Below are 72089 nucleotides of genomic sequence, written 5' to 3' on the forward strand. Positions count from 1 at the left end.
TTTCCACATTCTCTATTTCATCTGTTTGATTTGGTACGAGTGGTCGTTAAACCATTAACCTTGGATCTTTTGATCACTAAGTGTGTTTCAAAGATCTACATCTTATGTTTTATATATATATATATATATATATATATATATATATATATATATATATATATATTTATATATATATACATATATATATACATATATTGAGATACATATATATATACATATAATTGAGAGTTCCATTTCTAATTTAAGTAGCAATGTACAGGATGATATCAGAACAAAATGTTGCAATATTTTGACTAATTTTAAAAACAAAAACAAATTCTCATTTGAAGACAAAACATTGCATAAGAAAATTAAAAAAACCAAAGCCTTTCTAAATGAGAACCCAAATTTAATTGTTCTGAAGCCTGATAAAACAAACAAAACTGTCATTATGGAATCCAACGACTATGACAGTAAAATGGATTCTCTGTTAAATGATAAAACAACATACCGTGAAATGAAAAATGACCCTACGAACATCTTCCAAAAAAGAAATAACGAATTAGTTGATAGATGGGAAAAAATGTGTTACATCTCACCAAACACCGCAAAATCTCTCAAGATACATAATGCTGTAGCTCCAAAAATATATGGTCTACCCAAAACACATAAAGAAGGTATGCCTCTGCGTCCTATTGTCTCATGTATTCAGTCTCCTTTTGAAAACCTTTCTAAATATTTGAAGAACATTATTTCTAACGTAATTAACAAAAATCCGCACTATTTAAAAGACGCTGAGGACCTGAAATCTAAACTCAAAAATATACATTTACCTACAACGTATAAATTAGTGTCTCTCGATGTTGTATCTTTATACACCAATATTCCCATAGATTTAGCGAAAGACATCATTAGAAAAAAGTGGAATGAAATAAAAGTATTTACAGACATCCCTCTAGAAGAATTTGTTTCAGCAGTCGAAACAACATTAAAATCAACATATTTTATATATAAAAACAAAATTTTCCAACAAACAGATGGATGCGCTATGGGTGCTAGCATATCTAGCGCCATAGCCCAATTAGTTCTAGAGCACCTAGAGGAAATTGTTTTGAATAAAATAGATTTCAATATTCCTTTTTTCTATCGATACATAGATGACTGTTTAAGTGCAGCACCAGAGGACAAAATGAATGTTTTGCTAAATGAGTTCAATAACTTCCACCAAAAACTCAAATTCACGTTAGAAGTTGAAAAAAATTGTCAAATCAATTTTCTGGACCTGACCTTACATCGAGACAACAGCATCATAACTACTTCATGGTACACCAAAAAAACCTGGTCGTCGAGATACCTAAACTTCAACTCTCATCACCCGTTGTCCCAGAAGAAATCAGTAGTTATTGGCCTAGCCGACAGAGCCATCAGATTGTCTGATCCCATCAATAGACCTCATGCTATAAAAAAAGCAAAAACAGCACTAACACTTAATTCATACCCACATCACCTCATTGAAAACACCTTCAAGTCACGACTACATACATTTTACAACAACAAAAACAACAACAAAAATAATAAGGAAAAGAAGAAATATATGTCTTTGCCTTACATACAAGGGTTATCTGAACAACTTTCGAATCTCCTAGCCAAGCATAACATTACAGTTGCTCACAAAGGATATAATCTCTTGAAAAGGAATTTTACTAAACTTAAAACTAAAACCCCGCAATCAAAAAAATCACATGTTGTATATGAAATTCCTTGTTCAAATTGCGATGGGGTATATATCGGACAAACCAGCCAGCTACTAAACTCTAGAATTCGGTCTCACAAATATGACAAAAATAACACTACAGCCCTCACAAAACATGAAAACGAAAAGAAACACAAATTTGATTTCGATAAAACTAAAATCCTAAAAAGTGAACCCAACAAAAAGAAGAGGGAACTGCTAGAGTCCATAGAAATTAAAAAAAATAACAAAGCTGTCAATGATAAACGGGATGTCAAAACCTTAATAGGGTATATTTCAACTTAATCTAAAATTAACTATATAATATTTCAGCACGCCTATGAGACGAAGACAACTATTTTGACTTAACATAAAATCAAACATCAATAAACACCATAATAATTTTTGACACAGTTCATTACTCTCTTAACGCAATGACTTAGTGGGTCCGTTCCTATGCTTTAACATTTTAACATTGTTTTAATTGTGACGTCTATTTGTGTACTTGTTTCAAAACTAAATTTACGATTGCATGGTAAGTCGATTTTCTTTTAAATTGTATTGTAGCTTTCAATAAATGTTGTTTTAGTCAATCCTTGAAAAAGGCATGGATTTCCTGCCGAAACGTCGGATAATATATCAATAAATATGGTCATAACATCATAGACAAGCTTTTTTTATGAACCTAAACCCAAGAAACATTGGTAAAAAAATATATCAAGGTTCAAGAATTAAACTCAAACAATATATACATATATATATATATATATATATATATATATATATATATATATATGTATAAAAACATAAGATGTAGATCTTTGAAACACACTCAGTGATCAAAAGATCCAAGGCTAATGGTTTAACGACCACTCGTACGAAATCAAACAGATGAAATAGAGGATGTGGAAAAAACACACTCAGTGATCACTGAGTGTGTTTCAAAGATCTACATCTTATGTTTTTAAACATATATTTTACTTACTTCAAGTAATTAGGGAATTAAAACTTGAGACTGTCATTGTCGGATTTGCCGTAGATTTACGCACCTTCTATGTCTAGGTTTCGAATGTTGTTTTTTGATTGGAATGTGTCTAAAAATATTCAACCTCCCATCTTTACTGATGAGCCCAGAGAGGTTGAAGAGGGCGAAACACATTTCTAAGAACTGGTGTTTGGATTTTTGATTCTATTCGAAAAATTTTTCCCAGCCCGAAATGATGGATGTGTGAATTGTTCGTAAGGGGATTTTTCCACATTCTCTATTTCATCTGTTTTATATATATATATATATATATATATATATATATATATATATATATATATATATATATATATATATACATATAATCAGTTACTCGTTGTACCCTAAGGTGTACGAGAATTACTCCCAGGGTTACTCCTAGAGTTAACACTTAAATTTCATGTACAAATTTTCCCCACTTTTTTTTTGTCTCTTGCTAATATTTTTGCTTCCGTCCACGTTTTACCTCTTTTCTTAAGTGTGCCTTCAATCAAGTCATCCCATGTTTTCCTTGGTCTGCCTCTTCCACGGTTGTGTTGAATTCTTGCTTCCCACACTTGTTTGACTGATCGGTTGTCATTAATTCTCTGCAAATGTCCCCACCAACTTAATTGTTTATTTTCTACAAACTCCAACACAGACGGAATTTCTAATTCTGCTCTGACATCTACATTTCGTATTCTATCTCTCCTAGTTGTCCCCATGACCTTACGTAAATATTTCATATCCATCGCTTGTAATCTGCTTTTTTCTCTGTCATTAAGGACCCATGATTCAGACCCATAAATTAGAATTGGTCTGAATATAACTTTGTATACATTCATCTTTGTGGATTTTGATACTTCTCTTTTACTAATAAATCCTTTATTTAATGCATGGTATGTCCGAGCCGCCTTCTCTATTTTGTCATCTATTTCAACATTATGTTTGCCTGTTTCTTGTATAATTACTCCCAAATAGCGATACTGCGACACTTGCTCCAGTTCTTCATCTTGTAATTTAATTTTTAGATTTTGTTGTTCATGTGATACTGCCATTACTTTGGGTTTACTTTTATTTATCTTCATCCCATTTTCTGCTAGTATGTCGTTCCATATTGTAAGGTTTTCTTGCAAAACTCTTTCACTTTCTGCTGTAATGACAATATCGTCTGCAAATGCACATTCCGTGATTTCTATTCTATGAAGATTTTTAAATCCTACATACAGCTTTCTTTTTATTTTATTGTTACACTGTTTGTGGCTTATCACACCACCTTGCCTCAGACCTTCAGCGGTTTTGAAACTAGTTGACTGTGAATTTTGGCTTATGACACAATTAACATTATTATTAAAATTATATGCCATTTCGTATTCTATTTATATTTTAATGCAATGGAAAACCACTGTAGTCATAAAATAACAAATAAAAACTTATTTTGTATCATTGCATATTATATTTAGTTATTAATATAATTTACATGTTTTTAAGTTTGCCTTGTTATTTTACGACTATATTTATTTTTGCATTGCATTAATATTCCAAAGCTGTTAAACAAAATAAATAATAAAATATGAGCGATATGAAATTTATATTTCATTAATGATAATAAAACAGTGTGAAAATGCATAAATAAGTTTTTATGTGGTTCTGGTATAAATAGTCATGTTATGGCTACTCCATCAACTTTTCGAATTACCACTGTATTTGTATGTTCCCCTTCAATATGTTTATCAATTACTCGAAAACATTTAACCATATATTTATGTTTATCACTGTTATAAATTTACTTTTAATGATGTGTTTATGCACCTTTTAGGGAAATATGGGATATAGTTTAAAAGTTATAAACTTATATATGATAATAAAAGCTGATAAAGGTTATTGTTTCCTAATTATGTGCAATACAGATTATGTCAACAAAGTAGAATCTTTTCTATCATACAATTCATTTATATCACTTAACAAAAATTCAATCAACAAACTTATAAGTGAGCTAAGAACTAATATTTCTAATGTTACAGTTTTTTTTTTCAAGAACTCGGAATCAACCTCAGAGCTTTTATTTCCAGTAATTCTTTGATGCCACCACTTTATGGTCTTCCAAAAATTCATGAGGTTAACATTCCAACCAGACCAGAAGATAGTTTTGGCAATAATCCACTATACTAAATTTACATTCAAGATGCTGTAGAAATAAACAAACCAAGACACGTTAAATGCTACTAGGAGCACTCCCCAATCATAATTTACAATGTATAAACTTTGGAAATCATGATTTGGAATTTACAATATACATACATTGTAAATTATGATTCGAGAGTGCTCCTAGTAGCATTTAACATGTGTTTTTTGTTTATTTCTACTGCATCCTGATTTTAAATTTAGTATAGTTTCACTAGCAAAATTAATTGATATTCTCCTTCAAGATCTAGTTAATTATATTTTCTGCTACTACTCCTTCTAACAACTTTACTATGATTTGAAACTGTATCTACCTTTATCTAAAAGAGAGAACAGAGGAAAGAATTATTCTGAAAGGCAAAAAACATTTGGAATGAATAAAAGAGAAAAGCTTGCTGCTGTGAAGCAAGACTCTTAAGAGAACACAAATGAACCAGGCCCGCACTGGGCCGCCGGCCCACCGGCCCGCGGGCCGGTGCGCCTTTTGCCTTGGTTAGTATCTATCCATTAAAAAAATTAAACGCTGAAAAAAAATTTCTTTAACTATTACACAAAAATGATGCAGCTAGCATTCCTCTAAAAAATGTTTTTACTTGCTTCTGATTCCGCCGTTTGGCACCGAAGGCGCACCATAAACCTACATAATAAAGCCAGTGGGTACAACAAAATACCAGATATCAGATAATCAAATAGCTTAGATACGATACGCGGCGCCCTCGAAGACCATTTTTACTATTCGGGCGCCTTTCGTAGGTTCAATATACGCTGTTTCTATTGTAATAAACAGCTTAGATGCGACGCGCGGCGCCCTCGAAGACCCTTTTTACGATTGGTGCACCTTTCGTGGGTATCAATTTCCACTGTTTATCAAATAACGGATATTTATACCTATGGAAGGCGCCCAAATCGAAAAATGATATTCGAGGGCGCTGCGCGTCGCATCTAAGCTATTTGATTATCTGATACCTGATACAAAGAGTGTTGCATCCCACAATTGGACTAAAATATACAGGTGTGGTTTTCAGTGCTCCAAAACTACATTAAACATGCAGGATTGTTGTGTCCCAAACTCCTATATAATGAAGCCAGTGGGTACAATAAAATACAACTTGTATCAGGTATCAGATAATCAAATAGCTTAGATGCGACGCGCGACGCCCTCGAAGACTATTTTTATGATTGGCACACCTTTCGTGGGTATCAATTTCCGCTGTTTCTATTATAAAAAATAGCTTAGATCAGCGGCGCCCTCGAAGACCATTTCTACGATTGGAGCACACTTCGTGGGTATCAATTTCCGCTGTTTATCAAATAACGGATATTTATACGCGAAAGCACTACGCGTCGTCGCATTTAAGCTATTTAGTTATCTGATACCTGAACTCTCGATCAACTCCTTCACATCCTCGCATATCGGCCCAATCAAGCCAAGAGCATCCACAAACAAAAGCTTCCTGATTTGAAAATCTTTTTAGATCGCTATCTTCATCTTTCCGTTTCTTCATTTTGCTCGTTAGTTCAAAACTCACATACTTATGGAAGCTGAGCGATTGTTCTTCCAAACCAGTCCAGCTTATGACACTGTTTAGAAGTGATGTTGAAACCAGCGAGAGGTCCAGAAAGGATTCACTATTACTTCTTACGAACGTAGGTGGCTTACCGTCATTTGGCACGGTAAGCGCCATGGCGTGGATCCATGCTGATAGGTATTTCCCTCTCGAAGCGGGACGTTTGGTAAAACATAACAATTGTACGCCAACCGGTCTACAACTTATGCCTTAACATACCTATTAACATTCTTAACAGAGTGTCTGGTGATTCCAATACCTCGATTCACCACGTATACGGTCACGTCAGATCTCCTATCTTTAACGATTCTCTGTCAAAAGACCAAATGTCATATCTTCCCTTCGTGCGAGTGCCTCTTCAACGTCGTGAGCGGCCCTCGCCATTCCCACATTTCTTTAAAGGAACTGCGTATTAGATGTTTCTTAGCTTTCTAACTTACTTACCCATACGCTGTCTGATTCCTGGTCCTAGGTATTTTCACCCACCCTTTTCTCGTCGCTTGTGGCAGGGTGTCTCTTGAGGCCCCGCTTTTCCAGGATCAGTTTTTTACACTCCGGGCACTGTAAGCTGTCGTCACTGTGACCGGATTCTTTAAAAGTGAGGGAAAAAGTCGTGGCACTACTGCACTCTCCTTACTACATCTGTAGTAGGAGTCCTCCCTGTTTTCTCTCTTGCAGTCCGTTTAACTATGTCTGAACTGCAGGCATCTAAGGCACCTCTGGACACGCAGTCTCTCTCGTATCTTGCATGAGTTCCAGCCAATAGGTATATGCTCTCTTTCCAGTGCATTCTTGGCTGCGATACGTGTCAGTCCAACCGTGACGTTGTGTTCTCTAGTTCCCTTATAAGATGAGTTTGACGTCGGCGTCGTCAGGCTCCCTGCTGCCGGTATACCTCCGAACTTGTCTCAGGATTTCTCTATATCAAATAGGTACACCTGGACCTGATAGCCCCGGACAACCTCTACTGCGTTTCCCTCCGTGCGGGCCACGATAGACTTCTTTAGGCGCTCAGTCTGTTCTTTCCCTGTCACTTCGAGGATGAGGTCCCCTCTTATGCCTTCTTTAGTGCTTTTAACGCTAATCCCCTTCTTCCTCGTGTCTACGCTACCATTGATTTGCTTGAGCAACTCGGCGTAGGATTTTCTGCCTCCCTTCACGATCACCTTCTAAGCCTCCACTCTCCTTTCCCCGAGTTTATACTCCTCCAGCGCGAGGTGGAAGTTAACACCCATAAAGGTGAGTTCCAGGAGCTTCCTGAGGTTGCTACCTCTGTAGCCCCCACTACTGTTAGGTATGCCTCTCTGGTCTCGATGTCTTCCCTCAATTTATAAATAATTGCCAGTAGTCTCTCATCTCCGTCCATATCCGTCATTGTCTCTACGGGGACCATGAAAATAGTCTGACAGTTTCCTCGGTTTTCTTCCTTCTGACTCTTCCTTGTAATTGTAGTCATAATAGTAAGTTGGAGGTACTTCACCTCTCCTGGTGTGCTTGCACCTCCTGCACACATTCCAAGTTCACGTTTTTCCCTTATCAGTTCGTGGAACCTTTCTTCCTTACCGAAAAGTCCATGTTCCATGACCACTACTAAGTCGCCTGCAAGTTCCTCTTCACGGTTTAGCGACCTTACAGTGATCCTCTTCCAATTCGACTTTATGATGTACTTTATTTTTTCAAAGCCCCTTTCCCCCGAATTCAGGACCGTTGCGATCATTTTTATCTCTCCTTAACTAAGGACACTCGTACAGTCTCCCTAGTCGTTTTTTTTCTCACCGGTTTTCTACACTATTCTATTTCGTTTCTTAATACTGCTGAGGGCGACTTGTCTGAAAGTAACCTCCATGTCTTCGGTGACTCTCTTAAGGTTTTGTATCTCATTCTTGATCTCGACCTTAATGTTTGTTTGGTCGGACATTAGTTTCACTAAATTATTTGTAGCGCTGGTAAGTTTCTCCATTGCTCTTACCATGGCCGTTATGTCCGAGCTCTCCTCCTTCTCTCTGAGTCTCTAGGTGTTTTCTCCCCAAGTGAGGAGCTCCTTTGCAAGGTTGTCTCCTCTGGAAGATCCGTCTTGATTAGGTCGCTAACCCTGACTGGAGATCTTCCAACCGATCTTCTTCCGAAGATCATAGTCTCCTCCTTCCTCTTCGCTGAGTACTTTCCCTTTGTTCCCTTTACTACAATGAACACCTTATCATCTCATTCATAGCTTGTTCCAGCTGAACCATCACTGGTGACTCGCTCCATTATCCCTTCGTTTTGTTGTTTCCCTTTTTTCTGTATGATTAAATACTTATCCATATAGTTCCCACGAGTAGGGGCGAATTATACTGTCTGGCGAGGCAGTGCGCCCTTACCAACGCTAAGGCTTGAATTAAAAAGGAGTTTCACCAGTTCTTCGAGAGCTCCGTTTGCGACCCTCTGACGTTAGGCCATTCACCACTTAGGCACGGATCGCCTGACACCGTTTGTGGTTGCGGATTTTTTATCGAGGTTTACTCTTATGCTATATGGAATTTAGGAAAAAATTTGAAAAAATTTAAAAGGTGACTTCTATTGAACACAAATCATCATGATTTTTGTTAAATATTTTTGAACCAATAGATTCTTTTGTAGTAGCAAGTGAAAATTACTCACACTTTTCGAAAATTGTTTTGGAGTCTTTAGAGAGTATCAAAGAGTGTAGCAGAGTAAAACGGATACTGGGAAACTGAAGCTATATTTTTGTGAAATCTTAATATAATTTACTATTCTCAATAAAAATAGTAAATTATTTTATGGATTTAAATTAAAATTAGTAATATTGATTTACTTTACACGCATTAGGATTTCAAAAAGTTTGATGATAAAGCTTAAGAGGGAGGTCCGGCGCCATTGTTTAGATATTAGGTTGACGCCTTTTTTAGAATTTGGGTTGGCGCCTTTTTTATGAGCCAGTCCGGCCCTGAAATGAACCTATATAAGACCTTAATAAGATCTGTTGTTACATTTGGAATGGAAACAACGACGATTAAAAAGAAAGAGGAAGCTGGCCTTCTGAAATTTGAAAGAAAATAATGAGAATAATACTGGGCTACAATGTGACAAGAGAAAGAGACATCAAAATGAAATTACAGAAGAATTAAATAAAGAAAATATAGTCAGATACATAAAATCTCTTCGCTTAGAATGGATAGGACATATACAGAGATGCTCACAATCAGATATGTTGAGAAGGATAATTAACTAGACACCACTATGGTCCAGGTGTAGAGGAAGACCTAGAAGAAGATGGCTGGATGATTTAGAAGAAGACATAAGAGCAAGGCCTGTGAAAGTCTGGAGAGTTCAGTGCAAGGACAGGAAAAAATGGAAAAGAGTCACGACAGCAGCAAAGACGTACAACAAGCTATAAATGACAGAGGAGTAATCCACCTCACCCAACAATAGGATTTTGAACGCTATGGCGTTAGCTATAATCCCTAGGGATTGTAATGCTTAATGAAATACCATAATAGAAACATTACAGTCAAGTTTCTCCTGTAAATAGAAAAACACTCATCAACCTATGAATTGAATTATTGTTTTTTGGGGATAACTTGTCAGTTGACCCTCCGTTTTTAATCTTCAGTCAATTTCAACATGAAACAGAAACAACTATATATTTTTGCATATTTCCTTTTATATAATAGAATGTAACGCTAGATACTAAAATCACTTAGTACCTTGCCTAAAATAACAATCTTCATATTTAATATCTAGCAATTTATGATCTGATTTTCTTTGAATCTATCATAAGCTTTTGAGACAAAGTGTAAGGATGAGTAATAAATAATTGAATCTCACAGAGCAATTATTTTGATATTGCTTTTAAACCGTGTAAAAATTACCTCAAAGATTTTCGTTGAGAGAGCCATAACGTTTATTTAATGATAGAGCTGCTCTAGTGCTGTGAGAAGGGTTAAGGAAAGCAGAGACGAAAATCATTAGTTTCCTGGCACAATCTGGACTTCATTAAATATTAGAAGCTGTTTACATACCGAGCGGGTTACTAACACCCACTAATCCCTTTTCTAAATATTATACCCTTACTCTCGTCTAAACGGTTATGTGACTTTCTTTCATAATTCTACAACAAAGTACAAGCTTAAATTACTAGCTTGTAAAAACGTTTTCCATGTTGTAATGTACTAGCTTGTAAAACGTTTTCCATGTATAAAACATTACAAGGAGAGAGACAGAGAAATATCAGAGAAGCCAAACAGAAAAAACTGGAGAAAAAATGCCAAGAAATCGAGATTCTACAAAATAAATACGATGACTTCAACGTGCATAAGATGGTAAGCGACATTACAAGCAAATGTAAAAACAGAAGAGTTAGTAAGTTCGTTAGTGAGAATGGAGAAGTAATCGTGCACAAAGTATCGATAATACCTGGAAAAATTATATACGAAACTTTTTAATGAGAGGGAGAACCAGTCCCCATTACCTACGGAAACAGGACCACCTATACTAATGACAGAAATAAGAGCAGCCACAATATCACTAAAAGAAGGTAGAGGTCCAGGACCAGACGGAGTACAATCTGAATTTCTTTAAACTTCTTGATGATGAATCTTTAAAAATACTATGTAAAATCTTCGCGATGGCTGAAAGCAACAGTGGGATATTTTGACAAAATTCTGTTTTCAACATTATTACAGAAAATCAACTAAAAGAGTCTAATTTATCATAACAACACTGAGATAACATGTATTAAAACCCAACTTCACGGCTATAATGAATAAACCAGTGTTACACTGGAAGCAATTAACTCATGTAGTCCAAGCAACACTGAGACAAACTGAATAACCCACTGTCGCTTGTTCGTCAGTGAAAGAAATATGGGCAACACTGAGACATTCTGTTTGATTGTCAAGTTTTGTGAGGTTAATTTCATTTATTTTATAATTTGTGTGTAAATGTTTGTGTGCAAAATACTCATATAAATTAACACACCTGTTATTCTTAATCAAAACTTTATTAAAGGACTGAATATAGTGAAAAGAGCTATAAAAATGGTTTCACGTGGTCGATTGATATGCATGCTTGCAACTAAACAAGTAGACAAAACTAAGACTGCAACAGGTAAGCATTTCCCTTTTTAAGATAAATAAGGTTTATTTTAGTTACTTTATACTTAGTTACTTAACTAACATAATCAAAATTACTTGATTATCTCTTTTCAGAAAATTCGAACAGTTCTACTAAAACTGATGGCATATAGTTATAACCGAAAGCCTGATTTCTCGCACAAATACTTCACTGAACTTGGAACAATATAGGATTGCTGATGAAGTTGAAGAAATATTGAATTCCAGAATTTTAGGTATTAATGAGGTTTTTGTTATTACCTTCATTTTGATAAATTCCAGTCTGTGTTCTTTCTTGCTGCTAGGTGTGATATATCGAATTGATAAAACATTTTCTTTTAGATGACAGTACAGCTCATGATGGAGATTTTGGGCCCTCTGATTCGGACTCACAGTTTAATTTAAGTTTTTTTAAGCCGAAAAAAGACTTATGATTTTTGTACACAGTATGAAAATATGGATGAGTAGCAACTTTCATTGAAAAAACAAGAATATGAACTTCATAAATCAGACAGTGCTTTGGCTAGAGAGGAAAAAAACCGGGACAAAACTTTAGAAGACAATAAAATTGTAGCTATTTTTGATTTAGAGGGTGTGTTCCAGCTTCCTTGTGGAAATACATCATCCTTTTTTTATAAATCAAAGTTGAATGCATGGGTATAACTTTACCATTTCTGATGCTTTAATACGTCAGGGCCACTGCTTCTTTTGGAATGAGGGTGTGGGCAAGAGAGGGGCAATAGAAATTTCTACATGTTTATATAAATATTTAAGGCATCATTGCGTAGGAAAAGATGTCATTTTCTGGAGTGATAACTGCACTGCACAGAATAAAAATAAATATCTCTTGTGCATGTATATTTTTGCATTGTGTACATTGCAGGTGAAAAGCATTACACATAAGTACTTAATAATTACAGGTCATACACAAAACGAAGGGGACTCAAGTATTGAAAGAGAGAAGACAAGAATGCTAAAACAAGGTCCCATTTATGTTTCCACGGAGTTGGTGTCTGTAATAAAGTTAGCCAAGAAAACAGGTCCACCATACAATGTTAGAGAACTAGAAATAAGAGACTTCTTGACATGAAAACTGTTATCCGAGAGTATTGGCAAAAACTTTAATGTTTATAACACAGGATCAAAATGTGTGTGGAACAACACTAAAGCTATAAAAATAAATGTTGACAACACATACAACATTTTTTACAAAACAAGCTTTTCTGACCAACACTTTGAAAAATACATTGATGTAAAATACAAAATGCGGGGTCGCAGAACTGATTGCAGGAATTTCAATTTACAGCCAGCCTATTGGCTCCGTTCGTCTCCCCTCTACTTACAGTCACGTGACACGCTGTCAGATTTTGTCAGGACGTTTTACCATTGAGTCTTTTGGGATTATTTTGTTAAACTTGAATATTTTATTTTGTAGTGATTATAACCGAATAAAATTGTTAGAATTCATTAGTTATTAATTTATACTGTAATTTATAGTGCAACAAAAATATTTTCTTTTTCGTTAATAAAGATTTATTGACATAAACTGCGATAGTGAAGTTATGTATACAAATCAAACTGATAATCAACATTGGAAAGTGAAGAATTTATATCAGATTAAGTGCGTTTTTATTTTCTGTTTATATTAATACATAATATCACTAGCGTGACACGGTATTTTTTTTAAATGTTTCATGTAAACATACACAAAGCGTTCTGATAAAATTTCAAAAAACCGCCACCATGAGCAGGTCGGTCGATTTTGATTTGACACTTTGTTAACGCTCGGAGCGAATACTGCCCCTCCTTCAATCCCTGAAAATAAAAAAAATGATTTGTTGGAATTATGCAGATCCAGAGCGATCCCAGAACGACATCATTTTTTTTTTGAGAATTTGAAGTAAATTTTATCATACTAATTTTAAGTAGTTAGTATTAGAAATTAAAATTTTTTTTATTTTAAGTTGTAAAAAATAAACATCTCTGCTAAATAACATTTTTTTTACTCTATACTAGTCCCTATAGAAATGAGACATTTTGAATAATAACACAACCCAGACTACCTATGTTAATGTAACACTGGGATATTTTACAAAAACCTGTTTTTTCTGGGTTACAGATAAAATTAAAAGAAAATTAACATTACAGGTTACGCTCGAATATTAGGAGACTAATATCCAATAACAATAAGCTTTTGCTCACCTATTTCTGATTTTTAATATGACATGCAAACTTTAATCCTCATTATCTCGTAATTTCAATTTGACATGATATCTCACTGTTACTTTCAGCCATCAGATTCTACAAAATAAATACGATGACTTCAACGTGCATAAGATGGTAAGCGACATTACAAGCAAATGTAAAAACAGAAGAGTTAGTAAGTTCGTTAGTGAGAATGGAGAAGTAATCGTGGACAAAGTATCGATAATACCTGGAAAAATTATATACGAAACTTTTTAATGAGAGGGAGAACCAGTCCCCATTACCTACGGAAACAGGACCACCTATACTAATGGCAGAAATAAGAGCAGCCACAATATCACTAAAAGAAGGTAGAGCTCCAGGACCAGACGGAGTACAATCTGAATTTCTTTAAACTTCTTGATGATGAATCTTTAAAAATACTATGTAAAATCTTCGATAATATGTATGACACAGGCAATACTCAAAAAGATTGGCTGGTTTCAGAATTTATTACGTTACCAAAGAAACATGGAGCGGAAAAGTGCGGAGAATATAGGCTAATAAGTCTAATGAGCCCTGCATTAAAACTTGTTCTTAAAATTATACATCGCAGAATATACAAGCCATGCGAAGAGAGAATACAAAACACACAGTTTGCATTAATGAAAGGCGTAGATATGAGAGATGCACTGTTTAGTCTACAGGTATTATTCCAAAGATACAGAGGTATGATTTGTGATACCTACACCTGCTTTCATCATCATCAGTAGCTCGACAACCCTTTTTGGGTCCTGGCTTGTTCTAGGATTTTCCGCCATTCTGTTCTGTTCCTTGCTTTGTTCTTCCAGTGGGTAATCTATAGTGTTCTCAGATCTTGTTCCACTTGTTCCATGTATCTAAGTTTGGGTCTTCCCTTTGACCTTCTCCCTACTGGTGTTTGCTTCATTATATATTTTGGTGTTTCGGTCTCCAACATTCGTTCAACATGGCCCATCCAGCGCAGACGTCCGATCTATATGGATGTTATGACGTCGGGTTCGTTGTATGCTGCGTATAGTTCAAAATTATATCTTCTGCGCCATACGTCATTTTCTTTCTACACCTGCTTTGTGGACTACCAAAAAGCATTTGATACAGCTCGAACATCGAAAAATGATAAATCTACAAAAAGCCCAAATGGATTATAAAAGCCGGCGTATAATGCAAAATTTATACTGGAACCAATCAGCCACAATAAGAATAAATCTTGGAGGTGAACCGATGGAAACGATCCAGATTCTGCGAGGCGTTAGACAAGGATGAATACTTCTACCAATATTATTTAACCTATATTTAGTGGAAATATTTAGTGACGCCTTGGAAAATTGCGAACATGGAATACTCCTAAATGGAGAACGCCTAAACAACATCCGCTAGGCAGATGAGACGGTTATTTTTTCAGATAGTTTAAACAGTTTACAGCAACTAATAAACAAAGTAAATTAAGTTAGTGAAAGACGTAAAAAAAAACTAAATGAGACACGTCCAACTGCTTATCAAGAATACACCAGTGGACCTACTAAAACAGTTTACCTATCTTGGAACAATAGTAAACGAAAATAGGATCACTCACAAGAAGTGAAGAGAGAAGGCTAAGGTCCCGTTCTCATGACAGGCACATAACGCGCGTTTTAATTACCCGCGATACAACTATAGTTCAACTATTTTTAATTGAAGGTGTTTCATTGGCAACATCGCACTTAAAACTAGTCACCAATGTCTTGTCAACTTTGCAGTGGCGTACCAAAATAATATTTTATATAAACAGGTAAGTAATTACGTAAAAGTTAAATCTAAGATCTATGTAATTATTAAATTATCATGTGTGTTTTGACAGGTATTTTCTAATTTTCTAACAAAATAAAGTAAATATTCTTCTGAATTTATTTCCTTGCGGCATCTTATGCAATTACGTACAGTATGATGCATGTTTGGAATAAATTCGTTATTTCGTAAGCCACCGACTTTAAGGAAAAGTCCTAAAACAGGTCGATTTTTACTTTTAAATTATGATTTTTGAGACATATATCGTACTAGTGACGTCATCCATTTCGGCGTGATAACATGATCGATCATTTTTTTTAAATGACAATAGGGGTCGTGTGACAGTTACTTTAAAGGTTATTCAATTCTCTATTCAGCAATATAAACATTAACATAATTATTTATACAGGGTGTCTAAGAAAAATTTTTTTTTAATTAAATTGACTCAAAAAAGAAGAATGCATGAAATTTATTTAATTTAAAATACATTCTATTGCTGTCAGAAGACAGAAAGAAATGGTTTTTGATAAATAAACATTGCTTTTAAACATCTACCCCTTGACAGTTTAAACATTATTTAATTTAATCGAAAAACAATATTTATTTGTGAAGTAAACAACATTTTTTCTATTTTCTGAAAGCAGTAGAATGTTTTTTGAATTAAATAAATTATACACATTCTTCTTTTTGCGTCGATTAATTTATTAAAAATAATTTTTCTTAGACACACTGTATGAGTAATTATAACGTGTGATCCAAAATTATTGTCACCATAGGTGGCTTTGAACGACAGAGATAGCTATACAGTATATGTCTATTCTTAATTCAGATATACTTTCCAGTTTACGTCAACTTTGCAGTGTACGTCAACTTAACAAGAAAAGTTAGGTTATGTAGTTTGTTTGATTTTTCATTTATTATTGTTACTTATAATTTTGTTAATTCTTTTTATTTCTGATTAAAGTTCTGTGTTAGGCTTTGACTGATTTTTTATGTTTTATAATGTTAATCAAAATTAATTGATAAACCAATGATATAAATTCAGATTAAAACAAGACATACGTAATTTTTTGCACGGCTAGCTTTGATCCCAATTATTGTGGATCGCTCGTTATCAATGTTTATATTACTGAATAGATAATTGAATAACCCTTCAAATGAGATACTCGACTCCCATTCTCATTTAAAAAATTCACCATTTACGTCATCACGTTCAAATGGATGACGTCACTAGTATGATATATATGACGAAAAATCATAATTCAAAAATAAAAATCGGCCTGTCTCAGAATTTATTCTGAATGTCGCTGGTTTACTAAAGAACGAATTTATTCCAAACGTTTGCACCATACTGTATCCAATATTAGTTACAGTAGGAAAAATGAAAGAATACCCATGAACGAACATATAAAACACGCTGTATTTTCCTGTCACCGTGTCACAAAGAAAATTGCCCAGCGCAAGTACATGTAATAATAATTATTACATGTACTTGCGCTGGTCCATTTTTGCATGACACGGTGACAGGAAAATACAGCGTGTTTTATATGTTCGTTCATGGGCAGTTTTTCATTTTTCCTACTGTATATTAATGATTATACACTATTTTCCTTGGCAAATAAGCCACAATTTAAGTTAGAAAAACAATTCATTTGACGTTTCGACTTCCACTTCTGAAAGTGATAGGTACCTATTAATATTTTGTATTTTGGTAACGACTTCCGAAGTGGAAGTCAAACCTTCAAATAAATTGAATTTTCAACTTAAACTGTGGGTTATTTTAGAAGTAAAATAGTAAATAAAGTAAAATTTTATTAATAGAGAGTACCTATACAGTATTTCAAGGTCAGTTTTCACTTCAAATTGTCATTATGATGTGTGTTTATAATAAGTATTGAGTTTCATTTAACTATCCTTGATCTTTGGGAACCGCATGAATATTATTTTGCACATATTAAAACGTGAAAGAATAATGGCAAATGGCACCACCAAAAATCAATGTTTGGTTTCATTTTAATGAACTAAGAACAAACTCGCTGCAATTTTTGCTCCAAAGTTTTAAAAAGATCAGAAAATATTTCCAATTTACACGCCTATTAAAAAGAAAAACATGGAGTTTTTTTAATCAAGTAAACGAAAGAAAAGACAGCGAGAATACGAACAAGAGTGAAGACAATGAATCGAAGATTAAGATTTAATAAATAAATCTATTTTAAAATGTACATATAATATATTATGTCTGAATTGTCAATATGAATGAGATAAAATTAAATTATTAGAGAAAAATTTTTTACCAAGCATCAAAAACAAAATTTGATTAAATTATTAAAGTTTTGTATTTTGATAATGATTTCCAAGTTGGAAATTGAAACGTCAAATAAATTTAATTTAAAACTTAAATTGTGGCTTGATCCCCTGTCACAAGAAAAAAAACACCACGTCTACGTCTATGCAGATAAGGACACCTGTTGACGAGTAAAATATTTCTTGGATTCTCACCCTGCCTTGGACGTAAATATATAGACCAGCGAAGTATTGATAAGGTTACCAATGATTCACAGTGTTCAAGGAATTTGTTCAACTTAGCCGCCCGTAAATATGACCCATAGGCCGGAGGTATGTATACTGTTACCGAGGCAAATTTTATGAAATCATATTCCTTTTTCCCTTATGCACATTGGCAAGGCATACCCAATAAAAATGCCCCCGGTATAAATTTAGTTTTAAAATTTAACATTGTTGCCGATAGTTCTCAGTTCAATTTGTAGATGAGTCGCCTTCAATTAAAAATGGTTGGAGTATACATACGTTTTACTTGAAACCGTCAACATGCCAACGGGCGTTTTAATGACCTAAAACGCGCGTTAGCATGTGAACGGTCTCAAGTAAAATGTATGTAGGTGTATTCGCGAGTTATTAAAACGCATGTTAAGCGCCTGTCATGAGAATGGGGTCTAAGAGTGCATTCAACAACATGGCCAAACTCTTTAAAAGCCACAACCTTAATCTGGAGATAAATGTAAGGCGCCTACGATGTTATATCTTCTCAATATTATACTACGGAGTTAAATCCTGGACACTCACTGAAGCGATGGAGAAAAAACTTGAAGCCTTCGAGATGTAGCCATACAGGCGAATCCTAAGGATATCAAGTTGGCAGAATACGAAGAATGGGAAAAGAAAGAGAAGTGATGTATACAATTAAAAGAGAAAGTTAGAATATCTCGGACACATAATGAGAATCGACACTAAATACAGATTACTGAAAATATTCCTTCAAGCCAAAGTATTCGGAGAGCGAGAAATTGGGAGAAGAACAATATCATGGTTAAAATTCTGAGAAAATGGTTCTCCACAACAAGTACTAATCTTTTTAAAGCATCAGTTAATAAAATAATTATATTCAGAATGATCGCCAATATTCGAAACGAATAGGCACCAAAAGAAGAAAAAGAATATTGTAATGATAATGACGATGCTGTAGGATTTTCATACATTTATGTCTCAAAACATAAATACATGAAAAATGAAGTTAAGGTGCGAGGCTAACATGGAAATAATACACCGACCGGTTGTATATTCGTGGTATATTCACAGTAAAGAATAGAGTTTGATTTCTATAGCGAGATATCTTCAATTTTATTGTCAAATTACGGTATCGACTATTCATTAAGGCGATCATTACAGTGGCAAACCGTTTGATTCGTATTGTTCTCTCTAGCGATGAGCGCTTTTAAATTAAAAATTGATGAAAACTTTTGTAGACGAAATTTCAATCGATTTTGTCAAAAAGGAAGCTTTGTTTAATTGGTACAATAAAAACTTTAAAAAACGATAGTTAAAAATAAAGTGTATCGAAATAAATTTGTAGTCGACTTAAAAGTTACGTGAAATACATTTTATACGTAATGGCATAAACACAGTACATAAAATAAATACTAACCTTTAGTGCTGTGCTTCAGGAGATACTATGTCTCTTCTTCTTCTTCTCGTTGTCCTTATGCCCAATAAGAGCGTGGGACTTTGCTATCACCTATCCATCTTTTACCCATTTCTTCCACGCCTTCCGTTCTGCTGCCATGTCCTTCATCTGTTGCACTGTTTTCCCTCTCTTGGTACCGATTTCCTGGATTTGTTCCATCCACCCCTTTTTAGGTATGTCTCTTCTCCCTTTCTCCTGTCTTTTGGCATCTTTGACATTTTTTACTAGTCTGTTCTCGTTCATTCTTGTTATATTTCCAAGTTTTAAGTCACAGATGACCAATTCAGTTTTGTTTTTTCAATTTTTTTGTCCATTGGTTCCTGTCTTACACGTTTCTGATGTTTTCGTTCCTTTCCATGCCCAGCTTCGTCTTTCTAGCTATTTTTTTCAGCTGCATTTATGGCACTTTCATGTCTTTTATTTGTAACCCATGCCCCGCTTGCATATAGAAGAGTTGGTACTGTGATTATATTATATACATATCTTTTTAGTTTATGGTTGATTTCCCTTCTTCCCAGTATTATTAATCCCATAATATATTCTTGTAGCTTTCTCTGTCCTATTTGCAATGTCTCAGTCTAGCTTTCCGTCGTTCGATATTATCGTGCCCAGGTACTCTTAGGCCATCACCATCTTTAATTCTTGTCCTTTAGAGAACACTCGTGTTTTACCTCCAATCTCCTATTCCTGCTGACTTATTTTCATCGTCTTGCATTTCTAATTTCATTTTCTCTATTCTCTTAGTTCATACTTAGTTCATACATCAATTAGCCGTTGCATCTTTCTGGAGTTGTTTGATATGATAACAACCAACGTCGTCCGCATACAGATACTTTGTCATTAAATAAAATTTTCTCGAATTACAGCAAGATTCATTTCGAACAAATAATAACTTATATCACCGAAGGGCAGTTAATTCTATCATCTTTTAACCTCCTATTGAGATCATAGTTGAAGATTAGTCTTCCCCTTTTCAGAATAACCAACACTACTGCAAAAACCCGACGTGTTTGTTTAAGATAAGCGATAAAGTCCTACTTATGGTTAATATAAGAATCTTATTTTTGGAAGTCCGAATAGCTATGATGATCGCCGACCTCCGTAGCGGAGATGTTACTTAATGAAAAAGAAGATCTTTGAAACAACTTGTGAGTTCTCATAAAGTCACAAGCTTTTTCAACATGATCATTTTGAATCTGTTAGCGCTAGACGAACGCCACTAAAAGGGCTTGCCACCTGTGATACCCTAGTTGGAACACTGATGAATGGCACATAGGTACCTTGATTAACCATTAATATGTCATATAAGTCTGCAATAGTTAGTGAAAATATCGACTATTAGAGAACAGCACTTATAGTTGGTCTTAAAAGGCCATGGTAGATCCAGATAACTGGAAGCCAGCCTGTTTCGTCCCCTACGACAAAGGGACGATGACTCCAAGACCTGTTTGATAGAAGCTCGTTTAAGCATTTAGCATAGCTCCTTTTTAATATCTAAAATCACTCCAATGACTGGTTCGCACTTCAGAGGCAAAGTGGACGAGCTCTGCCCAACAATCTTCCTGCTCCCTAAGTATCTTTAGGTTTAAATTACAGTTATTAATCTTGTTGGTCTATTCACCTTAACGTCATATATGATCCTTTTTAAGACCACGGTTACGTTAGAGCCATTTCTGGATGCACTCAAGGCCCTAAATACAATCTACCTGTCTAATAAGTTAGTGACAGTCCTACTAAACAACTACTTACAGTTGTATAATATATAAAAGAAGAGGCGGAAACAAAAGTAGAAGAAGAAAAAAAAGTTAATGTTAAGTTCAGTAGAGCTCTGTAATTCTCCGGATACAATTTGTCTTCTTCTTGAAGTTAGGTATTAGGATGCTTGATCTCCATGTTTTGGTATTCTGTTTTGTTCTATTCTTTTTTTGGATTAATTTTAATAGTTGTTTAGTCATATCTGGTTCTCCGTACTTAGTAGTTCAATCGGTATTCTGTCCTCTGCTGGTAATTTTCTATTTTCAATTTCCTTAATGCTTCCTCTACCTCTCCCTCCTCAATGTTTATTTCTTCGTTTTTCGTCACTTCTGGTGTTAGTGGTTCATTATATTCACCTTTAGCAAATAGGGACCCAAAATAGTCCATGTTTCCTTCTGAAAATGTTTCGTTTTTATTAATTCGTTCATTTCTTTTCTTTGTCCTTGGATAACATTAATGTTGACATTGTTTTAAAACAACAAATAGATAAAAAAATGTGTGGCATAACGGTAAAGGTGATCCAGAATATTTTTGGACTTAGCGGTTTTCAGAATGGGGTCCACCAGAGATAATTTTGTTTCAACAAAATCATTTTTAATACCACTATATGGGAAAACCGACATATTAACACTCAAATGAAGTCAAGTGCAATCAAAGCCAGTATAATGACATGTGCATCAAAAACAAGACACGATACAGCCAAAACACAAAGACTACTAGAAACGGCAGGAGTAATGAGAAGATTTATAGGAAATACGCTGAGAGAGCGAAAGAGGTGTAAAGATATTGGACACTAAATAAAAAAAAAGAATGGAATAACCACATAAGCAGAATGGGGGAGACACGTGTGGTCAAAATAAGAAGAGATAAATCGCCAATCGGTAGAAGAAGTATCGGCCGACCGCGCAAAAGATGGATAAACAACCTTCCATAGAGGTATCAATCCGCCAATGAACAAAAAAATTGCCTATAAAGAGGAAAAAGAAGAAGTAGAAAATAATTTTTATTAAATACTTTTTACATTGATTTTTTATTTACGTTAAAGTTAAAGGAACAGAAATCATTGTTTCTATAATTTTTTACTGCTTTTCACGCTTTGATCTATAATTAAAGCCCATGGAGGTTTACGTTAACCACTTTTATGTGCAATAGGGGCCATCAAGTCATGAACAGCGCATTATGATGAAATGTCCGCCTGCTCATCAATTATATTTCCTAAGGAAACTATAATTTTAGAGTTTTAATTAACATGAAGACTTTATTGCAGCGAGTAGCGACTACAGCGCCATCTGGAAAAAGAGGAAGCGGTAACAGTAGTTTTCTGCGTCGTTTTTTAGCTTCTTAACTTGCACTTTGCTAAGTTAATATAAACTTTCTAAATAGTTGAGGACACCGTACAGGCAAACGTAGGCAAATACGTTGTTTGATGAATATTTTGGACAGCTTGTGAAGTTTAAATTACAAAAAAAAAACAAGAAAATGATAATAAATATAATTAAAATCATTACAAACCTATACTGCTATATGTACTGATATCAACTGCTATTTAAGCTATTGCTTTTTTGTAAACGTTTTTATGCTGAGAAAACGCCAAAAAATGAATTAATGCTGAGATTTAAAATGGATTGAAACTCATGTCTATAATAAATAGACGAAAAATGAATGCCAAAATTATAGAATATACAAAGTCTCGAAAAGCACGATAGCACATTTTTTTATAGCAGAAGATACTGTTATTACACACTAGAAAAATACACCAGACATAACGGCTAAAGTAAATAATGCGGAAGAATTCTAGATCAAACTGATAAAGAATGTTGATATATTTAATTATTTAACATATGTTTATTTTCGTGGATTTAATCGTATCAATCAGTTGACGAGTAACTTCTGCACATATGAGAGAACTGCTTCATTTGCCTGCTTAGCCGTCTATGGTATTGGACCCAACACATAGAACAAAGAACTAAAAAAGCGATAACCATCTATATGGTAGCCAAACGCATTCACGGCAAAACATGGGGACTTAGACCAAGCATGATGCATTGAAAATGCAACATGGTGGTTAATCTTACAATAAGATATGTATCTCTGGTATGGTGGCCAGAGGTACAACAAAGAAGTGCAATGTTAATATGTATCTCTGGTATGGTGGCCAGAGGTACAACAAAGAAGTGCAATGTTAAAGCTAAGTAGGGTTCGAAGATCGGTTTTACTCAGCTTACGGGGCTCCATGAGAGGCACTCCAACTGTAACAATGAAAACGCTATTGGACCTTCCTCCCTTCCTCCCTGTCATATCGTAGTAAAGGAAAAAGCGAGAATATAGACTGCAAGAAAACCTAGGCAATGCTCTAGTATTCTAGTTAGATGGAGTAACATCATAAATATAACCGAGGATCACATATGGAAGATGAAAGCAGACCACTTGGTGTCCAGATATAAACCCAAGGTAACTTTTTAAGTGAAGATAATCAGAAACGAGGTATGAAATAACCCCAGAACACATCAAAAATCTGGTAGCTATAACTGGTATAAAGATGAGTCAAAAACGGAAGCAGAAGTATACAGTGGTTATAGGAACAACCATATTTCAGTTTCATTGGGAAAGTACTCATGTATAGTGCAGGCAGAAACCTATACAATCTTGCATGTTGCAAAGATAAACAAAATTTAGGCTTATGCAAATAATCTGATCAATATCTACAGAGACAGTCTAGAGCAATAGAAGCCTAGCCAATCCAAGGACTACATTCAAACTGATGTGGGCATGAGGTGAAGACCTTGACAACCTAGAGGACCATAATAGTATAAAACTATTTTTACGTGCCATGTCATCAAGAAATCATTGTGAATGAAAAAGTTGATAAGCTTGTCAGAAGAGGATGAGCAGCAAGATATTTCGGTCCAGAACCGTTACTAGCCAAATCAGCGGATCAGTGACTACACATACAGTCTAGAGCCTTAGGAGCTCTAGCCAATCCAGGGATTACATCCAAACTGGTATAGGAATGTCCCAAAAAACTGAATGATAGAGGACAGCAAATGCAGAAAACTACTTTTGGGTGCTATTTCATCAAGAAATCAACGTCAATGAAAGAACTGGTAAGATCTTCAGAAGAGGATTAGCAACAAGATACTTCAGTCCATAGCCGTTCCTGTCCATCCAAAAACCGAAATCGAATCAGAAGCCGAATAGGAGGTTGGAATCAGGGAAGCACAAAGAATACTGGCAACATTATGTTCACACAAACTCACACAAATGGAAAAGTTGCATAACTCCCGCGAAAAAAAAAACTGCACAACTGCACAAAATGAACAGGAAGCAGCTGACTATTCAAAGAATATTTAAGCTGTAGATTATGCAACAAAGAGGCTGAAACAGTCCAGACATATTTTGTGTGACTGTGAAACTAAGTCCAATTACATGTGGCACCCACACAAAAGACTTCTACATAATAGTGGAGGGTGGAGGGTGAAAACATTTTGGAAAGGTTTTCGTAAAAACTATGGCAGCTAGTCACAATAAGTCCAAAAGCTGTAGTGTCACCGGATACTGTGCCCAGGCGGCTTCCAAAGTAAAAAAACCGGCTCAGCATTTAAACGAATAGTACATAATATATATTGGTTAATGGTGAATAAAATAGTAACCACTTTAAAATAGCTACCGTGACTAAATTAATAATTTTTATCAAAAATAATACCTGTACACACACCCAAACATATATGGGATCACCATATATTTCTAAGTAATATTTATTTCTTTTGAAAAAACTTGTTATTATTGCGAAGAATAAAGGTTTTTATTGAAAATAAACAAATCTATAAGACAATCAAATAGTACAGACGGTACGGTATAGGTTATTTGCTTGAGTTGCAAATTGAACGAAAATAAATAAACTAAATTTGCGTCCAAAAACGAAAATATGCGTCATGTGGGGTTATAAAACTTACAACAAGGAAAGATTATTGGTCTTGTGGACCAAGTGATGTTCTCAGAGGGACATAGCTGTCGAGCTAGGGGTAACACAGGGCGTTATGTCCAAAATTTATGCTAGGCAACAGGAACTAGGAAAGCTCAAAAATAAATCAAGGGAAAGTCGCCAAAAAGTAATAACGGCTCGCGACGATCGTTTAATTGTCCAATCAGCTGGAAGACACTCAACCATTTCTCACCTGTAGCTCCAAAGGCAGCTTTTGGAAGCTACAGGTGTAACTCTTTCAGTTAAAACGATAAGAAGAAGAGTTCGTGTCAATAAGTATACAGCAGTAGACAGTTATGGGTTCCCGAAGCACAAGATTGATCGCCTAAATTGGTGTCTTCACCACCAAAACTGGAACTTTGGGAATTGACAAAATGACAAAAGTCAGGATTTTTGAGAAAATTAGATGACTTACGAAGTCGTGTACTTAGAGGTCTAGGAAGACAAGCAAGAACGAAAACTGTCAGTTCTGTTCACAAATATACAATGGGAAGTGTAATGTCCTGGAGAGGAATTGTGATCCGTAAAAAACTCCTTTAGTTTTCATCCAATCAACTTTAAGTGCTCACAGGTATGTTGGTAACCTGTAGATAGGCTCTGGAAAGGTGCAACGGGAGAAAATTTAATTTTCTTGCATGATAATGGACCTCCACATACCATTAGATTGACGACATCATTGAAGCAGAAGGTATCCCTTGTTTGGAGTGGCCTGCTTGCTCACCCGAGCTTAACCCTATAGAGCAGCGTTTCCCAACCGGTAGGTCGCGACCCACTAGTGGGTCGCGGGTAGATTTCAGGTGGGTCGCGGCGTGGCTCCTACAGTAGCTGAATAACGTACATATATATCATCAAGGATGAGGGATGGGTCGCGAATATGAAACAACATCATAAGGTGGGTCGCCAGACATAAAAGGTTGGGAACCACTGCTATAGAGTATTTGTGGGATATGCCTAAAAGAAAATTTAGAGCTTCCGGGATAATCCACAAAACACCGCACGGCTAGTACAAGCTGCTCTTGAAGGATGGAGCAACCTACCACAACAAAATATTGATAATTTGATTAGAAGCGTGCCCACACTAACTGAAGCTTGCATAAGGACTAGAGGTGATAACACTGACTACCGAGAAAAACAAAAACAAATACATAACAACAATTTGAACATTATTCGTTTTACATTGAAATTTTTTATGCTACTGAGTGTAAAACAACTAGATTCAATTTGTTTGTTAAATACTTTATTGTTTTATTTAATTGTTATGCATTTGTTATTAAATTGCTTTAAAATAAATATTGTTTGCCTTCGTGTGTTAGTTTTTTTTAAATTCACCTCAAATAATAAGAAATATCAGATGATTCCATATAAGTTTATGTGTGTGTATATTAAAATTTGTATTTCAAAAAGTATTTAAAAAACAAAGGAATAAACGGAAAAGTCAGTATTGAGATAAAAAAAAAAGAAATAACAATTGTGTGGGAGGCACGGTACCTTTCGTATTCGAATAGATTGAATATATATATTGACAACAAATTTGCCTTCGTTTTTATCGCTTATATTGAATCGGTTGAAATTGATGGGCCACTGCTTCGGGAAATGAGTGCCCATGCGGAAATGCCTGCTGGTGGTTTATTAAATGTACGTAGTCATCAGGGTTCAAGAAATCAATTCGATATGCATGAGCAGCTTCAGTCAATCAACGTTTCAGATTTCCACAGTATCGCAGCTTCCTTTGACTCTACGCGGCGACGAGTGTTATTTTCATTTACATTGACTTACGATTTTACATCCAGATAAATAAACATTCAAAATAAATTAGTTGATGAAAGCACTAGATTTGTTAGCTAAGAGAGAATTGAAGCAAGGACGTTCAATAAATTTACGTATCGTTGTTAATTATAGTTTTAAAATTAATATTATCATTTCTAAAGTCAATAAATTTGAAAACAATAAAATGCAATAAGACGGTAAAAACTTAAAGCTTGGATCCAGAGATAGTCGAAAACTGGCTTTCTTTGTTTGATTCTTCTTCTTTAAGTACCGTGCCCAAGTTTTTAGGCGTGGGTAGCTTCCATAACAATTTGCCGATATCGTTCTCGATCTTGTGCGGCATGTAACAATTAATCTGCTGATAAGCCAGTCCATTGACGAAGGTTTCGGAGCCATGAATATTTCTTTCGACCAATTCCTATTTTTCCGTCGATCTTTCCATTGAGTATTAACTGCAGCATCCTGTATCTGCTACCTCTCATTATATGCCCCAGACATTCAAGTTTTCTCTTTTTTATCATCTTCATTAAGTCACCTTCGCCTTAACCTACTCTGTTTAAGACTTCTCTGTTTGAAATGCGTTGAACCCAAGATATTCTGAGCATTCTACGATACGACCACATCTCAAAGGCTTCTAATTTGTTCATCATGTTAACCTTCATGATCCAAGTTTCACATCCATATAGTAATACAGGATACACATAACATTTTAGGAACTTGATTCTTAGTTGTAAGTTCAGCTAAGAGTTGCTCAGAATAGATCTAAGTTTCATACATGCTCCTCTTGCAATTTCTATACGAGTTTTAATTGTTCATTCGGATTTATTGTCTCGTTTATCCAATATCCTAAGTATTTAAAATGGTTAACTTTTGTTATTGATTCATCACTGACAATTAGTTGCATAGTTTGATAATCAACTATAATTATAAATATATATTATAGAATATAATAGAAATATGCTTTATTTTACCTCTACAAAGTATTCGAAGAAATGCTTCTGAATTAAAGTTAAGTTCTAAATTATATTGAATATACAGTGTGTAACAAAAAGGTAGATCATAAATTAAATCACATTTCTGAGACCAAAAATAGGTCGATTGAACCTAACTTACCTTAGTACAAATATGCACATAAAAAAAGTTACAGCCCTTTGAAGCTACAAAATGAAAATCGATTTTTTGGAATATATCTAAAACTATTTACATATATTAAAAATGAACATGTGGCTTTCTTATGTCATTGTGTCAGGAACCGTTGAAATTTGTGCACCCCATAAAAATTTTATAGAGGTTTTGTTCCCTTAACCGCCCCCAAAAAAATTTGTGTACGTTTCAATTAAAGTTTTTTGCCTCCTAGTACTTTTTCGATAAGACAGTTTTTATTGGGAGCCGCTTATTTTTTAATTCGTTTCAAAAATTTTGAGTACTTAACAAAATGTAGATTGTAAATAAATTTTCATATTATTACCAAATCTGTATAACCTTAGTTAACCATTTACAAATATGTGGTGGATTTTCTCGATCTCTCGATAAAAACTGGCTTATCTAAAAAGTACTAAGAGGCAAAAACGTTTTAAAAACATTGTGTTTAACTAATGGTACCACAATAATAATTTAATTGGATTGTACAAAAACATTTGGGGGAGTATAACGGAATAAAAGCCTATAAAATTTTTATAGCGTGCACAAATTTCACTGTTATTTTTTTAAGACGTTCCTGCCATAAGAAAGCCACGTGTCTATTTTCAATAAAAAAATCTTTAATAGTTTTCGATAGATTAGAACAAATCGATTTTAATTTTGTAACTTCAAAGGGCTGTAAGTTTTTTTATGTGCACATTTGTACAAAGGTAAGTTACGTTCAATCGAACTATTTTTGATCCCAGAATGTATGATTTAATTTATGACGTACCTTTTTGTTACACCCTGTATAATTAGAACTAGGATAAATTTTGCTGAAAGTAAGAAGCATTAATTTGTAATATATGGTTAAACCGTACACTGACTTCTAATAAATAACCTTCGTATATTTTCCTATATTATTTGATGATGAGGGTCTGAAAACTCTTTTGATTGGGGTGGCAGTGTAAACAATTTAATTAGAAACTCACTTCAGCCAAATTTTCCTTTATGAAAAGCGACTAAATAACATGAAAACGTAAAACAAAGAACTTTTCGACTCTTTAGCCAATTTTAATTGACGTAGCATAAACGTTTTATTGTTTATTAGAAAAATATGCTTCTTAATATACTTTTTTTGCAGAAAATTTTTTTACTAAGTTAATAAAAGAATATATACAGTCGGAAAATGAAAGAATACCCATGAACGATCACATCAATCACTTATTTTGTATTTGCTGTCTTTTTCTATAAATAACAAACGTTTGTTATAGAAAAAGATAGCAAATACAAAATAAGTGATTGATGTGATGATTCATGGGTATTCTTTCATTTTTCCTACTGTATATTGGTTCGTCAGAGTCGCTTTGTTTTTGTTTCGATGCACATCTCTTATGCATGTCATGTTTGAACATGCATACAACGATGAAGTTACTATTATTATCTAGAATGATCTTCTAGAAGCTGGCGTAGCTCAGGCGGTAATATGTTTGGCTCGCGTGCTGGTAGGCCGGGGTTCAAATCCTAACGCCGGCAAGAACAACTACACATTTTTAAAATGTCTATAGGCCCCAGGTCGACTCAGCCTGAATAAAATGAGAACCTTGGGTAAAACCAGCGGTAATAATGGGCGGTTAAAGCGTAGCACTGGCCCTGTTCCTTCCTTGTATACCGTATACCCTTGGTATAGTAGCAGACTACTCTGCTATAATCCCAAAGCCGTGTCAGCGATATAAAACGGGAGACTATTATTATTATTACCTTCTTCTTCTTTTATATACGCAGTACTGCCTGTTTTTCTTGGTTTTCTTCAACGCAACGGTGCCTTTTACTCTACCCTTAAATTAGCGTTTCATCTTTTCCTTGGGTACCCTATATTTCTTTTGCCTAACAGTGACTTGTTCCTGTCTATTCTTACTATCCTTAATTCAGACATCCTGCTTATGTGTTGATTCCACTCTTCTTTTCTGTTCTTTACACAGGTATTTATATTGTCTACCCAAATATGCGTCTGATTTCCTCACTTCTTACCGTGTCCTGTAGTCCTGTTCCAGTAATGCTTCTTAAGATATTTATTTCGTTGGTCTCCAGATGTCTTTATGTTTTGCTTGATTCTGGTCTTGTTTCGGCCGTGTAAGTCACAACTAGCCTAATAACAATAACTTACTTATATATTCGGGACACTGTTTCCACTCTTTTATCTATCTATTGCCCTTCATTTGTCCATTGTTGAACGTAGGCCTCCCCCTTATTTTTCTACTCTTCTCGGTTCAACGCTAATGCTGCCCATCTGGTCCATGCCTATCTTTTTAGGTCATCCGACCATCTCATCTGTGGTCTGCCCCTTCGTCTTTTGTAGTCCTAAGGTCTGCAGTGAGTTATCTCTTCATTCCATCTTCCGTCTCTTTGTCTGATGTTGTGTCCTGTAAATTTCCATTTGAGAGTAGCTGCATGTTTGTTTAGGTCTTTTACTTTGATTTTATTTCTCCATGTATTTTTCTTTCTATCACTTAGCTTGATACACAGTATCAGCCTTTCCATTACCCTTTGAGTCTTGGCCATCTTTTCCATATTTTCCTTTTTGAAGGTCCATTGTATGTGCTCCGTTGTACTTACTGTTAAAAGAAGAAAGCTTGAATACTTTGGCCATGTTATGAGAGGTGACAAATACTCGCTGCTGAGACTGATCATTCAGGGTAAAATCAGGGGTAAGAGAAGTATCGGTAGGCGCAGAATATCTTGGTTAAGAAATCTGAGGGAATGGTTCGGCTGCAGTTCCATCGACCTATTTAGGGCAGCCGCCAGTAAAATAAGAATAGCTGTGATGATTTCCAACCTCCGATAGGAGACGGACTTGAAGAAGAAGAAGAAGTATGTGCTCCATATGTGAGTACCGGTAGAACACATGCTCCACTGTTTCCACTCTTAGGTGTTTGTTTTTTCAAATTGTCATTTAGGAATCCGGCAGTTCTATTGGCTTTAATTATTAGGTCTTTTACCTCTTCTTCGATATTGTTGTCGGCTGATAGATTAATTCCCATGTATTTGAAAGTCTTTACTTGTTGTATACATAATGTGATTGTTTAACTCCAATTTGCATTTTACATATTGGTTCTTTAGCTATTACTAAGCTTTTTTTCGGTTTAGTAAGCTTCACATTCCAACGGATTGGCTTTGTTCAACCTTTATAATGATCTCTAAATCACAAAAAGCGATAAGGTGCAAGGACCACAGACTCATTAGTTTAATGAGTCATTTGCTTATAGTATTTCTTCGCATACTCCACACAAGAATGTTTAGAAAGCTAGAAGAGCTAAGAGGCGGGACACAATTTGGTTTCAAGAACGGACTCGGGACGGACACGCGAAGCAGCATTCTGCTTGAATACGCTTGTACAAAACTGCATGGACCAATTAAAGGATATAATCATCCCATTCCTTGACTATGAAAAAGCGTTCGACACCGTAAAACACGATGCAATGATAAAAATGCTGCACAATACTAATATTGATGAGAAATATATAAGAGTTATCCAGAATCTCTATTGCTATTAGAATAAAAAAGCATAAGTAAGGCTGAACAAATCAACGAACACAGAGGAATTTGAAATTCTAGGAGGGGTGCGACAGGGTGTATTTTTCTTCTGTGCTGTTTAACCTGTATGTGGAGAATGCTTTTGAAGAGGCACCTGAAGGCACTGACTGTGGTATAAAGGTCAACGGGTACCCGATAAATAACATTCGTTACGCCGACGACACCGCGATAATCTCAGATAACGAACATGATATGAAGTTGATGCTAAATAAAATAAATACCGCAGGAAAAACAGATGGATTGAAGATAAATGCTGGAAAAACTAAATGGATAGCAATAAGAAAGGGCGCACTTTTAAGAGTACAACTGCAAGTTGATAATGCTCCAATCGAACAAGTAAAAGCATTCAAATACTTGAGAATGCTAATAAATGACGAATGGGATCCTCAAAAAGAAATAAAATGCCGTACCGAACAAGCAAAACAAGCTTTTATTAAATTTAAACCGCTACTTTGTAACCGCAATCTTTCCTTCAATCTCTGATACAGAATGGTTAAGTGCTATGTATGGTCCATATTGTTATACGGCACGGAGACATGGACGTTGGATATAAGGTATAAGGACGTTGTAATATCATCCATTAATAAGTTCGAGGGCTTCGAAATATGGACCTTGCGAAGAATGTTCCATATACCTATGGACAGATAGGGTGAGAAACGAGGGAGTCTTAAGAAGAGCAAATACTGAGAGAGAATTACCCAACTTGATCAAGGCACAAAAAATTGGATACCTGGGCCATATCCTGAGACGGTAAAATACGCAATCCCTCAACTAATCATCCAAGGAAAGATTGAGGTCAAGAGCGGAGTAGGTCGCAAACAAAGGTCGTGACTACGAAATATAAAGAACTGGATAGGCATAGCTAACACTGGCGAACTTTTGCATGCCTCAAAAAACAGACGTCTGACCTTCTTAAGATAATTCGCCGACGCACTATAGGTGCACCATTAGAAGAAAATAAATTCCCTTGACGAGAAAGAAGCAGTATTTAACTTCTAGAATATTCGACATCCAATAGAAAAATTCCGAAATGTTTAGTTAAAGTCTGGAACGTCAGAAAATGTATATAAACATAGGAAGGTGATATTTCAATAACAGTAGTAATTAAGTTTTTGAAGTTTTCAGTTGCCAGTGTGTTAAAGTATCGTAAACAAGCTGTTATTTCAATAAATTGATTTAAAAGAAGTGTAACAATATTTATTTAGTTTTCTCTATGTATTGTATTTTCACTGCAGTGACTCTACGCGCGACCGGTGTTATTAAATATATGATGATGTGTTATAGCTGTTGTAGAACCATTCAATTTCAAAGCAAGATGCTTTGTTGTGTAACGTTTATGAATTGTGTATATCAAATATCTATTGAAGCCAATAAATAAGAGATGAAAATGCCTATGCACCCTTTAATTGCATACTTCGCGATATGTATATTGTATACGAATATAGAAACGGGCAGAAAAACCGGAATATATTCGAAGTACAATGTGAAATTCGGAAAAATAATAAATCTTATTTCCGAAATAGATAGGAATCACTGCAGTACAAGAAACTAAATGGTTGGGAAAAGGTATCCGGGACACTAAAACACACACTATACTGTATAGCGGTAAAGATGAAGGAAATAAAGAATTTGGAGTAGCCTTTATCGTAGATAATAAAATGAAGCACCTGATAACAGATTTTCAAGCCATCAATGAAAGAATCTGCAAGCTTAGGATAAAAACGCATTTCTTTAACATAACCCTTATAAATGTACACTGTCCCACAAATGAACAGGAAGAAGACACTAAGGTAGCCTTTTATCAAGATCTAGAACGAATGTATGACTCAATACCAAGAAACGACATTAAAATGGTGATAGGCGACACAAACGCCAAGATCGGAAAAGAAGAAGAGTACATAGAGGTAATAGGGAAACATAATTTGCATAGAGACACAAATGAGAATGGTCAGTTTCTAATAGATTTCGCAGCTGGAAAGAATATGATTATCAGTTCGACATGCTTCCCACATAGGGACATACATAAGGGCACTTGGATATCACCTGACGGAAACACAATAAATCAAATAGACCATATACTGACTGAAAAAAGAATGGCGACGAGTATATTAGATGTAAAAAGCAGACGTGGCGCAAGCTGTGACTCAGACCATCTACTAGTGCAGACACGGTTTAGATGCAAAATCAGTCGACAGGTAAAGGAAAAATATCCAAAACAAGAAAAACTAAACTTAGATAACCTAAAAGTCCCTGAGGTACAAGAAAGATTTGAGAGAACAGTGGATGAAAAATTACTAGAAGAAAACAGAGCAGACTCCACAATAGAAAATCAATGGAACACCATAAGCAGTATCATACTAAACACAGCGAAAGAAGTCATAGGAACAAAGACACAACGGAGAGAAGAAACATGGTTCGATGAAGAATGCAAACAAGCTATACAGGAAAGAAATGAAGCACATAAGAATTACACACTCAGACGTACTAGAGAGAGAAAAACAGAATTTGAGAACAAAAGACGAAGAGCAGATAAACTGTGCAGGCAGAAAAAGAGAAAGTACGAAAACCAACGGATACTAAACATAGAGAGGGAGTTTAAGGAAAACGAAACACGTAGTGCATACCAACTTATTAAACATTTAAGACAGGGATACAAACCGAAGACTAGCCTCTGCAAAAATAAGAAGGGTGAAATCATTAGCGATATGGATGAAATTAAGATAACCTGGATGACATATTTTAAGGAAGTATTAAACAAAGGGGCACAACCACCATTACAACAACAGAGACAGCAGCAGGCACGGCAGGAGGTACAACAACAAGAGCTGGGGGAAGATGGAGAAGAAAATGAATTAACTAGACCCCCAACGCTAGAGGAGGTCCAAACGGCAATCCACATACAAAAAGCCATAAAGCACCGGGAATAGATAAAATACCGGCAGAACTACTCAAGCAAGGAGGAAGGAATTTGACACAACAGATGTATCAGCTAATACGAGAGATATGGATAGAAAAAGAAATCCCCCAACAATGGAAGAAAAGTATAATCTGCCCTATTCATAAAAAAGGAGACAAACTGTTGTGTCAGAATTATAGAGGCATCTCTTTACTTTGTTCGGGATACAAAATATTCACAAACATCCTTAATCGAAGACTTCAACCTCTCACGGAAAAAATCATCGGGGAATATCAAGCAGGGTTTAGGCAAAATAGATCTACCATTGACCAACTATTTACAGTTAAACAAATACTAGCCAAAGCATGGGAATATGACATGGACGTTTACAATCTCTTTGTAGATTTTAAACAAGCCTATGATTCAATAGATAGAACAATTCTACCTAATATATTGGAAGAATTTGGCATACCATCAAAATTAATACGACTAGTGCAAATGACAATGACAGAAACAGAAGCACAAGTATGTATTCAAGGACATATCACTGATGCGTTTACGATAACGCAAGGACTGAAACAAGGTGACGGACTGGCTCCAACCCTTTTTAATCTTGTTCTTGAATATGTAATTAGACGGTTGACGGTAAGCGGAAATAACATACTTACAAACAAATCTACCCAATTAGCAGCATACGCGGATGATATAAACATAATGAGCAGAACAATGAATGCAGCGGAAGAAACCTACATTGAGTTGAAACAGAGTGCAAAAGCAGTAGGGCTAGCAATAAACACAAATAAAACAAAACTACTCATACAAACCAGATCAAATAGACCGGCGCAACAACACTTTATTGACGATATAGAACATGTGAATAGATTTACGTACCTAGGAATGGATCTGGTTGCAAGCAGTGAAGAAGAACCGGAAATAAATAGAAGGCTTGTGCTGGCAAATAAAGCCTATTTCGCGATGGGCCACATATTCAAATCGCGAGACGTACACCGGAAAACAAAACTCCGGGTATATAAAACAATAATCAGGCCCATAGTAAGTTATGGCTGCGAAACATGGGTGGTGACACAGAAATCTGCCAATGCATTAGATGTGTTTGAAAGAAAAGTATTACGTAGGATACTGGGCCCAATAAAGGAAAATAACAACTGGCGAATTAGGTATAATAGCGAAATATACGAGCAATATAGCGAACCAACTCTAGCACAACACACTAAACTACAGAGATTACGGTGGGCAGGGTACGTGGTCCGCATGCATGTGAATAGAATACCCAGAAAATTGCTGAATGCAAGAATGCAGGGAAGAAGACCGGTTGGAAGACCTAAAAAGAGATGGGAAGACGAAGTCGATGAGGATGCCAGGAACTTCCTGGGAACGCGTTCATGGAAAAGAACAGCGGTAAATCGAAATGATTGGAGAAGCTTATTGAAGGAGGCCAAGGCTCGATATGGGCTGTAGTGCCATTGGATGGATGGATTGTATTTTCACTGCAGTGACTCTACGCGCGACCGGTGTTATTAAATATATGATGATGTGTTATAGCTGTTGTAGAACCATTCAATTTCAAAGCAAGATGCTTTGTTGTGTAACGTTTATGAATTGTGTATATCAAATATCTATTGAGGCCAATAAATAAGAGATGAAAATGCCTATGCACCCTTTAATTGCATACTTCGCGATATGTATATTGTATACGAATATAGAAACGGGCAGAAAAACCGGAATATATTCGAAGTACAATGTGAAATTCGGAAAAATAATAAATCTTATTTCCGAAATAGATAATGCAATAGTTATCAAGATACTCCAGTATTAGTAACATTATAAAAACTCCGGCATTAGCTATTCTTCTACAAACGAATTATTTTCCTGTCCTCCATGCATACCACATAAAAAAACAAATTTTGCGTTAAAGACCCTACAAAAGAAGAAGCCGGATTATCTTATGAACTGTATAAAGTAAATGAAGATGATGGTCTGGATCAAAGTAGGCATATAAATCTTAGTCCAAAAGGTCCTACTTAGACATGTATACTCGTAATAATCCGTAATAATAACTGCAAATTATAATACTGTGCTCACATACTAATTAGTAACACACAATGGACCAGATATCCTGCTAATTAGTAAACTAAGTAGACAAACAACACTAATTCATGTGGCTATACCTAACAACAATAATCTACATGTTCAATACACCGAAAAGATAGTCAAATATGGAGATCTTGAAATACAAATAAAGAGAATATGCAGAATGGACTGCAAATAGATTATACTTTTTTTCGTCCCTACAACTGACTTCATTCCAAAGAATTTTCTATAGCTCGGTCTTCTAAAGATGCGTACGAACATTTTTGGAAAATATTTCAATATCAGGTTACTCAGGGCTCTATAACACTTAAACACTCTATAACACTTAAATAGGTCTTCCCAGAGCTCAATTCTTTTGATACTGTAAACCATATAGCTTAAATCTAGTTAATAACATTAGGCAAGCCGCACACCAAAAAAACATGAAACTAAAAACATGAAACATGAAACGTGAAACATGTTTCATTAAAATAAAACACTGCTAAACAAATCTCAAAGTCCGCCTACCAATGAAACGAGTGTGATTCATGCTCATGACACATTTTTTTCGGAGAGTTTCATAAATGGCCGGACGTATATTTGTTTAGCGGTGTTTTATTTCCATGAAACGTAATTTACGTTTCATGTTTCTTTGATGTGCGGCCTGCCTAAGCCAAGCCGCACACCAAAGAAACATGAAACGAAAAACATGAAACATGAAACGAAAAACATGTTTCATGAAAAGAAAACACTGCTAAACAAATCTCAAAGTCCGCCTACCAATGAAACGAGTGTGATTCATGCTCATGACACATTTTTATTTTCGGAGACTTTCATAAATGGCCGGGCATATATTTGTTTAGCAGTGGTTTATTTCCATGAAACGTAATTTACGTTTCATGTTTCTTTGATGTGCCTTGGTTTGCATTTTCTTGTAACACGTACAGTGCGACAAGCGAGTGGTGGCGGCTGACCTTCTCGTATTCTGCATATTTGTCGGTGTGTATTTTCGCTCAAGGTCACGCGCCAGCACTGACTTGTCGGCTTGTACATCCGCCAATAGTCTTTTGGTTATACAAATATACGCTTCTACATCAGCTGCACAATAGGATGACATTGACAGATACTACGGTCATCTAGTTGTTCCGTTGAAACTGGTCTTTGCTGTGGTGTTCTTTGGGGTCACTTTTAGGTATGTCTTAGTCTTAATTTTTCTGGGATTTCAAGATTCTCTAGCTTCTCCATCAATTTCGTCCGAATGATTGTGTCAAAAACGCTTTTGAAATCTATGAATATTAGGTGCATTTCTCTGTTGTATTCTCTCGATTTATGAATTATTTGCTCCACTGCTTTTATGGAATAATTAATTGTAGTTCTTTCCGGTCTGAATCCATTCTGGTATTCTCCTAATATTCGTTCAGCACATAATTTAAGCCTCATGTTCAGTATGTTCGCTAGAATTTTATATGCGGTGTTTAATAATAATGTTGTTGCTTTGTAATCCTCGCATTTCTCCCGATCTCCTTTTTTATATATAGCTACTATTATACACCTGTTCCAATCGTTTGTTAGTCTGTTTATATATCCATGTTTGCTGTATTAGCTGGTTTATTTCTTTATGTAATTCTCTTCCTCCGTATTATATTAGTTCCACTGCTATTTCATCTTCTGCTGCTTTTTAGTTTTGGTGGTTTTTAGATTCTTTTTATATTTCCTCTTCTTCTTCTATGGGAATTTCTACTTCGTCTTTATCTTGTACTATTGGTCTTACTTCTTCATCGCAGTGTGTTTCCTCCGTAATGAATAGTATTTTTTCCTGATATTCTTCCCATATTCTGCTGATCTGTTTGTCTTCAAACACGGTTTCTCCTTTTTGGTTTTTTCCTCCTCTTGTTTTGCTCATTTTTGGGTTGCTCTGTCTTTTTTGTAAAATTGTTTTATTTTATGATTTTTTCTGTATTTTTCAATATTCTCCAGGTTTTCATTTAAGCTTGTTAGCTAAGTTCGTGTTGTGTTTACTTTGTTTATTTCTGTTTTGTATTCTTTTATATTTTGTTCTGACGGGCTGTTGATCCATGTCCTTCTGGCTGACTTTTTAGTATTATGTCTGTTTCGCAGTCTTGATCGTACCAGTCTTTATTTCTTTTTGTTGTTTTTTTCTTTCTTATTACTTCCTTTGCTGTTTCATTAATTTTATCTAGTTATTCATTTATTTTATCCCATATTTCACGAAATAAGTATAAAACATAAAAGCTAAATTAAAGTAAAATATAATCTCTCATTTTTCCTTAGTTTTATATTTTATTAACAAAAAATAAACAAAATTCAAATATGATGCCGGTCGATTTATCTAAAATAAGTTTGAAATGAACTAAGTTTGATTAATAACGGTATTCACGCTTTTAGTTTTTCTGTAACTATAATCTTTAGGAAAAGCCGCCTCTTATCGGAATTTTCATTAAAACCTGTTTAACTTTTTCTGAAGTTCAGATACCGCTATTATTGACTGAAGTATACGCCAGGATAGCTTCCTGGAAAACTCGTTTGCAGTTAATGGAGGAATTGAAGTTTATTGTGTTGAACTATTTCAGGAAAAAATGTAAAATATAAATGTATTTGATATGTTTATAAATTGTATAGTTTGTTGTATAGACTTTTAGAGAAATATGTGAGACATAAAACACTGTTACAAATTTTTTATCTATCTTTTATCACTAATAATTGAAAACTGTCTTATGAGTGAACCTTAATTTACTTGTACCGATTTGTGCATCATTTTACAATGGGCCGGACATGTGATAAGAATGGGAGAGGATAGGCTACCAAAAAGAGCACTGAACGCTAAAATGCAGGGAAAGAGACCGGTTGGAAAGCCAAGAAAGCGCTGGGAAGACACAGTAAACAGTGACGCACAAGCCCTTTTAGGAGTCCGTGCATGGAGAAGAGTAGCCACAGACAAACAAGAGTGGAGGCAAAAAATAAAGGAGGCCAAGGATTAGTTTGGGCTGTAGTACCGTAGAAGAAAAAGAAAAAGATTTGTACATCTGTTCTTCTACGTTTTTTTTTATTTTGAGCCGAAGTTTGGTCACTAATGAGTTGTGATCTGACCCTATGTCAGCACTCGGATTATGTTGTTGCTAATATATGTAATTATCTTGTATTTTCGTCTCCACTCCATGATTTTAGCAATGACTATAGAATTAAGCGAGGAATTAGACAGGGCGACACCATTTCCCCCCAACTATTTACTGCAGCTCTGGAATATGCATTTAAAAACTGGATTGGGCTAAAAGAGGAATAAATATTGATAGTGAATATCTGAGCCATTTGCGCATTGCAAATGACGTTGTCATTATAGCCGAGAGTTTAACGAAGCTCACAAAATAATCTAAGAACTAAAGCTAAAGAAGAACTAAAACAGGCAATAGAACAAGTAGGCCTGAACATCAACTTTCAAAAAACAAAATACATGAATACTTCAGTTAAAAGTGATGTTAGAGAGTAGATGGGCATAACGTGCATCAAGTTTTTAGCTATATTTATTTAGGGCATGAAATTAGAATAGGAAAAGACAATCAGACTTGTGAGATCCAGCGTCGTATAGGCTTGGGATTGGCAGCATTTGGCAAGATGCGACATATTCTAAGCAGAGGAAGACCACCAACACGATGGCAAGATGACTTACGAAGGACAACAAAAAACTGGGTACAGCAAGCACAAGATAGAACACTTTGGAGACAAACAGGGGAGGCCTATGTCCAGCAGTGGATTGAGAGAGGCTGATGATGATGACATATTCTAAAAGGAACGCTACCAATTTGCTTGAAGAAAAACGTTTACAACCAGTGGATCTGCCGATAATAACATATTATAAGGTTCCTAAACCATAACTTTGACTAAACAGTCTGTAAATAAATTGAGAATAATCCAAATAAAAATGTAAAGAGCAATGTTGGAAATAACAAAAAGAGATATAGTACAAAATAGGATACTGAGAGAGAGGACCGAAGTGACAGATGTCATACAAAAAATTTCACAAGCCAAATGTAGATGGTTTGGACATGTAGCACGTTTAAATGATAATAGGTGGACCAAAAGACTTATAGAGTGGAGCCCTAGAGAAGATAAAAGATACCGAGGTAGACCACCGAAAAAATGGATGGACGACTTGAGAAAAATGGTAAATTGGATACAGAAAGCACAAGATAGAGAACAATGGAAGAATATGGGGGAGACCTATATCCAACCGTGAATGCAAGAGGTTGAGGAATAACGATGATGATGATGATGATGATGATGATGATGATGATGATGATCTTCATCTAGCTAATAGATATATTTGGTTTCTTACAATTCTTTCTTCTTGATCTGCTGGTGACTTCTATGTGTATATTCTTCTCTTTAACAGTTTAGATAAACTATTCGCTATAATAGAATTATTGTTTTGGCAAAATGCGATTGAGCTGAATGTCACTTCTTTGTTCTCTGTTTCCTAGACAGTATCCTTTAGTACATTCTTCTAGTTTTTCTTCCCCAACCTTTGCGTCAAAGTCTCCCATTATAATTGTAACATCCTGCGTTTTAATGGATTTTAAAGTACATATTGTCGTTGTCAAAGTTTCAAGATCGCTCTTTAGTTTGTCCGCAGTTAGAGCATAAACCTATACATTTGTATTTTTAGTTTTTTTTTGTTTAATTGTATGTGTATAATTCCGCTTGAATATGGGGTTAAATTTACTATCGCTTCATTAATGTTTTTAGTATTATCCCGAAACCATATACGTGTAAACTGTTTTGACATCATGAATATACCTACAGGGTGTTATATTAAAAAAATGTAGGTTTACATTATCACGTAGTTATGAATCACTGTGTAGAATTTGGCATACTTTTCCAACCTAGAGGGTATCATTACCTACATTTTTGATAAATAACTTTTTTGAATGTTCTGTACCATAAAATTATAGACCAATGTCGCAATAAGAATTCATCTTGTGTATATAGGCTTTCTTATAATGGCGCGTCCGCATTGGTAAATTTTTCGTGGGTTTTGAACTAATCGTTCGTCGCAAGAATTTTCGTCGCAAGAATTTGCGTCGCAAATTTTTACCAGTGAGGACGCGGTGCTCTACCAGCGAAAATTTATTTATCGTTCGTTGTGCGTACCTGCTCAGGTTGTGTGGAGTAAATCACAGAATTGGTTTTCTGTTTAAATAAGTAGACGGGTAGGCAATATTAATATGGATTTATCCAGGGAAGATGTTTTACTATTAATCCAGGAATAAAGTAAGCATCCTAATCGGGATGGGATCCAAAGAATAAATTTCATTATAACAAAAATAAAACAGCTGATTCTTAGGAAGATATTGGAAGAGTTTTTGATGTTGAGGGTGTACAAGGAAAACAAAAAAATATTAAGTTTATTAGGCTCTTACAGAAGGGAAAAGCCAAAGGCAAGAAAACAGTTGGAACAGGGAGATGTAAAGAATTTTTGTATAGAAAATAAAATATATAACATGGTCTTCATGAAATATTTCATATATTTTCTTAAGTTTAAGAGGATTCTTATTAATGATTCTTTATTTATATTGGGCCAAGGAAGTGTACAAATCAGAATGGTATGCATTCAAAAGCTTTGCTTTTCTTAGTGACAAGGACAGACTTAGAGAATCGAAGAATTCTGAAGATACGTCTTAAAGCACTGCATAGATACTTCTGGAATTATTTCTGATATTTTCTGTTTGGATACCTTGAACATATATTGTAGACTGGAATACGAATCACCGGTTACCAGGAAGCGTAAAGTGATAACCAACCTTTCCTTGACAGCGATAGCTTTTCTTAAGTTTGTATCCTATTTTTAAATGTTACGCCTAATTTTATTTAACAAAATTTCAAAGTATTGCGGATACATTCTTAGAAGTTCTTGAAATGACCGGTGCTTTCATCAGCCGACAATATACCTATACCTATTTAGTATCTGGGAACTGTCTTCCAAAGTTTTTTGTTGATGTAAATATTTGATCCGGTATCGCCGTATCTTTTTATTTTCCTGTTTTCTGATCGAACCGCACATAATGTTAAACACTGCACACTTTCTTTTTATTATTAAATCGTTACTCATGATTAATAGACTAGGGCATTTAGCACTAAAAACACCCGAATAAATAGATTTTTAAATACAGCACCTAGAGATTTTAAGTTTTTTCACTATGTTCAGGATGACGTCAGGAAAAAAGTCTACTATTCAAAAATGGGTGGAATGCATAATTGCACTCTAAAGTGCTTAAAATTCATCCAAAATTAAAGAGATATAAAAATAGAGTCAAAATCAGTATACTAAGAAACAACATTTATTATTTGGGGGTTTTTCGGGTCACTGAATACGATTAACCCATCATAACTGACTCCCGGATCACCTGGTGCCCAAGGTCACGGCAAGAGACGTCATGTTCTGGAGTTTCGATGGTTTTCGGCATTAAATTGATGCAAACGGATTACTCACGGGTCTTAAGGGTCGCTAAATACGAATATGCCGTCAGAATTGACATCCGGAGTACCTGGTGCCCAGGGTCGCTACTAGGGCACGTCATCGTCTGGAGTTTCAAGTGATTTCGGCACTAAATTGATGTAACTGGACTACTCGGGGGTTTTTGAGGTGGTTAAACACGAATATGTCATCAGAACAGACCTCTGGATCACCTGGTGCCCAAGGTCACTGCAACAGACGTCATCCTCTGGAGTTTCGAGGGCTTTTGCTATCAAATTGATGCAAACGGATTACTTACGGGGTTTTTGAGGTCGTTAAACACGAATATGCCATCAGAATAGAGCACAGGATTACCTGGTGCCCAAGGTCACTGCAAGGAACGTCATCTTCTGGAGTTTCGAGGGTTTTCGGCATTAAATTGTTGCAAATGGATTACTGGAGGGTTTTTATAATGGCTGAACGCGAATACGCCATCAGATCTGATCCACGAAGCACCTGGTGCCTAAGGCGGCTCATTTTTTGGAGTTTCGGGGGTTTTCGGCATTAAGTTGATGCAAACGGATTACTCATGTGTTTTTGGGCTTATTGAACACGAATGCACCATTAGAATAGACACCAGGGCACCTGGCACCTAGGGCAGGTAATCTTCTGGAGTTTCGATGGTTTTCGGCATTAAATCGATGCAAACGGATTACGCACGGGTCTTAGGGGTCGCTAAATACGAATATGCCATCAGAATTGGCCTCCGGAGTACTTGGTGCCCAGGGTAGCTACTAAGGCACGTCATCATCTGGAGTTTCGAGGGATTTCGGCACTAAATTGATGTAATTGGACTCTGGGGGATTTTCAGGTGGTTAAATACGAAGACGCCATTAGAACAGACCTTAAAATTACCTGGTGCTCAAAGCCACTGTGAGGGACGTCATCTTCTGGAGTTTCGAGGGTTTTCGGTATCAAATTGATGCAAAAGGATCACTTACAGGTTTTTGAGATCTCTAATCACGAATATCTCATCAGAATTTAATTCCGGAGCACTTGTTGCCCAGGATCGTGACTAAGGCCCGTCATCTTCTGGAGTTTCGAGGGTTTTCTGCATAAAATGGATGCAAATAGATTACTCGGGGGGTTTTTGAGGTCGCCAAATACGAATATGCCATAAGAACATACCCACCAAGCACCTGGTGACCATGATTACTGCAAGGGACGTCATCTTCTGGAGTTTCGAGGGTTTTCGGCATTAAATTTTTGCAAATGGATTACTGGAGGGTTTTTGAAACGGCTGAAAGCGAATACGCCATCAGATCTGACCCACGGAGCACTTGGTGCCTAAGGCGGCTCATTTTCTGGAGTTTCGGGGGGTTTCGGCATTAAATTGATGCAAACGGATTACTCATGGGTTTTTCTGGTTGTTGAACACGAATGTACAATCAGATCAGACACTAGGGCACCTGGCGCCTAGGGCAGGTCATATTCAGTTTTCGATACTAAATTAATGCAAACGAATTACTCATGGGTTTTTGGGTATACTGAATACGAATACGCCTTCAGAACAGACACCAAAGCACCTGATGGCTAAGGCATATAATAACATATTAGAATACTGATGCACAATAGAATATTGATGCAAACAAATTGCTTATAGGTTTTTGGGTTTGCTGAACACGAATATGAAATGAGAACCGACCCCATGCATTCCTAGTGGCCAGAATGGCTGCTTTTCACATCATGTTTTAGAATTTTGAGGCCTTTTGACACTAAATTGGTACACACCGAGTACTCGGAGGTTTTCTGAGTTGCTGTTCAAAGAAAACATTCAAATTGGTTACATTTTTTTGCTATTTTACTTAGACTGTTTATTAAAATAACTGTGTTGTGCTGTACAATTTTTAATTGTTTATAAATATAAACTCAATTTATATCTGACAGCATATTTCCTTCATTTATTTCAAAATCGATTTACTGTATTTTATTTTGATAGTGTGATCCTTCGTGGTCACTAGATACTCCAAGGTCTTTTATCTAAGTCATATTCGTATTCAGCAACTACAAAAACATAAGAGTAATCCGTTTGCATCAATTTAGTACCGAAAACTCTAGAAATTCCAGAAGATGGCGTGCCATAGGAACCAGGTACACCAGGTATATTGATTGTTTCCCACCTTTAGATGTATCAGACGAGTATTTCAACTAAAACTGTCACTGTGACAGTGGCATTTCTGAAACTCGTCCGATACGTCTAAAGGTGGGAAACAATCAATATAATGTTAATTAATAAGTTACTATCGCTAAATTTAACACCTCTAGTAGGTTCATCCCTTTTGATCTCACAACTTGATATGTTTTCCACATTTTGCGTTATTTTGCCGGTTACTAGTGTGCTCATCACTGTATACAGTGATGAGCGTGCTAATAACCGGCAAAATAGCGCAAAATATGGAAAACATATTAAATTGTGACATAAAAAGAAATAAAACTAGTACAGTTGTTTAATTTAGAGATAGTAACATATAAATTGACATTATATTGATTGTTTCCCACCTTTATACGTATCAGAGGAGTATGTCAACTAAAACTGTCGCTATGACAGTGGCATTTCTCAAATTCGTCGGATATATCTAAAGGTGGGAAATAATCAATATAATGTCAATCTATAAGTTACTATTGCTAAATTTAACACCTCCACTAAGTTCGTCTCTTTTTACCTCACAGCTTAATGTGTTTTCCATCTCTTGCGTTATTTTGCCGGTTATTAGTGTGCTCATCACTGTATAAAATGTATATAAACTTTATTTATATCTGACAATGTTTTTCCATTATTTATTTCCAGATCGATTTGCTACATTCTATTATGACAATGTTATTATGCGTTGGCGTTATTATTGATCATCGTAATCACTAGATACTCCAGAATCCTTCATCTAAGTCATACTCGTGTTCAAGTGTTCAACAACCCCAAAAACCCAAAAGTAATTTGTTTGCATGAATTTGGTACCGAAAACTCACGCAACTTCAGAAGATAAGGTGCCTTGGGCACCAGGTGCTCCAGTGTGTGTTCTAACGGCGTATTCTTATTTAGCAACCCCAAAAAGCCATGAGTAATTCGTTTGAAGCAATTTAGTACCGAAAACTTTCGAAACTCCAGAAGATGGCGTATCCTGGGCACCAGCTGGTCCGGTGTCTGTTCTGATGACATATTCGTGTTCAACAACCTTAAAAACCTATAAGTAATCAGTTTTCGTCAATATAGTACCGAAAAACCTCACCCGCAGAGGATGACGCCCCTTGCAGTGACCGCGGGCACCAGGTGCTACAATGGTCTGTTTTGATCGCATGTTCGTGTTTAACGACTTTAAAAGTCACCCCCGAGTAATCCTTTTTTATCAATTTAATGAAGAAATCCCTCAAAACTTCAGAAGATGGCGTCTCTTGCAGTCACCTTGGGCACCAGGTGCACAGAGTGTCGGTTCTGATGGCATATTCGTGTTTAGCGACCTCAAGAACCCTCCAGTAATCCATTTGCATCAACTAAATGCCGAAAACCCTCAAAGCCCCAGAAGATGACGTGCTCTAGTAGCGACACTGGGCACCAGCTACTCCGAAAATTCAATTCTGATGGCATATTCGTGTTTAGCGACCCCAAAAATCCGTAAGTAATCCGTTTGCATAAATTTAATACCGAAAGCACACGAAAATCCAGAAGATAACGTCCCTTGCAGTGACCTCGGGCACCAGGTAATCCGGTGGTCTATTCTGATAGCATATTCGTGTTTGGCGACCTCAAAAACTCCCGAGTAATCCGTTTGCACCAATTTAATACCGAAAGCCCTCTAAAGTCCAGAAGATGACGTCCCTTGCAATGGCCTTGGGCACCAGGTGATCCAGAGGTCTGTTCTGATGGCATATTCGTGTTTATTTACCTCAAAATCCCCCCGAATCCAGTTACATCAATTTAGTGCCGAAATCCTTCGAAACTCCAGAAGATGACGTGACTTAGTAGCGACCCAGGACACCATGTACTCCGGAGGCCAATTCTGATGGTATATTCGTATTTAGCGACCCCTATGACTCGCGAGTAATCCGTTTGCATCGATTTAATGCCGAAAACCATCGAAGCTCCAGAAGATGATGTCTCTTGCCGTGACCTTGGGTACCAGGTGATCCGAGGGTCAGTTCTGATGGCGTAATCGTATTCAGTGACCCCAAAAACCCCCCAAATAATAAATTTTGTTCCTTAGTATACTGATTTTGACTTTATTTTTATATTTATGAAATTTTGGATGCATTTTATGCACTTTACAGTGCAATTATGCATTGCCACCCATTTTTGAATAGTAGACTTTTGTTCTGACGTCATCCTGAACATAATGCAAAAAACTGGAAGTCTCTAGGTGCTGTATTTAAAAATCTATTTATTTTGTGCTAAATGCCCTGGTCTATAATAAGCCCACACTATTAACTCAATCGATGTTGTAAACAAAGAAACAAACAAAAACACACACTATACCAAGAACAGCAGCGTCCACACTGGAAAACGAATGCGACGCAAATCATTTGATTTCGCTCGAATACTGACAAACGATGGATCGTGTGCGTTGTGTGCGTCGAAAATTCTTGCGTTCGTTTTATGCGACGAACACGTCCACACTAGCACAATTTACTTCGAGCACGCAAATATTTGCGACGAACAGCTGGTACGTACGAAAAATTTACCAATGCGGACGCGCCATAACAACAGTATATTTTCTTTTCGTGAAGCAAAGACTACATTATCTTACCTAAAGATAATTCAAACAGAAAAGCCGCAGAAAACGAGGAAACGTAGAAAAAACACTTTTTTGCATTGATAATATACTGCAAATAACATCAAAACAAAGAGCGAATAACTTAAAAAGCAACATTTTGGAGAAAAGAGCAGCAGAGTGAGCGTATCGTCTAAAATTGGAAATAAAAGGAAAGTAGAAAACCTTTATGGCTTCCCTTGAAAACCGTACGATTGACTAAAACGTTAGGAGCTTTGTTGTCTGAAAGAATTCTAATACTGCTCCTTATACACTGCACAGAATCACAGAACAGAAAAGGGAAAAACAAGCCAAAGTATAATTGTTCCAACCACTTTCGCTGTCGGTTAAAAGTGAGGCTGTTAGTTAGGAAGCAACTTAACATTTTTTTCTTTTTCTTTTTAAAAAACACGTTTAAGGGCATGGGCGCAAAATGTCGCCTGTCAAAATGTTCAATGTGTTTTAAATGTATTCATTTTTTTCGAATCCTGAGGAAACTAATCAATATTTTTCAAAATTTTAAACGCAGAATGAAAGATTACATATTATTATTGAGGGCCGAGAAAGTCCCCAAAAATGTCTATAATGTTTATTTTAATAAGTTACAGGGGTAAAAATGAAAGAGAAAATTTAGTGTAATTTTTATTTGCATATATTTCATTAAAAATTTTTTTTATTGCGTTTAAATTTTTCAAAAGTACTTGCTAGTTTTCTCAGGATTCGAAAAAAATTAATACATTTTAAAGACATTGACAATTTTGACAGGTGAACATTACACAAATTTATATTTAGTAATAATTCACTCGCCTCTGCTTAACATAATTATTTGTATCATTATACCATTTAAACATCTATTTTGTTTATATGGGATAAAGCCACAATTATTGGTGTAATGAAAATACAGTTTCAAATAACTAATGTTTGGCGTCTTGATTTCAATTCCGCACAAGGTTGTAAAAAAGGTAATTTTAAAAAATTCTGGTAAGGTGTATATAATATTACCGGCCAAACCCGATTTCAGGATAAACTAGTTTGGCATGGACCAAACTAGTTTGTCTTGCAAAATCACCCCATGGGGTTTGTCGCATTTATTTACTATCTCCTGAAGAGTTCTTAGTTGGAGGAGCTAGTTGAATTCTTTATGCTATTAATGAAAAATTTTGCGTTTTCTGCTACTGCGTTTTCTGATATTGTTTTCGACAAGATAAATACCGAATATTAATTATTTCATTAAAAATCATCTTTTATGACTTCTTTTATATTTTAACAAGTTCTAAATACCCAATCACAAATTGTTTCCTTCCACTAAAATATTTATAAAACAAACAAAAATTACTTGTCGCGAAAAGTTAAGATTTATTTAGACATAGAGTATACGAAGTAGGCCCTTCTGTAAAGGTTAAAAGACCCCTTAATGTTTATTGTTTAGATACGTCGGGAAATCCTTAGTACAAAGAGACAAGAACGCAGTGTCAGCCCTCTTACTATTCGGAGAAAAGTGTAAATAGAGGAAGGAGCCAGTCCCGGCTTACATAAATACCATCTGTGTTTTTGTTTGGAAGGAACTTTACCTCGTCATAGTCATCGTTTTTCTTCCGAATTAGGACCCTCTTCCCAGTTTTACCCAGCTACCATTTACTTCCAGAGATGCTTTAACAACTACAAAGTGAATTGAAAAAAATTATTCAGAAATAAAATTCCTCAGGGAAAATAAAGGTGGAGGAATAAAATTGCCATCCAGAACATTGACTAATAAGATTTCATAACAGTAAAATAAGAAAGCGGGAAAAGGTTATTTCTGTTTTCACTTAAATAAGTAGGGATGCTGCCACTTCAAGTAATATAAATGGATGGATACGTCGTCAACTACAAGTAAAAAAAGTATTGTTCAGGAACAACTTGTAAACTTTTATGGAATAACTGTATACAAATTTGTCTTTTGAAATTGTTTGTCTGTTCCACAAAAAATCAAGAACAGCATTAAAATAAACAGATATCAATTGCGACACTTCGATATCAAGAAAAAATTGAAAATCAATACATCGGAAAAGTCTAGGGATATTTTTAAAAAGAGACATAATTTCATCTTTAATTATAGTTGAAAGACTGATATTTCATCTTTAATTGTTTTGAATAAATAGTAATTGATTTGTAGTGATTTTAGTAGTATTGAATATACACACAACCAAACTTATATGGAATCATCTGATATTTTTTATTATTTCGTGCGAATTTAAAAAACGAACACACGAAGTCAAATAATATTTATTTTAAATCAATTTAATAACAAATATATAACAGTTAAATAAAACAATAAAGTAGTTAACAAACAAATTGAATCTAGTTGTTTTACACTCAATAGAATAAAAAAATTCAATGTAAAATGAAGAATGATTAAATTGTTTTTATTTATTTTTTTTTTGTTTTTTTGGTAGTCAGTGTTATCATTTTTAGTACTTATGCAAGCTTCAGTTTGCGTGGGCAGGCTCTTAATCAAATTATCAACATTTTGTTGTGGTAGGTTGCTCCGTCGTTCGAGAGCAGCTTGTACTAGCCGTGCGGTGTTTTGTGGATTATCCCGCTCTGTGTGCGAGCTCTAATTTTTCTTTTAAAGATATCCCACAAATACTCTATAGGGTTAAGCTTGGATGAACTAGGTGGTTAGTTACTCCCATACTTCTCATTATACTCCGGAAAGGTTCTCTTCTTACTGAATCGAAAGCCTTTGTGTAATCTACGAAACACAACAGCATTGGTATATTTGGTTCCCTCGCTTTTTCTATTATCTGTCTATGTTCAATATCTGCTTACGCGTTCCTTTTCACGATAGAACTCCATATTATTCTTCGTCGATATCTGGAAGTATAAAGTTCTTTAGCAGTTCATTGATTATATCTAGCAGGATTTTGATTGCATAAGAAATAAGGGCAATACAGGTTCTGTAATTGCTGGATACGGTTGGTGATCCTTTTTTATAGACGTGGATAAAGACGCATATCCATTGTTAGATCCCTGGAATTTTTCTGTTTCTTAATTGGTTGAGAGCTTTCCCAATTTCCGCTCGTAAAATGCTTCATTCTGTCTGGCTGATTTTATTCTGTCCATTTTTTATCTTTATTGGTATTAACTCCATATTATGTATGTTTATAACCTTCTGTTTCAGCTTTTGCTACTGCTAGTTTCACTTCCTTTGTAGGTTTGGAATATTTATGTCAAAATCTGTTTTCGCCATTATTTGTACAATTTTTGTCTTCTTTTTAATTTATTCTTAGACTCAGTTTTACAATAACTATTAGGTCTCTAGATGATCAAACTGTTTCTTAAGATGTGTTGCTAAGACATGTAGTTGCAGTCTTTAAAATAGCATTAGCTCTATGTCTCCAAATTGAATTAGATACATTAAGAAAGAAATATATTTTGGAAAAAAAATTCGCCCTGTATATGATTTGAAGTGTTGGTTCAAATGACTATTTAACAAGGTTCGATAAGTAGGCAATCTCGTTCGGTAATTCGGTATATAAGAGACATTTTGTTGAAGTATCAAGAGGAGGAACTGTGCGAAGAAAAATATTAAGAGGCCTCTAGCTCAATCAGTAATCTGGAAAGTTATAGTCGTTGTTGAAAATTAGGGGAAACTTTTATTAGTAAAACAAACATTCGCAGCGGCGCTCTAAGCCTCTGAATCTCACACTTATTTGCTAAATGAACTAAATCCAGGAGTCGGCTAGATTCACTTTAAGATCAATACACAACTTTCAGAGTATGAAGTTTCATGTAAACAAACTAATATATCTCTAACATGATAACTTAGTAAACCTTTTATAGCACTACGTATTACTGTAAGTGTTTTCAATTTGATGTGTTGTTGAATAATGTTATTCCGTGGAATGCCATTATGTAAAGCCATAAGTTAAATTTATTAGTACAATTTATGTTTTTATCTGGCAGTTCCTACCCAGTCGGAATCTTAGCTATTTCTACAGCTACTTTAAGTTTCCAGCTTTAATTAAATCGTGTGGGTATGGTAGAGACCTATTTTTAAAGATTCTGGAAGCTTTGCAAAATAGCTGTTTGTTTCTTCAATTATCTGTTCATTCGAGCTGAATTTTTTATTTACGAGCAGTCTCTTCAGATTTGGGAACACATAATAATCGGAGTTGGTCAAATCAGAAGAATAAGCCGGATGAGGAAGCAATTCTTGGAGAAACAACACTTTTTTCTTCTGGTTATGGGACCATTTCTCAATGAGTTCCTGCTTCAGTTTGTCCAATAATGCACAATAACATTGACTATTGATAGTTTAACCTTTTTAAAGACATTCAATTAAAATTGTGCTTTTGCTAAAGATTGCAATTGCTGGATCCAGTATACAGCAATCCAGCGTATTTTACATGCTGGATACAGCAAACCGTGCTGGATCCAGCAGCGCGGATCCGCAAACGTGTCAAATTCGAAATAAGTTATTTCGAATATGTCTTCATTAGCCTCTTTATTCAAAGCTTGCAGACAGAGGTGAGTGAAGAATTGGCAGTACCATTTGAGTCAACTGCTCATAAAAATACGTTCAAAAAACCACCTACCAAAGACGACATGTTCTTGCAAAAATATGTCTAGGAAGAGAAAGGCAAGAAAGTTTGATTCTTGGCTGCCGCACCAAGTGGAACAGTTTGCTCGATATGCTGGAACGTTTCTACGGCCTAAAATTTTGCATCGATAAAGCGTTGATAGACATTGATTCTGCGATAAAATTTTCTGCTGGCGAGTGGTCAATATAATCAATGAATAAAACGGGATAGTTCCCGAATAATCAATGAGTTGATCGCCAGTATTCAACCGGTGAATCCAGCTGTATGTTCAGTTTTTTGTGAAGTGAGCTAGACTATAAGATGATAGATAAAATGATTTTTAGGGTCTCACTTCCAAAAAACTATGTTTATATTTAGAAATTTAGAATACAGATTAATTTTTATCATGAGATGCAAAAAACTCGTCTTCAGTAAGCCATGGAATAAAAACATAATATTATTTAACTTGTGTCAGCTCAAAATTGCCATCAATGCAATTTGCTTCAAATGAACTACTCTTTACAATAGATTCATTTGGATAAAATTTCATTCATGACAGTTCTCAGCTGACAATTTTCAGCCAACACAAGCAAATCCCTGTTTCACTTCCATGGCTTATTGAGGACGAGTTTTTATTTGGAATCTCATGATAATTATTGTAGTTAGTATTAGCTCTAGCCACTTTAAGTTAAAAAAATTTGACGTACTTTTAAGGAGCATTATAGCTTTCCTTTTGTTTCCATCGCCGTTTTATTTCTTAAATAATAATATTTAATGAGAGATCTAAAATATTTTTCTCCATATGCGTCATTTTTCCAAATACGTCAAATTTATGCAGCTGCCAAAAATATATTAATAGCCGCATCACGCTAAAATTTGACATAAGTGTCTAAAAAAGGTTAGAATTTTTAGAAGTCATGTTTTTTGTGAGATCCAAATGCCTCAATCGGCAAAGGAGGTTATTTATCAGACCACTAAATACGGTATGTGGCAAAATAAACAGTACTGAAATTCGTATGCCTCAAATTTGTATGTGTCATGCGCCGAAACGTACTTGGTGGTTTCAGAACGTCGTTATAATGTACAACGTACAGCAGAAGTTAAAACCTACAGCAAAAGCAGCAAGAGTAAGTGGTTGCCTCCGAGAAACCATATGGAGAAACAAATAGCTGACCACGGAAAGCAACATAAAAGTATAAAAGACAACAGTAAGACCTATCCTAACATATGCAGCGGAGACAAGGACCGATACAAGAAAGACGAAACAACAAATCAACAATATCGACATGAAAGTATTAAGATCAATGAAGGGCATATCATTAATAGACCGACAAAACAACAGAAGCATACGAGAATCATAGAATTCTTACACTACGTTAACATCAAGTATACTAGTGTTAGTTCAGTGTGTATAGAAAAACGTTTTCTGCGAGTAGGTACATATTTTTCTATTAATAAATATTTCATAACAAAAGAATTTTATAAAACCGTCAATAAATAACACCAGTCATTGATCGACACCAGTTTTTTGTCTTTAAAGACAATTACCAAAACCCTAAGAGGAACAGGTCCGTACTTAGGAAAATCAAATGGTGTTGAGAAATGGAATTTGACGTCACTAATCATAGCGATGAATCATTATCGCAATCTACATCACAAAAACCTTTATCTTACTCAGCTGCAGCCAGTAGACAAAAAGAACCAATATATCCATCCAAGCTACAAGCAGTAGTTTTTAGTTCTCTCAATGATGCTAAATTAGAAGAATACTTGTTAGCGGTAGGATCTTTAGTTAGTCCAAAACACATTCTTTTTTCATCAAGAATCACCAACAATCGTATCTGTATTTATTTCTCAACCAAACAAGTCGTAGATGATTTTTTTTCAAACAGTAGAGGTTTCATCACTGTAAACAACACACAAATTCAAGTCCGTAGACTAATTACTCCAAGTGAAAGACTCCTAATATCCAATGTTTCTCCCACTATCCCGCATAAGGTAATAGAAAACGAACTACTGATCTTAGGGCTAAAACCAACTTCATCAATGTCATTTTTGCGAAGTTTCCGTCGACATATTTACGTATCTCCACCCAGAGGCCCAATTCCCGATTCCACTTTAATAACTCATGAAGATACCACAAATCGAATTTTTTTGACATTAGACAACTTATGTTTCCTTTGCAAACAACATGGTCATATTTCCAGTAGTTGCTCAGTAAATGTAAATCACTCAGAAACAGCTGTCCCAACTGCTACACTTTCAAACAGAAACGAACCTACTACAGTAACTTCAAAAGAAACGACTGCTATTACACCTTCAACAGCATGCACCTCTACAAACATATCAAATAATTCAACGTCACTAACAAAAATATTATCTACAACCAACCTAACACCTCTTGATACATCAACTACAGATAATACAATGCCAGTGATATCCAAACCAAATATACCCACCTCATCAGCCCCATCACCTCACATAATCATAATTAATCAGCCTTCATCTTCCAGTCTAAACAATAATTCTTGCTCGGTTAATGAAAATAAAGAGAATCCAACACCAAAAGAATTTAGCGTATCCAACGAAGAAAATACATCTAAATCGTCCTCCAAACGAACTGTATCCGAAGCAATATCACCCCCGATTGAGACATCAGCTAGTGACGATGTATTTTCAAAGCATATTGTTTCAAAGAAACAAAAAAGAATAAAAACAAAAATATCAACAATACCTTTAGAAACGCTTATGCAACCAATTAAAGGATTATTCAATTCCGAAAAGCAAATATTAACTTTTGAGGAAACAGTTGATTTATTTGAAAACACTCATGGAACAAAAGATGTTATCAGCGTTATAAATAAATATACAGTAGAAATTCCAGAATTTAGACAACTCATAACCAAAATTCATTCATATGCATCCGATCGCTCATTAAAATTGAAATGTACAAAGCTAAACAAAAAAAATACGAGACAGCTCACAAAAGACAACTACGAGGATGAAGAACCTCACACGGATACATCGACTGAATTATCCCAGGAGCTGAACATTCAATAATTATAACTATAACATTCAATTTATTACAATGGAATATAAATGGGTTATATACCCATTATGAAATGCTAAAACTTTTAATTAATGATATTACCCCCGCTATCATTTGTCTCCAAAGAAACGAATTTCAAAGACCAATATTGCCACACATTTAAAAATTTTTCAACATTTTATAAAAATAGAAACAACCAGGAAAAAGCAAGTGGTGGAGTGGCCATTTATGTTAAAAATACTCTTGAAGCACAAACGATTCTTCTAAAATAGACATCGAAGCTGTAGCCGTCTCAGTTAAAGCTTCCCAATGCATTAATGTATGTTGCATCTATACTCCCCCAAATACACTTCTCACCTTAACGACTTAAAAGCACTCATTTTACAAATACCTATGCCCAGGCTACTAGTAGGAGATTTCAATAGTCACAACCCAATGTGGGGCTCAACAAATTTTAATATCAAAGGCAGACTAATCGAAGACTTGTTAACTGAAGAAAATTTAAACATTCTCAATGATGGAAGACCAACCAGATTTAATGTACATACTGGTACAACATCGGCAATCGATCTATCGATTTGTGACCAAACTCTTTCAATTGCTCTTAATTGGGATCCCTACCCTTTTTATATGGGAGCGACCATTACCCAATAAAAATTTCTGTATTTTCTGATGACACTATCTCTGAATACCAACCAGTCCGAAAATGGAACCTTAAAAACGCTAATTGGTACAAGTTGCTGATGCCATAGAAACAGACATAGAATCACAAGAATCTAGTTTTAAAAACACTGATGTAAATGAAACTCTCAACATTTTTACGAATATTATTACATACGCGGCAGTACTACTACTATGGTGGAATACGGAATGTCAAAATGCAATCAAGCAATATAAAGCATCTTTTAATAGAATGAAAAAACATAGTAACACAACTAACATAACTGAATACAAAAAACAGAGAGCACAAGCTCGATATATAACAAAAAATGCTCGAAAAACCAACTGGAGGAATAGTCCAGGGTAATAAGGTTTTTTCCATGACACTTGAACAGCCAGGGTACTGAAGCGTTTTTTCGACAGTTAATCCCTATAAGAGCAAATTATAACAATTTCCTGCGTAGGATCTGGCGGCCATTTTTATTTATAAACAATTAAGTGTCAAAAAATGGCATTTTTCACTTTTTTTCAAATTAATGGAGAACAGGGAAACTATTGTTTTTTTAGTACAAATATCTTCGAGATTATGGAAAAAGCTTTAAAATAACGTATTACAAAGTTTGATATACTCATCTATTGTTAATATAATTTCGAAAAAAGTCGGAGTTGCAAAAAAAAATTTTTTCGCAATAACTGTTGTAAAAATTAGTGTACAGCTTTGAAATTTTTTTCAAATTAGGGTTCTTTGGTGCTTAAAAAAGATTTTAATGGAAAATGCTTAAATTCTCTTTGTTTTTTACAATGTAAAAACTTGAAACTTTTACGGATTGTAGCTAATGATATGAACTATACATAATTTCACTTTTCACGTTAATTGTTTATGTTGTGCTTCATAAATAAACAATAAAGTTTCAAATTTTTTGCCGATTCCGACTACTTTTCATGTTAGCACATCATATATGTTTTATACATATTTTAATAAACATGACGATATATTTTAATGTTTGAAAAGTGTAAGACTAAAAAGTAAAAAATAAAAAATAAGAAAAAATTTTTAAGACACGCTTTTCTTTAGTTACGAGTGACTTAAATTAAAAATATTATAAAAAAATCAACTAAACAGCAAGAAATAAAAAAGAATTGAAAAAATCTAACACATTCGTTAAAGAAAAGTGTGAGGCGAAAACCGTTTATTCGATGAAGACGCGCCACGCTGTTCTTTGACGAATGTGTTGGATTTAAAAAAAAAATTATTTCTTGCTGTTTAGTTGATTTTTTTTATAATATTTTTAATTTAAGTCACTCGTAATTAAAGAAAAGCGTTTCTTAAAAATTTTTTTCTTATTTTTTATTTTTTATTTTTTAGTCTTACACTTTTCAAACATTAAAATATATCGTCATGTTTATTAAAATATGTATAAAACATATATGATGTGCTAACATGAAAAGTAGTCGGAATCGGCAAAAAATTTGAAACTTTATTGTTTATTTATGAAGCACAACATAAACAAAACGTGAAAAGTGAAATTATGTATATTTCATATCATTAGCTACAATCCGTAAAAGTTTCAAGTTTTTACATTGTAAAAAACAAGAGAATTTAAGCATTTTCCATTAAAACCTTATTTTTTTTTATTTAAACAATTAATAAACAAAAGAAATTTTTTTATTGACTATTCGTGAATTGTTCCCGCGAATGCATATGTCTGCAAATTTTCATTCATTTGCATTGGAGAAAAGGCAGTCAAATTAACGTCTAAAGATTTGACGCAAACTATTGAACTAAATAAAAGCTTTCAATAAAAATTGATGATACTTATGCATACTTATTGATTACTAATAAATGCATTTTTTATTCACTTTTTTAAACCATGTTGAAAATGTAGCTCATGCTCTTTCATTTAACATCTGTGGTGTGGTTCTAACGTCATTTTTTTCTGACTTATGTTATTGCAAAAAAAAATGCTCTCTGGGATAAACAATTTGAATAAAATTTAAACAATGGAATGAATCGCTTTGCAATTTTTATCACATATTAAGCACCAAAGAACCCTCATTTGACAAAAATGTCAAAGCTGTACACTAATTTTTAATACAGTTATTGCGAAAATATTTTTTTTGCAATTCCGAAATTTGTTCGCAATTATATTAACAATAAATGGGTCTATCAAACTTTGTAATACGTCATTTTAAAGATTTTTTCATAATCTCGAAGATATTTGTACTAAAAAAATCATAAGTTTCACTGTTTTCCGTTGATTGGAAAAAAAGTGGAATATGCCATTTTGTGACAGTTATTTGTTTATAAATAAAAATGGCCGCCAGATCCTTTGCAGGAAATAATTACAATTTGTTCCTATAGGTATTACCTGTCGAAAAAACGCTTCAGTACCCTGGCTGCTGAAGTGTCACGAACAGGGTTTATTTTTGTCTTATTACCCTGGCCTAGAAATTTGTCTCAAATATAAACAGTACAACACCTTTATCTACTACATTCTGGTACAATATTCATAAAATATCAGGAAAAAACAAATTTTACCAAGTGCCTTTTATTACTCATAATACTAATATAATTACAAAACCTAATGAAATAGCTGATGCTTTTGCTACATACTTCGAAAAAAACTACGGCAATAGCAACTATTCCGAAGAGTTTATACAACACAAAATCATCACAGAAAAACAACAGCTCGATTGTGAAGATAGAGATAACAGCTCCTCCAATATCCCTTTAACCTTAGATGAACTTAACTTTGCCCTTAATACTACAAAAAACTCTGCTCCTGGACCTGATAATATACCTTTAGTATTCTTGGAAGAACTTCCAGACAATGCTAAGTGTACTCTTCTAAAAATTTTCAATCGAATATGGTTAAATAATATCTTTCCAACCTCCTGCAGTGATTCAATAATTATACCTATTCTCAAACCTAACAATGCACGAACTAAAATTTCCTCATATAGACCCATGTCTCTCACCAATATAATGTGCAAAGTCATGGAAAAAATTGTTAATAAAAGATTGCTATGGATATTAGAAGAAAATCACCTGATTAACGAGCAAAGTGGATTTGGACAAAATCGAACTACTACTGATAACCTCATTGATTTAGAATCTGAAATTCTTCAATCTTTCGCGAACAAATAGGAAACTATTGCAGTATTCATAGATATTACAAAATCATTTGACACAGCATGTCGTTACGATATTATCAGATCATTACACACTTGGAATATTAGAGGTAATATCATTCATTTCATTTCAAATTTCCTTAAACAACGCAATTTTCAAGTAAGAGTCAACCACTGCACATCTTCAATAAGACTTCAAGCAAATGGCACCCCTCAGGGGTCTGTAATAAGCGCAACGTTATTTTTAATTGCCATGAATATTATAGCATCAAACTCCAGCTTAGTTCGTGGCAGATTATATGCGGATGATCTGGTATTAGTATCTTCAGGAAAAAACATCTCATCAGTACAGCGTCACTACAAACCTAACTTCATGAACTCGAAAACGGATCGAACAAAACAGGATTTCAATTTTCACTCAGCAAATCAAAGTGTTTGTTATTTTCAAAGAAACGTGATCCGAATAAACCGCAACTAAAATTATGTAACCAAATCCTGAATTATGCCGATGATATTAGGTTCTTAGGGATGATTTTTGATACGAAACTCACATGGAAAGAACACATTCTACAAATAAAAAAAACATGCCAAAATGGAATTAATCTTATGAAAACTCTCTCTAATAAAAACTATGGAGCTGACTATAACTGCTTAATCCATGTTTATAAAACCCTAATTAGATCTATAAATATATTACGGTTCCATAGTATATGCATCTGCGAAAGAATCTTATTACACCACCTTGACGTAATTCAAAATACGGCATTAAGAATAGCTACAGGAGCATTTCGGACCAGCCCAATAGAAAGTTTGCGAGCAGAGACTGGAGAGTCATCACTTAAATATAGAAAGATGCACTTAACTCTCACATACGCATTTGCTGCTAATTCTAATCCAAACAATCCATCTAGAAGAAACATATTCACTGATCGTTTTAGAAACCTGTATACTGAAAATAGGAACATTAAACCGCCATTCTACGAAAGAGTTAGGCAAACCCTTAGGACTTTACAAATTCCTATACCAAATACCTATTCCAACTTCATAGAAATTCCTCCTCCTTATAATTACGGATTCCATCAGTTCCATCCATACCATTAACCAGCTGTACACGAAGCATCCAATTGCTCTCCTAATTAAAAAAGAACTAGCTACCATTCAAAACAACAACCATACTGTACAATTCCTATGGATTCCTTCACACCTTGGCCTTCAAGGAAATGAAGAAGCGGATCGTACACCCCAACAAGCCAGGAACAGTGAAACCGCGAGTAAGTAGTTCTTAACGTTCTTAAAATCATTTATTAAAGTGAAAGTCGAAAATCTGTGGCAAAACCAGTGGGACAGTTCAACTTCAAAACTTCGCGAAGTGAAAACGTTTGTAAAACCGTGGAAATCTTAAATTCACAACAGAACTAAACAAGTCATTGTTACTCGTCTTCGTCTAGGACATACCCGACTTACGCACGGACACATAATTGGTCACACTAATCCCACTTTATGTGAAAACTGTAATATCTAACTAACGGCCGGTTTCACAAAGTAAAGTTAACTTGTGGTTAAGAGATAACCAGAGGTTACCCCAAAATATGCGTTTTAGTTTCAGGTCAACGGCGAAGTATGGTTAACTTACAGAATTTTTAACCAGAGGTTGGAGTGGGTTACCCTTATGGGTATACCCAGAAGGGTAACAATTATCAAACTGAAACGCATATTTTGGGGTAATTTTGAGGTTGTCTCTTAACCACAAGTTAACTTTACTTTGTGAAACCGGCCGTAAGTGTTAAGCGTGTACTTGTAGGGCCGGTTGTTCGAAGGCTAATCAACAATGATCACTATCAAATATTTAATTACTCTCACAACTGTCAATGTCAACTTTGGTTGGGTAGCTGAAAACGTAATTGATTATAATTATGAGATTAGTTAATCAATTAATATAACAATTATTAACATAATTGATTAACTAATTTCATAATTGTAATCAATAATTTTGTTTTCAGCAACCCAATCAAAGTTGACATTGACAGTTGTGACAGTAATTAAATATTTGATAATGATCATTTTTGATTAGCGTACGAACAACCGGCCCGTAGAGTGTCCAAGATACCAGTTGCAGAGACAGAACAACCACATCATTGGATCAACAAGTGAAATCTTAGGAGAAAATTGTAAAATTGAACATTTGGTAAAATTCCTTAAAGATATCAATGTATTGAACAAAATCTAACATTTGTAAATAAACTATCTTATGTATATGTATATATATATGTATATATATATATATATATATATATATATATATATATATATATGTCGCTAATAACCTCGGAGGTTGATGCGACTATTTTGTAAAATAAAAAAAATAAGCATACGAGAATGATGCAAAATTCAAAATATTAACAGGTGGATAAAAACAAGAAATAATTGATGGATTCGACCGTTACTTGATGGAAGTTCATTTTATCTAACAATAAAACACTGAAAACGTTTGTTTTCTATACTTCCACAAAATTTATTACAACTATGTGACTACAGCTGTTTCGACAGAGTGCCTTTTTTAAGTGATTTAGTTTACTGTGTTTGCCTTTTTAAAGTCTTTAACTGAAGACGTTGAGGAGTGGGGAGCTGTTTGTCTCGAGTTGGTCATTCAGAATTATATCTGTACTTTTTAATTTATTAATTTCCATAGATTCTAATAAAGATATCTTAAGGCCTTCATTTTGAATTTGCAGAATTTGAAACTCTTCATTAAAAGAATGATTATGATCTAGAAGGTGAAGTGCGTATATAGAAGTGTCTGTTTTTCTATTGTTGAAAGCTCTTTTGTGTTCTGTTATCCATTTGTCAAAGGTTCTGCCAGTTTGACCGATGTAAGTTTTCGTACAGTCACCACAAGTTAGTTTGTAAACACCACTCTGTAGTTGTTTTCTCTTTCGGCTCTTATTGTTCTTAATATATTTGCTTAAGTTGTTGTTAGTTCTGATAGGTGGAGATACGTGGATGATATACTAGTATGCTTTACAGGAACTAACAGGCAACTTGACCAATTTCTATCTTACATTAATTCACTTCATAGTAATATTGAGTTTACAATAGAAACAGAACAGAATAAGTCCATAAACTTTCTAGGTGTAACAATTACCAGACTACACAACAAACATGAGTTCTCCGTATATCATAAACCTACCAATACTGACACAACTATACACAATTCATCATCCCATCCTACACAACACAAATTAGCAGCCTACCATAGTATGATACATAGACTGACAGAAATTCCCATGTCAAAAAATAACTTCGAAATAGAACTGAACATTATTAAACAAATAGCAGTAAACAATGGCTATAACGAAATAACAGTTAATCAAATTTTTAAACCAAAAACTCCATAAGAAAGCCTTGAAATTAGTCTATCCACCACCACAGAAAGAATCCAGTACCTTCTGCTCTATCACAGATACTGGCAAGATAACAACAAAAATAGCCAGATACATAAAAAAGAAAGGAATAGCACCAGCTTTCAGAACTAACAACTTAAGCAAATATATTAAGAACAATAAGAGCCGAAAGAGAAAATAACTACAGAGTGGTGTCTACAAACTAACTTGTGGTGACTGTCCGAAAACTTACATCGGTCAAACTGACAGAACCTTTGACAAACGGATAACAGAACACATAATCATTCTTTTAATGAAGCATTTCAAATTCTGCATTTTCAAAATAAAGACCTTAAACTATCTTTATTAGAATCTATGGAAATTAATAAATTAAAAAAGAATGTGTGTGTACTTTGTACGCACGTAAGAAGTTATACTTCTATTATATGATTTAAACGAAATTAATATACTTTTTATTTATATTTTGTTTAAATATTAAACTAATTTATACTTACTACTTCTCAAACATTTTTATTAGAACAGTGCCAAAAATTAAAATAATAAAAGAATAAAACACACACAAACACATTAAACAAGCCACAAATGATGTCTGAACATTAATTGTCGAAATTTTTTTTAACTAAATACGTATTTTCTGAAAATACAATTATATAATAAATATACTTACAATCATAAAATGTATTAAAAAAAACAAAAAAGAAAGTTTCTATTGGGACTCGAACCATCGCTGATAAGACCGGTTGGATTGGAATTCATTCGCCTTCTCCGCTTAGCCACAGACACTATGTGTCATTACTTACGAAGATCGACTAACTAAACGGATTAAACTTGTGATATTTTGATATTTTGAAAATTGATCAAATTATTTTAATTTTGAATTGAAATGATTTAGAATTGAAAAAATACAACAAATACAACATATTAGGTGAATATTGATAGAAATTTTGATGGTAATCAAATTATATAAATAAAAGTATTACATACTATGTATTTTGGCAGATCAAATAGGTAGGTTTATACCTATGATACATTAACAATTATTACGTACCTGTTGCTTTTAAAAACTATTTAAAAGTCACTACAACATTATAAACTTTTTTGTTTCTGTCCTCACAACAATAAAACTAATATATTATACATTTGTTTACCTTTACCTCCAAACCACAGCTGCCATATCGGATAATTTTTGACATGTCATTTGAACATCCAATCAGAACAAAGTTATAATGCGCATGCGCCGGGCTGATAGGTTTTAACATATAAAAAAATCTCTATCGCCGGTAAAGAAGTATAACTTCAAAAATATAGATATAATTCTGAATGACCAACTCGAGACAAACAGCTCCCCACTCCTCAACCTCTTCAGTTAAAGACGTTAAAAAGGCAAACACATAGTAAACTAAATCACTTGAGAAAGGCACTCTGCCGAAACAGCTGTAGTCACATAGTTATAATAAATTTTGTGGAAATAAGAAAACACAAGTTTTCAGTGCTTTATTGTTAGAAAAAATAATAAAGAAAAACTGGAACGAACATGTAAACCGAATGGAACCAGATAGATTAGCAAACATCTGTAAAAACAACAAGCCGTGTAGCAGAAGACCCGTTGGAAGGCCGCCGAAAAGGTGGAAAGTCAATGTACACATGGGCGCGGCCGTGGTCCCCCCTAGATTTTCGGGTGCTTTAAACTATATATGGTTACCCCGAGTTTACAAAAATAATGTGCAACATCTTCACGTCTGCCCCCCTCCCTGAAAATTTTCATATGGGCGTCCGTGAATGTACAGTCAACAACACCTGAAACAGAATAAAAGGCAGACAAACAGGAGTAATCCTAGTCGCACGAAGAAGAAGAAGAAGTTATAACGTATGTGAATGCCGTGTTCATGTTAGGAGCTTCAGGATGGTTTTTAGTTTTGCAGAAAAAAAATTTATTGTGGAGTGCTATTTTCGGTCATACAGAAAATCTGGCGAAAACGATCCAACCTTAAAATCAACAATGGTTTCAGTAGGATGAGGAAACCTGTCACACGGCCAGGACGTCTTTTCGAATACTTTTTTTTTATTATTTATTGATGGACCGAAGTCCATTAGTACATGATACAATTAAAATGTCACACAAATTAGAAAAAAAAATTCAAAATAAGATCTAGTAGGTACAAAATTGGTAAATACATAATAAACAACAATAAAAAAATAAAAATACTTGCTTTCATTTAACAATTGAGAGCTAGTCATATAATATAAAATAATAAAATCTAAATATCTAAAATATTTGGCAATTTACAAATACACCTTATCTTAGAACAAAGACAATAACAGTAATTGACAAATCAGTCTTGAAATTAGAACATTAAGTTAAATATAAATGTAATTGTGTGGAAAGCGCAGTAAAGTCGTTCATAAAGAAATCAATATGCGGAGATAATGTTTTTGCTAATTTAATAGTTTTACAGGGCTTCGTTTTATAGGACTAAAGTATAAATAGTTTTACAGGACTAAATGACTTCGTGGAAGTTGGTCACAGAACGGGTGGTTCTTGAAGGTACACGTAGACCAATTTTATTTAAGAGTGAGGTACATAATTTATGACCATGAATTAAGTTATATAAAAAGCAAAGATCTTTATGCTGACGACGACTCTGTAATGAGTCAAGTCGAATAATTTGCAGTAAAGACTCATAACTTTGACCAGTGAGATGCATATTATAAGCATAATAACGTAAGAATTTACGCTGAAATTTTTCAATTTTATTAATGTGACAATTATATTGAGGTGACCAAATACATGATGCATAATCTAAATGTTGATCTAACCAAAGAACAATAAAGAAGTTTTAAAGAACGACCAGTCGTAAAGTCATAGCTACATCTTTTAACAAAGCCAAGCATCTTTAATGACTTAGAAACCATGCTATTAATGTGTAGGTTGAAATTCAAGTTAGTGTCAAGAATAACACCCAGATCTATAACTGAGTCAACTAATTGTAACCTAGTGTCCCGTATATAGTAAGAATTATTCTCAAAGTTTCTCAGTCGAGTAAAAGTTATAGCATGGCATTTGTTTGCATTTAAGTCCATACCATTAAGTGAGTACCATTCCATAAGACCATTAAGAGCTGATTGCAAATTGTAGCGATCCAAATCAGAGGTAATTATGTGAAATAATTGAAGGTCATCAGCAAATAGAAGAAATTGAGCACAATTGAAACTTTTGTTTATGTCATTTATACATAAATTAAAAAGATAGGTCCTAAGTGGGAGCCTTGAGGTACCCCCGATTTAACTATAATTTCATTAGAGAAATAATTCTTAATACGAACTATCTGCCTTCTATCTAATAGTTAATTTCAAATCCAACTAAGTTGAGGATCAGAGAAACCTAACTGTTCGATCTACCTAACTGATGCGATAAATCGCATCTACCTGTTGTTGGCTTTCCAATGCTTCATTTCAGAAGGAGGTATAATTTAACAAGTTCATTTCAGCTGATCTCCCCATAACAAAACCATACTGTTGTTCAATGATTACATTTTTTATAGTAGGCTTAATTTTGTCACATATTAAACTCTCGAACAGTTTAGATATAGTATTAAGGATACTAATAGGTCTGTAGCCTTGAACCCTGCTTCTATCGCCATTCTTGAATATCGGTGATATAAAACTAACTTTTCAAACGGGAGGGAATTCACTCGTTTGTAATGATTTTTGAAAAATAAAGAATAATGGACAAGCAAGATTAAAACTACAGTATTTCAGTAACTTGGGTGGGATTCCATCAGGCCTGGACCCTTATGTATGTTTAGCTGGGATAATTTGGTATATACCTCTGAAATAGATAAGTCACAACCAGTAATGTTGAAACTAGTGTTAGCCCTTGCACTATTTGGAATAGGACATTCATGCTCACTATACACTGCAGCAAAGTACTGAGCAAACATCTTGGCTATACGAACCTCGGAAACAATATCGTTAAATGCAAACCTCCATACACCAAGAGAATAATACCTCAATGTACTAGATGCCAAGCTTTTGGTCACACCAAAACTTACTGCAGAAAGGTTTTCAAATGTGTCAAATGTGCAGGACAACATGAAACAAAAGATTGTTCCCGCAAAACAAAAAGTGAACATGTAAAATGCGCCAACTGCGGAGGGAATACCCCTGCGAATTCCAGAGGCTGCAACGTACACAAACAATTACAGGAACAATTGTATCCAGCATTACGAGAGAAAAGCAACGCCTTACCACAAAATCAACAAACAGCTAACAGATATATACAACCTGGAATGACATATGCCCAAGTAACAAATAACCAAGTACAAACCAGTCAAACAATACCAGAAAATATCCAGTCTGTCAACAACATAGCTAAACTAGAGGAGATGTTAACCAAACTAATGGAGCAAATGGGGACAATGTTAAATTTACTTACCGCAGTCGTTAGTAAATTAGCTTAATGACAGTATAACCCAAATATAAAATAGCTATCTGGAATGCCAATGGCCTACAACAACACGCGTTAGAAATAAAAACCTTCCTCATTGAGCAAGATATCGACACAATGATGATTTCTGAATCACATTTTACAGATAAAAATTATCTTTGTATTCCGAAACACAAATTATACTTCACAAAACATCCAGATAACAAATCTTATGGAGGTACTGCTATAATCATAAAGGAAAACATCAAACATTACGAAAGAGAGAAATTCGACAAAAATTACCTACAAGCTACTAGTGTTACAATCGAGGATGAGCACGGTCATATAACAATGTCTGCCATATACTGCCCACCCAAACATAATAACAAACAGATACAGTTTGAAGGTTTTTTCAATACACTTGGAACCAGGTTCTTTGCAGGAGGTGACTATAACGCTAAATATGTCACTTGGGGCTCACGAATTACAACTACAAAAGGAAGAGAATTAGTCAAAACAATGAAGGCTAACAGTCTACAACAAATATCTACAGCCGATCCAACATATTGGCCGTCAGATAGTAATAAAATTACAGACGCCATAGACTTTTGTATCACGAAAGGTATTGATACTAAGAAATGTAAAGCAGAATCTTGTTTTGATTTATCATCCGATCACTCTTTAGTAATAATAAACGTTCATTCTCAGATTAGAAATAAAGTAAAACAACCTTCTCTGTACAACAGTAGGACGAACTGGAACATATTCCGGGACAAACTAGATAATTTAATTTTCCTAGACTTACCGTTAAAAACTGTACTAGACATCGAAACAGCAGTCGAAAAACTAACAAAGAATATACAAGAAGCATCTTAGTTAGCCACTACAAACTATGAAACACCTCTAGGCAAAAGTGAAACATCCCCTACAATTATAGAAAAAATTGCTGTCAAACGACAACTACGGAAACAATGGCAACAGGCAAGGACTGGTGAAAACAAGAAGAAACTTAATAAAGTAACCAAAGAATTGAAACAACTAATTCAAGAAGAGCTAAACCAAGATATTCAAGACTATCTAGAAAGTCTTACACCTACAGAAGCAACGGAATATTCATTATGGAAAGCAACAAGAAAACTCAAAATGCAACAACTTCCCAATCCACCAATCAAAAACTTCAACAATACATGGGCCAGAAGCAATAAAGAAAAAGCTGAAGTCTTCGCGGAGCACCTAAAAAATGTATTTAAACCATTTCCTTCCGAGGTATCCACCGCAGAAGAAAAAGAAATAATGGACTACCTAGATTCCCCATTTCAAATGGACTTGCCTCTACATAAATTTACTGTAAAAGAAGTCAAACACATTGTAAAGCATGAAATCAACAAAAAAAAGGCACCTGGATTCGATCTAATTTCTGGAAAAATCCTACAAGAGTTACCTGAAAAATGTTACAAACTTATAACCTTCATATTCAACGCAATGCTACGGACGAGTTACTTCCCCTGCACCTAGAAGGTTGCACAAATCATCATGATCCCTAAGCCCGGAAAAAAACCAGAAGTCTTCTCCTCATATAGGCCAATAAGCCTGCTCCCAATGTTATTCAAAGTTTTCGAAAAGCTCTACGCCAGTAGGCTCGAAATAATAATAAATTCAAAAAAATTGATTCTAGATCATCAGTTTGGATTTCGAAAAAAGCACGGAACAATTGAGCAGGTGCACAGATTAGCTAACCAAATCTACAGGGACCTGAACGGTAAAAGATATTGCTCAGCAGCCTTCTTGGATACATCACAGGCATTTGACAAAGTATGGCATAGTGGCTTACAATTTAAATTGAAAGAACTCTTACCCTATCCCCACTATCTACTACTAAAATCCTACCTTTCAGACAGACATTTCTTCGTGAAACAAGGGAGTGAACTTACTGCATTACATCCAATATATTCTGGCGTTCCTCAAGGCAGCGTCTTGGGACCTATATTGTTTCTCCTTTATACAGCTGATCTGACAAGAACAAGAACCACCACTGTAGCAACATTCGCTGATGACACAGCGGTCTTGGCATCCCACACCAATCCGACCTCAGCCTCAAAGAACCTTCAGACAAACCTTGATAAAATCCAAAAGTGGCTAAAAAGATGGCGTATCAGAGTTAATGAAACGAAATCTACACAAGTGACATTCACTTTACGCAGAAAAACATGTCCACCAGTAAAAATCAACGACTGCTACCTCCCACAAGCTGACGATGCTAAATATCTTGGCATGCATTTGGACCGACGGATGACTTGGAAGAAACATATATTCACCAAAAGAAAACAGCTAGGCCTTAAATTTAGCAAAATGTATTGGCTGATTGGACGCAATCTAAATTATCATTGGACAACAAAATACTGTTGTACAAGGCCATTCTCAAACCTGTGTGGACATATGGTATACAACTTTGGGGAACCGCCAGTAATTCCAACATTGCCATCCTTCAAAGATTCCAAAACAAAGTGTTGCGAACCATCCTCGATGCACCTTTCTACATCCCCAACAGGGTCATTCTACACGACGTCAAGTTGGAATCCATCAAGGAAGTGATCTACCAGTTCAGTGTTCGTTACAGTGTAAGAGTGTCAGTGCATCCTAACGTGTTGGCCAACCGCCTAAACGTGCCCGATGTCAACGAAGCGCGTAGATTGGACGCCTGCTGCCTGCCGACCTGTCTACAGGACTCAGATAAGTTTTATCTTTTAAGGACATATAGACACCAATAAGTACTCTCATTGTCAAAAAAAAACTAAATTTAAATTTAGCTAGTTCTTTAAAGGAGATCACTCACTGGAGTGATACTCTACATGTCAATCTCACATTTGTCAAAGCAAACGCTTATTGCCCTTCCGGCAGATTGCAGAATCCATTAGGGGTTATATATAAAAAAAATTCAGTTGATCTCCCCATAACAAAACCATACTGTTGTTCAATGATTACATTTTTTATAGTAGGCTTAATTTTGTCACATATTAAACTCTCGAACAGTTTAGGTAGAGTATTAAAGATACTAATAGGTCTGTAGCTTTTAACCGTGCTTCTATCGCCATTCTTGAATATCGGTGATATAAAACTAACTTTTCAAACGGGAGGGAATTCACTCGTTTGTAATGATTTTTGAAAAATAAAGAATAAGGGACAAGCAAGATTAAAACTACAGTATTTCAGTAACTTGGGAGGGATTCCATCAGGCCTGGACCCTTATGTATGTTTAGCTGGGATAATTTGGTATATATCTCTGAAATAGATAAGTCACAACCAGTAAGGTTGAAACTAGTGTTAGCCCTTGCACTATTTGGAATAGGACATTCGTCCTCACTATACACTGCAGCAAAGTACTGAGCAAACATCTTGACTATGGTAGGACCATCGGAACTGGTTTGGCCATTATGATTTAAAGTGTTCGGAATGCTATTATCGTTGCTTTTAAAATTTACGAACCTCCAGAATCTTTTAATGTTACTGGGAAGTGAATGTTCAATGTTTGCTACAAACTGATTGTATGCTTGACCTGATAAGGACTTGCATATCGACCTTAATCTAGAAAATTCATTATAGTCTTGAGGTAACCTGGTCACTTTAAATTTCTTATGAGCTTTCTTTCTAGCAATGATGCAGTTTCTTAACTCTCGGGTATACCATTTAGGAAAATTGCCGGTATAAAACTTTTTCATTGGTACATAAACATCGATAGCGCCATATAAGACATCATAAAGTATATTGACCATATCATCTAAACTTTTGTCTCTGAACATTTCATCCCAGTATATTGTGTCTAAGTAATCAGAAATACCTTGAAAATTTGCTGATTTAAAGTCGTAGAAAAAGCCTTCAGCTTTCATTTCATCAGTTAAAACATCTCCGCGGTTTAAATTAAAGCATAAAGGAGGGTGGAAACTATCGGGGTCAACTAATCCCTCATCAGCTTCTGCGACAATGCAATTCAATACTGCGTGATCATTTTGGGAGATCACAACTCACAAGACCTAATGAGTCATATGGTTAATGCTGAAGGAGGCAGATGAATCCACCGTCTGACATTCCGGAATTGTGGACTAGAATTAAAGATTTTTTCGTGCCAGATGGTACCATTATCGGGAACGCCGTCGTGAATAACATTTGCAAGGCTGTATCAAGTATACTAAATATATATAAATATCATAAACATTTCAATATTCATTTAAGTACTGTTTTTGTTGCCGCATACTGTATTTTAATAGCTCCTTTTAAAATACTTATAATCTGGAGGCTGAAACATCAAATAAGAATATGGATTACTGTAAATATGTTTTTTATTCCTGCAGTAAAACTTCTGGAGTACACAGTCTGGTTTTGTAATAAACTGATATTTGAATACTAAAGGAAACTTGTTTTAGGTTGCTAAAACCTAATAAATTTAATGAAAGTTTGGTGTACAAACATATTTTCTTGTCTTCTTGTCGGAAGATCTTAACTGTGCACACACAGTACACTTGGTAAAGTAAAGTAACGGAATGTACATATCACTAAAGATAAATTAAAACTAACTTCCCAACTTTGCCTGAATATAAACAAAGCACGCAGAGATTTCATTTTCGTGCACACCTCTTAAAATCCACCAGCATCATTGTTAGTGCACTGTGATAAAAAACTTTGTCAAACCGGGTATAAAAGTGAGAATGTCGACTCACTCCCATCCCCCATCCCTCATCCCCCAACCCCCATCCGTTCAAAACTAATACCCACACAAGTCAACAGTGTGCATTATGAAGGTACGCTCAGAATCTGAGCCTCAGATACTTTTTACATTT

Source organism: Diabrotica virgifera, chromosome 10 (assembly GCF_917563875.1).
Source record: "Diabrotica virgifera virgifera chromosome 10, PGI_DIABVI_V3a".
Taxonomy (NCBI): Eukaryota; Metazoa; Arthropoda; class Insecta; order Coleoptera; family Chrysomelidae; genus Diabrotica; species Diabrotica virgifera.